The 72,089-nt window shown below is 42.5% G+C and overlaps 1 protein-coding gene across 3 annotated transcripts; it reads right to left on the bottom strand.

Moving 5' to 3' along the window:
- Positions 1 to 24,030: 24,030 nt before the first annotated feature.
- FAM84B (family with sequence similarity 84 member B) lies at positions 24,031 to 31,062 on the bottom strand. Of its 3 annotated transcripts, none has more exons than XM_027900080.1 (2): positions 30,966 to 31,062; positions 24,031 to 30,170 (listed from the first exon to the last, which is right to left on the bottom strand). In XM_027900080.1, the coding sequence occupies exon 2, from the start codon at positions 30,163 to 30,165 to the stop codon at positions 29,266 to 29,268; it is 900 nt and encodes a 299-aa protein (XP_027755881.1). In that variant the 5' UTR covers positions 30,166 to 30,170; positions 30,966 to 31,062; the 3' UTR covers positions 24,031 to 29,265. The 3 variants fall into 3 exon arrangements, with proteins under 3 accessions (XP_027755881.1, XP_027755882.1, XP_027755880.1); XM_027900081.1 differs by lacking the exon at positions 30,966 to 31,062 and adding an exon at positions 30,624 to 30,660; XM_027900079.1 differs by lacking the exon at positions 30,966 to 31,062 and adding an exon at positions 30,376 to 30,531.
- Positions 31,063 to 72,089: the final 41,027 nt, after the last annotated feature.

Here is a 72,089-nt window from a genome sequence, read left to right as displayed (position 1 = left end):
CAGCCCAGGGAGGACCCTGTGCCACAGCAAGGGGGTATTTCCTTCAGGAACTGTGGCTTTGGAGGACTCCAGTGGGAGCAGCTGTCCCTGAAGGGATGCAGCCCGGGGAAGGGCCCAGGATGGAGCTTTCTTCCCTGCTGCATGCCACAGACTAATTTTGTGTATTCAGTGTCTTGATAGTAATTAGTAGTGACAAGTTACTGTAAAGACCATGATGTCTCCAGTGGGCGCCCCAGTGGCATTTGGGAAGAGTCTAAGGGATGTCTTGAACTTTCCATTTGGGGCATTTTCATTCTACTTAATATTACTTAATTACCTAATAACAATTTTTCCATCACAGACACCAGCTGAGCCAGGGCAATAGGAGAAAACACAGAAATGTCTCAAAATGAGGTCAGGAGTTTGGGCCATTATACATTGAGAGCAGTAAGTGCATTTGGGAGTATTTGGACTGGCTTGTTTACACAGTTTTGACTCCCTGAATGAGATTTACAGTGAAGACAAGGTGAGATGTTCCCACTTGACCCTGCACACTGGACCTGACAGGAGGCTATTTCCTTTTTGATTCTATTCTATTCTACAGTTCCATGATTCTATGACATTGTGCCAGGACGTTGCTATTGAGAGCTGGCTCAGTGCTGGAAAGTTAAATCTCAAACTCCAATACTCTAACTTGAAATAAATGAAAAATGCATGTGCTAATACAATGTATTTTGTAGCAGTTCTTGGAATATAAGAGCTTGGCAGCATGGTATCTGCCTGGAGGTCAATATCCCTTCTAGTTCATATCATATAATTATTCCTGTGCATTTTGCTTAGTCTCCAGGCATTACTCCAGCTGTTTGTCATGAGGAGAGTGACACTATCCCTTCTAATCAAGCCCAAATCATCCAAGATTTCATAGACTAAGACAACCACCTTGGTTTCTAACTGGAAAGTAAATGGCAAGCAGTGATGATTGTGGATTTCTAACCTTACCGTGTTCCCCAGTGAACCACTGCATTTAATAAGCAAGCTGCATCCTGCCTTTGCTCCAGTGCCCAAGCAGTCCCAGAGCAGTGTCCCATGTGGGGCAGATTTCAGCAGCCTCACTAATTTAGTTAAACTGGAGGAGGAGCTGGTCACTTAAAATAAGAAAAAAAACCAACACCCACAACGTACTACTGTGTATGACTTGGATGTTAAGGATGGGATTAGAATTTGCAAGAGCTAAGGCTCTTCAATACATTTGCATATATTATGTAAATGTCCTTGAAAATATATTGACATATATTAAACACGTGAACTCTGTAATTTGTGGTACAGTCTCCTACACTGAGGGAGTTTCTGTATTGAAGCCAGTTCAGTTTAGCTTGAAAGTATGCATGTAAATGTTTATGTAATTAGCCAGACACACAAACTGTAAGGCTAATTATTTTAATTGATTAATTTCAGTTGTGTAGACCAATTCTTAGGCTAATTACTTGACAATTCTTAATTGATTAGTTTACTTTTTTGGAATGGATTATTAAAGCTACCATTCCCTGGGGGGATATTCTTTTCCAAGGGAAGTATATATCACATATATCTAATGTCCCAGGCACTGGCACAGCTCATGCTGCTCAGGGACAAAGCTCTGCCAGCCCAGGGAGCCTTTCTCACCAGCCAGTGTTAAAGGTGTTCAGATGAACTGTGTGGAAAACGCCTGCTCCTGCAGAGAGTAACTCTCAAATATCCAAGTGCTTGTCTGAGCCTGGAAATGGCTGAGGAAAGAGCAGGAGCTGCTGCTGCACTGGTATGTGTGCAGGGGATGTGGTAGCATGGAAAGCAAAAGCTGTGTTTTCTGCGTAGGAGCAGTCTGAGCTGCATAATTTTACTTAAAATGTAAGGTTTCGGGGAGCTTCACCAAGGAAACAACACTTTTCCCAGCAAAGTCAACAGGAAAATATTCCAACTATTTTGGTGGTAGTAGCATTGTGCCTGAAATCTTTGGATCATGGTTGTGTATCTTTACAAAATAAGGTTGTGATTTGCTCCATAAGTATTTGTCTATGTGTGTGTGCCTATACACTATATCCTGAAAAGGCAGGATATTAACATTTCTGGTTTGCATTTGCTGTGGTTGTATTAGTTCCAAGTTATTTTATGTCTTTAGGCAAATTGTTCTAAAAACACAGAGCTAAAAAGCCAGTTCTACACAGGAAGGTTCAGGCTTTGTTCACAGTGGTTTTATTGTTCGTGAGATTAGCTTGTGGATTAGAAGTTGTGAACCTGCTCATTTAATTCACTCCACCACAGCCTTCCTACCAAAATGCAACACTTTTGTGACAAATGCAAAGGCTTTACAAAAAGGAAATTAACATCAGGAAATATATTTTTTCTGGTTTTATTATTATTACTGTTTTGCTTTATTCTCAGAAGTAACAGAATACTTATTGAAAATCAGGGAGAAAAAATCAGTCTGAGGCAAGAAGCGAGCATGAAATTCTTTAGCCCAAGTGGATAAAATGAGATATAAGCAACTGAAAACAGAGACTTAGCATAGGAAATGTTCAGCAACCTTATCTCTCTGTGTTGCTAGCAGCTCCATCTGTTATACAGTAAAAATACTGAAACCAGAAAAGCAAACACAGCAACAATCAACTTTATTTATTGAAATAAAGATGCATAAAACAACACTCCTATATCAAAATGTCCTAGAGGAAGAAAACCAATCTCACCAGGCAAGGTTTCCCAGCACTGAAAGCACTATGCAGGGAGTTCCTGGAGGCAAAGAGCTGCTTTTTTTGTAGAGAGTGATAGACCCTGAGATACAGAGGACAGAAGGATTTCTATAAAGTATTCCAGTTTGCATTTTCTATAGCAGTATTAGACACAGTGTCTATTCTGTTCTCTTTTCTTGAAATACATTGTTCTGAAAGTATACTGGTCAAAGAGATTTGCCCTTTCCCTAGGAGATTATAAAGAGAGAATCTATTTTGATGGTTAATCATTAAATTGAGTCCTTTCTGTTTTCAGGAACAGAATGTTTCCTAAAAGAAACAGTGACTGAAATGAAATACTCTGAATTAATGCAACCCTGGTTTGCAAATAAGATGAAAGTTATGCAAGCAATGGCACATGTGAGTCAGGTACTGTCTGAACAAGCAACTGGAACCATTTTGTTTGCAAATAGTGAACTGACCCCAATGGCACCTTAGAAAACAGGATGTTATCATCTGAGATATCTAAAATATGTTTTCTGCTGTGGTTGCTGCAGATGATAACATTTTTTTGTTCCACGCATTCCTAGACAACTTGGAAATCCACTTATGATATCAATAATCATACAAAAGTATAATTTTTTTTCTGTAAAGAAGGTGTAGACACTGTGGCTAAGTAGACTGATTCAGCTCCCTTCCCCAACAGTGCTGAAATGAGGCTGCAGAAACTGTAATAAGCATTGATACTTCCATTTGCAGGATCTAGTGCAGATTCCCTCAGTCAAGGATTTAAATCAAATAAAAATTTTGCCCAAAGCAAAAATCAGACCTACAGAGACAAATACATCATTGTGTTTGATTGAGGTGACTGCCCATCTTCTGATCAAACACAAAAAACATCTTCTTCCTGTTAACCAGTTCCTTTCTCACCCAGATGTTATCAGTGATTTTATAATATACTGTATGTAGTTATGCTAAATTTTATAGCTGTCTGCGTAGCTGAAGCAAATTTTGTAAGTTTTTGTAGAAATACACACTCAAAGAAATGTATTTGACTTAAATGTTAGGAGGACTAGTGCTCAGGTGTTGGTATTTGTATCTTTGCCCAGAAAGTTTTTTAAAAGAGCCCCTGAAAAGGTCTGAGTTCTGGTATAACACACCAGAATATGATGAATTACCTAGCTGCATCAGCAAGTGTGGCTGCTGTGTGTGGATATGTATGTGTTTGTGTGCAGAGATGTGAGGGAGAGCAATTTCTATTAAATTAAAAACAGGAAATAAAAGGGGCGAGGCTCTGCTCCACCAAACAGCTGCTTTACTTTGATAACCCTGATGACAACTCCACCGAAGTTTCAATGTAGAACCCAGGTGCAGTCTTTGCCATTGACTACCAGCTCTTAACACCCGTGGAATGTTACTCTGAAGACACTCTGCGCTTCCTTAGTCTTCTGGCACTGGCCTGTGGTCATCACACAGAAGACTCAGATACCATGCTGTGGATTAACCCCAACCTGATTTTCTTGTGCATTTTGAAGAGGCTCTAAAGCTGCCTTAATGCTCAGAAACAAAGCAGAGCCGTGGCAAGGGCCGTGGTTTGTCCTGCAGATGATGCTTGCCCTGTTCAATGATCAGCACAATCCTCAGTATTCGCCTGGCCCACACCAGTTCGTGGTCACCCACAGATGGCTCTGGAATTGTTCAGGGCCAGCACAGGGCAACTGTTGAGCATTTTTTGCGGAGGCCAGGGGCTTGGAGAGGGGGAATCAGCTGTATGGATGTCAAGTCTATAATACCGCTTACCCTGCGTACTAGGACCTGGAAGAATGGTCTCTAGCAGGTTTTATCTAGAGACATGATCTGAAAGATACAAATGCAGCTTTTTTTCACATGCAGCTTCAGCATCACTAAACTACAAAACCGACCTTAAACAAGAAAGCTGAAGTTTTGCTTCCATAATTTTTCGCTTCCTCATCGGTATGAATAAGTCCAAATTAACTTTCACTTTCCATCATATCATCAACACTTGGGCTGCACTTGCTTCTGTCAGAATTCCTGTTCTGTATTTTGGAATGAACACAGCTAATGAACGAGCTTTGTTGCCAGGGTTTCACTAATCATTTTCAGCTCTAGGAAGCTGCTGGGAAATGTGAATGTGCCATATTGCTCATAAAGTCTTTATTCTCATTGACTGCTTGTGTCAAGTACTGTGGTTGGTCTCCAGCAGCAAAGATCTGTCTGAGCTTGCATGGATTGTGGAGGTTGCTGAAACTATCACCTTTTCTCCCCCTTTCAAATGTGAAAGCATATTTTTCTCATGTCTGCCTGTTACGCCTGATCTCTACAGACAATCTTGTTGCTTTGACTTTAGGAGTTATGGTTATTTGTTTGATGTTGTTTTTTTTTTTTCCAGCTGCCATTGATGCTTAGTCACCATAAAAGAGTGAACCAATTTTTTCTGAGATTGACATTCCTATAAACCTACCAGGAGTTCATTTGGTAGAATGATTTACATAATTTCCTGCACTCACTTATGTATAGCCTGCTCCAGTTTTGTAGGATTTGGTTTAAATTCACTTCATGCATCCATATCATAGGAAGTTATTCCTCCAGATTTTGATGAAACTGTGGTGATAATTTTACATAAGTAGCTGTGCTATGCTAGGAGTGAGGCAGGCAGAGAAGTGCTGCTTGTGACTTTGCCCCCTTGTTGAACCTGTAGTGAGGTGCCTGAGGGGAAACATCTCCAGTGCTGAGAAGTCATGGAACACTGTCTGTGATGAGGATAATCTCAACTCAAATCAAATTTTTTTTAATCTTCACTATGTCACTGCAAAATTTTATGATACCCCATTGCTATGAATCCTAATTAGCATTTGCACAGGCAGGCTCCCTCTCCCTAGTGATCACATCCACCACACTACATTTTCAGAACTTTTGGCATTTACCTTCTATTTCCAGGAAACCTTCAATCTGGATCAGGTTATGAACTTGTACCTTTGTAATTTTCACAGAGGTGGAGAGTCTTGAGTTTCTCCGCTCATGAACTTTCCAGGCTTAGTGAGTGGAAAAGGCCTGTAAATTGGTTTCTTTTTTTTCCATTGGGTTTAATTTTGTTTTCCTGAGGGCATCATTAGCATATACAGTATGATTTTGGCTCTCCTACTGTGATGGGATGAACACCAATACATTCACACAGACAGCATCCACTTGGGCAGGAACAAGCCCTTCTCTATAGACACCTGGTTCAGCTTGGTGCTCTTGATACAAATGGTTACTGGTGAGAGAAATCATCTCCTTTAGAGTCTTCATTAGAACTAATTAGTTCCACCACTGCTTTGTTGTTTGCGGTTGCTTTTATTTACAATATAGGGTACATTGACCCCTCTGCCTTTCCTCCTCAAAACAAAAAAATTAATTTTTCGGTTTCCTTTGTTATCTGAAAGTAGAGATCACCCTCAAGGCAGATGCTAGTTATTGTCTACCACTTATGGTTCTGCTCTTGACCTCGATGTGATACCTGCAGATAATTCACACCTACAAGTTCTCATAAAATGAACTCTAGCACTAGAGACAGAAAAACCCAGGGCATGACTCATGATCTTCAGAGCTGGTTTTGTGTTTTGCTTTGTTTATTGAGTCACTTTGTTTGTCCTTGCATTCTGACTGCTGCTTCTACCATTACTGATCCAACATCTTTTGGTCAAGTTCTGTTTCCCTTTGTCACATAAGACCTTTGAAGTCTTTCATCACTAATATTGTACAGCTGCACTGAAGCGTGGTCTCCATGACATTTCTAAGTACTTGTTCATTTTGTTTTTAGCTGTGGTATTAATCTCCTTCCTTGTTCTATTATGACATTTGAAGATGTCCACAATGCTGCCTAGCTTTGGGCATACAGTGCTCTGCTGAGAACTTTTACAGGTTTTGTAGACATATGGTTCCTGGTTTCTAAGATTGCAACAAGGCACTTCATAGGGCGTTAACATTTACTGCCATAGATAGAGAGAAAATTGCTTTCTGTTTATCTTTATCTATAATCTTATTTGCGAGAAAATAGTGGCTCAACCTTTTTAACCTTCTGAACTTCCGTGCTTTCAGACAGCTGCTATGTTTCACTGTCTTTCTTTTTTATAATCAACCTGTTCATGAAGTGTTATCTTCTGTTCCCAAAAAGAATTTTATTCCTCAAATTACTGTGACTGAATGCAAAATAGATAATATTTAACCTCTGCCTGTATGAGAAACAGAGTATTCGTCTATCATTGGTCACAGTGAGTGCTGGATATGCTACATGAGGGTTTCTTTTACATAATGGATCCAGTCTGAGGAATGCGAAGGATTTTCTTTTCACTATGAACTTCTGCTTTGGCTCATGGTAAGTGGGTAAGTAATTCATCTTCATAGACTGAATGATGGAAATACCAGTAAAAGGAAAGACATTGCTGTTCATATATAGAATTAAAAGTAGGCTAGTCTTAGACTAGATGTTTTTAGTGTCCAGCACTTTTTACCCTGTTTTTGCCACTCTGCTTATTTAGTTATACCTAAAAGGTTAACTAATTCTGCACCATACTATTGTGGCTTGTGTACATCATAGTATACCACAGACCAGATGCTCTACAGATGTAAATCTATGGAGCAGTACTGGTTTATTAATCAACATATCAACTGGAGATCTGTCACACATCTTTTATGTATGTAGGAGTACACTCATGCATAAAAGAACCATAGAAAACCCTACATATCCTATATATCATTGAGTTGTCAAGTTCATGACACTTGAAAAGGAAAGTTGATAGATGAGGTATGAGCGTCCTGATGATTTTGTGGAACAGCATTTTTATTTTACAATTGACAGCACAGAGCAACAAATTCAGCAAAGACTCTGCTCCAAAGTTCAATCCTGACAAGGAATATGTGAATGTATCGTATTATGTGTGTGTGTGTCTTTAGAGTGATGATGTGCATAGGCATACATGTGTGCTATGTAATATATACATAATATAAATTAGAGTATCAGCTTCCCCTACAGCAAAACTGGAAACATGAACAGAAGCAGAAAAACGTGTGAAAACAGCTGTCTCCAAAGAATTCCTTGCCTCTCCTGACTGTAGGTTGCCAGTGTTTCCTAGAGACGGTGCAAGCTACAAGGTTGTGCATTATTAAAGAGGAAGGCACATAAATCCCTTATGAGGATTCAACACAAATGTGCTCTTTAAAGAGAGAGGCTGATGATGTTTATGCTTGAACGTGTTATAAAACTGCACATGTGTTGGAATTTTCCATGCCAGCAGAGTACATGCACTGAACAGTCATGTGATGCCTCAAAAACATCTGTGGGAAGATACCTCATTCAATGTAATCCTTTACCTTGCCAGGATTTTTCAAGGTATTTCATGTTGAATACAATGTGTTCCTCAGCTTCCTTCCTGAAACCTTTGGCAGCTCTACCAGATACTGCACTGCCCATATTTACTGGAGGGTACCAGCTAATGTAGAATTCATGACAAAATGTACTACAATATTCCTAATTATCCACACAAAGGAAATAGAGACTTCATCCACTAGGAGTCTTTAGCATTTTCCATATGCAAGGACATTCATGGTACCTCCCAGGTGGCATATGGAGGTGGAGGAGGTGACATTGGGGCACCAAATTTACAGATGCCCAGCACAGCACATTCACCACAGCCTGTTACAGATGCAGCTCTATCTTAGCATCCCTCTTTTACGGGGCTTTTTGATGGGCTGCTGAGAAAATTGCACAGCCATTTTGAGGCGGACAGAACCCAAACTTTACCTTCAGGGCTGAGAAGTCTCTTGGCTTCCAGGATCTGTTTGTGGCTCCTGTCATTGCTTGTCATGTGTGGGTGCAGTTACAAAGGTGTTTTCTCCCTGGCAGTTACCAAGACAGTGGTTCCGCTGACTAATCAGTGAGTTTCTGACATTGTTTTTTTTGTACATTTTCTGCTTAGAGATCAAGCCGAGCAGAATGACAGCCCTTGATCTGCTCTCTGTTCAACATGAGGGAGGCAAATTAACACAGATGTGGGTGGAAGAATCAAGAACTGAAGTCTAAATCAAGAGGAAAGGCAGGTTTTGAGATGGGCTGCTAAGTGATCCAGCAGGTTGTGAGCAGCCAGGGAAGGAGGATGAAGCAGCACAAGAAGCACCATCTCAGATCAGTTGGTGAGTGCTCACTTTTTGGTGTTTTTTTTTTTTTTTTGGCTTGTTATGACCTTCTCTTTCTGCTGCCTTGGTAGGACATCTCAGGACAGACATCCAGTTCACTATCATCTCCACTACTAGATTTGATGTAACAAAGCCACTGAGCACCTCTGCATGCCATATCCTGTTTATGTGCTGGACTAAATATCTCCATGCTTCCCAGAAACTGATTTGTCCTCAAGGGGAGAAGAAAAAAAGTTCATCAACACTGCAAAGCTATTAATGGGCTACAGAAATAAATATCAACAGAGTAAAAGTGGATAAAGTTTGGACAAACTGAAATGCTACAGCAATGAGTTTGAAACATTAATAAAGACAGAGGGAAACACATGAAACCAGCTTTATGGAGTGAGGGAGTTAACAGAAGTAACTCACTAGAGGCACAGAGATAAGCCACTTAGACTGTCAGCACATGATGTATTCACCAAGCCATCTTACCTTAGATATGCTCTGTAAACCTTTACCATCATAGAGTTTTACCATCTCTTCAGTTTGTTTTGTCTGTTTTTTCAGCACCTCCTGATTTCAGAGGAGTTACAGAGAAGAATATACTCCAGTCTGTGACCCGGTTGTTTATACTATGGCTGGGGGTTACCTTTTTGCCTGAACAGAATCCTCATCAAGCTAAATGCTTTTTTTTGCTTTTTTTTTTTTTTTTTTTTCCCCTCAGGCATCAAAGCTTTGGCATGATAAGACAGCCTGAGGTGAAAGTTCATATTGAGGACAATGACATAATGAGCAACATACAGGCATGAAAAATAAGTTATACCTATTGTTTTCCCAAGACTAAATCCCCGTTTTTTTATGGACACTGGAAGTAACAAGCCCCACTCAGTAGTAATAGTGATGGCTCTTCAAACATTCAACCATAGCTACTAGAGTGTAAATCTAAATGTACATACCAGGGTGAGATTTGTTGTGATGTCTGTGGATTTCCACAGCAGATGTAGGCTTACCCTGCAGTAAGGGTAAGCAACTAATTAATAACCTACAGCTATCTCCTTCTGGTAGACTATTAAAAGAATGAGGAGAACTGCAACTACAATTAGTGGAAGTAGTATCTACCCATGCTCCAATATTTATTCCTTGCTCTTTATTGGACTCTTCAAATGGAGGATTGGACATAATCTCTGAGGCCCAGCAGTCTTATTCATATGGAAAGATGAGGGAGTTAATTTTGACCAGTGCTGCTGGGGCTTTGTTGTATTCTGGCTCTCCATTACAGTCACCCAGTGACGGCAATGCACGCAGAGCTGCTTAAAAATCACTGGCTGCCACATGGAAATTAGGGACTATGGTCAGGATGTGGAGCTGCCACTTCAGGGCACGTATGTGTCACCTAAAATTCTGTGCTCTTCTATAGCCAATCTGCTTTGGATTTTTAACTAGAAGATGAGGAAAGACAGCAATCGCTCTAATGTACTACTAACCACTCCTATTGGGATTACATGTTGTGCAGCTACAGAGCTTTTTACTCAAGACCCCCAGTCATCACAATTTAAGGAATTCCCTTAAATCCTACGAGCTGCATTAGGTAATTGGAGAAATATTTGAGTAAGATAAGGCTGGCAGTCTTGAGGTTCATGGTATTTCTTATGCAGACAAGGACTGCAGAGGCAAGGATTACCTATTTATCTCTGGTTATATTTATTAACCTTAAAAGATGGTGAAACTCGTTGATAACAGTCACACTATCACAACAATACTGTTACTAAGAAGTAAAATGTTTTATATTTATCTGATTGAGATGGAGTAGCTCCAGCACAGGCTTTTCTGTAACTGGAGCAGGATATATATTTACTTTATACGATGTCTTGCAGTGACCTCCAAATGAGAGTCACAATATTGTTCTCCAGTATGTGGGAAGCCAAGACTTCTTCCCTGAGCACTGCACAGGGTGCATGTGGCTCAATAATGCTCATGCATTTTGCATTGGTATCACCAGAGTTTTGTTTCCCAACTGCGCTAAAAAGAAAGCTGAAATGCAGCCACCTCTGTGTCAGAAGGAACTGATGTGCCAGGGCACAGTCCAGGATGGAAGGAAGGGGTTTGTCAGGTCTAAGACCACTGCAGCAGAAAACCCCACGCAAAACAGTCCCACAGGCACGTGCAAGAAGACCCAAAAGCTGATCAGGGGAGGCTCTGACTAGTCCCTCAGCTGGTCTGTGGAGAGCCAGGTCTGGGGTACTCTGCTACTTTACATGAGCTGAAGATGAGACTACATATCTCCTAGGTAGGCTATTTAGTTTGCTGAACCATGTATTAACTCTTTAACTACCAGCTTCTATTTAAAGCCCTATAAATATTATTCTGGATTAATCCAATATAAATGGGGGTGAGAGTCCTGGGTTCGGAGTGCCTCTTGCAGAGGACTGTTAGCACATGCACACAAAAATGTTTGTGTAACCTATATGCTCCCACAAACAAATGTGTGTATACACATATAATTCTTTCCTTGTGTGTGTGTTTCTGTGTGTCTGTGTATACATGTATATTTACTGAGAGGAAAAGAAAGAGATTGAGTACATATGAGAAAATAATTCAGTTCTCCTAAGATCTGAAATGCCCTCTGGATGCATTTGCCTCTCTTTGCTATGTACAGAGGAAACCTAGGGAGACTGAAAAAAGGTTATTTTTAGTAGTAAATTTCCTAGCTTGTGCTACTAATACTGAGGTAATTTATTACACTGAAAGGTGTTTGGAATTTAATTAACTTGGCTTTTAATTCTGATTGTTTGCTTTGTTCTTTCTTCCACTTCGGACAACAAAAATGAACTGTGGACTTTCACCTTTATTACCAATCAGTACCCAATCACTTTCATGTTTGCGTTCTCAGACATGTACACAGTGCTCTGTGCAAGAATACAGACATTTCTCCCGAACTCAACAACTCTTTTTGTTAGCAGAAAGAACTGAATAAATAAAAATCCAGGGAACCTTTCTGCTTTGTAAATCAATATATTTTATACTATCTCTGTTGCTCGTAATTCAAAGTACTCCAATTCAATTCTGCCTTTAAAACTTGTTGTTTAACACACTGCTGGTCTTAGTCTGGGGGGGAGATGATAGTCTCAGGTCCATGCAGAACACTTCATACTTCCTGCAATGAAATATTTCTTAGGACTGGGACTCAGAGTTGCAAGGCTGAGTTAAACAAGTGAATTCACACCACCCAAACCTCCTTTTAGCTCCAGCCAGTCCAGACTTATTTTCGTACACTTTGACAATCCCCAAATGCAGAAGCTGTCACAGTGATGCTGAGTACTCAACAGAGCACCTTCTAAATTTCCTTTCTACTTCACTAATTGTTAACATTTTAACCTCTTAATTTTAAGCCTGCATCTGAGATGACTGCTTCTTCAAGAAGGAGGAATGTTTCCCCAGTTCCGCCATCAGGTGTTGTTATTGAATACAGGAAAATTGTGTTGATAAACCGTAATTGCATTTAGTGACTATTTGACACATGAAAATAAGGGGGGTTTGTTGCCCCTTTTTCGTGGTCTTAGGACAGAATCTCTTAGGGGTACCAACAGCCATAGGCATTCAGTGCAAGAGGCTGAGGAAAGAACTGAACTCTCTGCTCCTTGTTCACAGCACTCAGCTTGTTATTCAGAACCTGGTTTGTTTTTGAAAATACCTATTGATGAGTGTTTCAATTCTGTGAAGTTTTAGCCAAGAAAATTGTGTTAAATTCTATAACTGTTAATGTTTAACTGAGAAAGCACAGTTTCTCCTGAATCTGAGTGTTGAAATTGCCTCTTGGTCTCACATCAAATTTCTGTGTATGAATGGCACAATCCTGCTGACATGATCCACAGTGACACTTCCATGCAGCCACTGGCCTGCTGTGGAGGACAGGCCTGACACTTCCTCAAACCAAATTTTTTTCTTTCTGTGCACAGATGTGCACCTTATTTGCTCCCTGGTCCACTTTCCAATTCACAAATAAGCATTCTGACAGAAACTGGAAAGAAGAAAATCCTAATTTCAAGATTGCACTGGATTTAGTTCACATCACTGTGGGATCTTTATTCAAAGTGATGAAATAATGGATATTGCTATCAATAAATATTCATATCTTCCAAATGCCCTTTCCTTGTAGTAGCAGCTCCATTTGGCCTCTATTTGAAGACACCGCCTGTCTTCAGCTATGCTGTATTGCTGTTCCTCCATCAGAGATACTGACTCAAGTGTATGTTAGTGCCTGAATGGAAATCCATCTAAGCATTGTTTGAAAAATGCTCTGTTTGCTAACTAAACAGGTTGTACTAGTTATTACAGAATCTAAAATGATAACAGACGTTTGAAAATTTATCTAAAGCAAAAATGGCTGCTTGAGATCAAAGTCCAAAGTGCAAACTTCATTCATTTTGCTTTTATATACCAGGAATAATGACTCATATTCTCTATCTCTTTTCATGTACCACAGTAGCATGCCTCATTTGCAGCCAAAAGAGAATAAAGACTAATGAATGACAAATTAAATTCTTGAAATTCAGCTTCATAATCCTTTCCTCAAATTTGCAAAACATTTTTGATAACATAACACCTTAAAATCTACAATATATATTTTGGCTCATTTGTAGGTGGGCTTCTTTATTAAATCACAAAACCCTAACTGCCGTATCGTATAATAATAGTCCTAAGAGTGGCAGTAAATTGGCAGGAAATTACTGTAATTTCCCTTTTTGAGGAAAAAAAAAACCAAAAAACAAAAACCAAAAAAAACACCAAACCAGGAAAACCATCCACAAATTCAAAATAGGTTTGTGTGAAAATACCGAAACTCTTTTTTTTTGTTCCATTCAAGATCTCTATTTCCCATGCTAACATTACACACCACTTATTTGCATTACACTTTTTGTTTTTCAGAAGCTACGCAACATTATATCTTAAAAATATGAACGAAATGTTTTGTATAAATTTTTGAAATTCTCTCTAGAATTACATTCCATAATGCAATGTAATCAATCACCCTATTTTCATCTTTCAAAACAACATTCCAACTTGCCACAACATTAGTCTGCAGGAAATATATAGGGCATAAGCAGAGCTGTCAGGCTGTTGTGATGATGTTTCCTCAGCCTGCTTCCTTATACTTTAAATGTTCACATTGCTTTAACCCTCATTCTCCAAAAGTACAAAGGGGATTTGAAACCTCTCACACCCTCCACAACCACATATTGTCAACATAGCAAAGTCTTTGCCTTTCTGGTTACCAAGCTACTGGAAGAGGAAAAAGGAATGAGGAATGGGTGAGTGAACCTTCCGCTCAGATTTGAACAACAGGGAAGAGGAAAATGCCTTGCCTTGGGAAGAGTTAATCCTGCCTAGCCTAGTTTAGAATGACTAGCTGCGTCATGGTAACTTCCCTTGCCGTACTGAAAAGTTTGACACCACTGTTTGTTTAGGGCTGTGTCCAAAAACACAGTCGTGCCCTGTCAGGAGCTGCAAGCATGGACAGTTTTCCCTCGGTGCCAGCTCTTTGTGCACTCCCAGGTGACCAACAGGGAGCACAATCCCCTAGTAAGGCAGAGCTGGAGCAACAGCAAACACTGAGATGAGGTTTTATCACTTAATTGCTCATTTTCAGACTCTTGACTCAGATTCTTCTAGGTGTAGGCTTACAAAGAAGCAGTAATTTCCGCAGAGCGTCCGAGTGTTCTTTCAAGTGCACTTCCCTCTCTAACAGCCTTACGAATTTCCCGTCAGCTTGGTGCTTACTTAGCTCTGAAATGTGTTTTCCTGTAGCAAAGTGGAAAAATAAATTCGTCAAAAATTAAGACCTTTCAGGCCTATCCACATTTTTAAGTAAGATCTCTGTACTACAAAGCCATGGCTCTGCTGTTGCAATTTATCTTTATGTGCATGTTTCAGTGTTTGCAGAGCTGAATTCTGTGTCTACAAGTGGTCTGTTTTTCAAAGGCATGCTGTGAAGACAAAGGTTGAAACTCAAATCACTTCACAGCGGTCTGCAAGTCTGCCTCTCTCTTCAGAAGCTGTAAATGTGTCTAAGCAAAAAGCAACAGTTCTCCCATCTGTAAATAATGGGCTTGGGTGAAATAGCTTGAATACCTGAAAAAACTCTTGTTTAAAACAGAGAAGGAAATTCTGGTTCTGGGCACTAGCCTGGAATACTTTGGGGTTGGATTAGTATGCAGGAAGTAAAGAAATGAAAAGGCAAAGGGTGGCTTAAAAATGTCATTTCACAAACATGCATGCATATTCGCTCAGGCCCTGCCTGGTGGTTTAGTAATGCAGTAGGCAATGATAATGATACAATTTCATAGCTCCTCTAATCCCAGAGGATGCACAAAATGCTTGACAAACTGATATTCTGTATGAGCAATAGGCTGGGCCTTTCCTTCTCATCTGTAGAGGAATAGAAAAGATTACAGTACAAATATAGCAAAATCTGGTAAGCTCAGAAGCAAGGGGAAGCAATATATGTTCCATTCAATGAGCATATTAAAATTTTTAAATTTAAAAAAAAAATTAATAAAGGAATTGAGATGACTTTATCCTTAATTAGCAGACAAGCTAGAATCGCTGCATTTTGGTTTTCGGGAAGCAGAGTGATAATAGGAAACAGAAATCACCTAGAAGACATATTGGCCATTTGTGCACATAAATCTCTGATTCAGAAGAGAATATGGAGGTCTCTGATCTCATTACACCTCAGAGAGAGAAAGATCCAGCCCTGGCAAACTTCATTTATGAACCTTGTTGTCAAGCTCTAATTTCCCCTACTGTTGTCTTTGCTTGTTGCAGTTTGCTTATGATTTTATGTTATTAAATGACACCATGTAAGAATCACATAAAAATCTTCCTGAGTATTGAGTCACCATGTGTGACTGGTAGGGTTTTTTTGTGTGGGAAGTTCAGGTCTAGCAAACTAGGCGTTGTTTCTGGTTGAAACCTCTAAAGACAGGCTGCCTTTGAGGGTTTCTTGTTTGGGCAGTTGGATTAATTCTAAGAGAAGTCTGTCCTTTTTCATAAATAAGGAACCCTGTGAGCCCAGATATATAATTTGCCTGCCTAGCATCAGGCTCACAAAGTACTCTATTGCAACAAAAATTACTAAATTCAGTGAGCTTCTTGATTTGTATTAGAAAAATCTTAATTCTTAATGTAATGTAAAGTTACATGCTACCAGGCCAAAAGTAGTGTCTGTAAGCTTAAAACAGTGAGATACATCAGCTACTTAATAAAATATTATTTAATAGGAGATCAAAAGCTTGCAGAGAACTTCTTTCAACACCTCACCATCACCTCACCATCTCTGGAACAAAGCAGTCCAAAAGGCTAAGAAAGAACATCTTGTGCTTTGAAGATCTTGACACAGACGACACAGCCACTTTGCAACATGTTGTTTTCCTGTGGCATATTTATGCAAGCATCTTCAAGAAGTGTTTATAATCTCAATGACAATTTCTTGTGAGAAAAAAAAACCCTCTGAAATTGTTTTTTGTGGTTACTTTAACCACAGTCCATTGAAGAAATATGAAGCAGCAGCTAATGAGCATCAATATTTTTCACAGGAAGGGTGCAGGGGTGGGATACTGGCACAGATTCCCCATGCCCAAGGAATGGTATCTGTGCTGAGGAAACCACAAGACTGTGAGGCTGAGAGTGCCCAGCTGAGCAGTGAGCAACGTTGGTGCCGGTGCTGAGTAGTGATTCCTCATCTAGCCCTCTCCCAAACAGAGAGCTGAAATCCTCATACAACAGCACAGCTCATCAGCCACTTAGTCTCCTATCTCGAAGAAATCAGGCTAAAAATATTCATCATGGGACCACCTGTGGCAGCTGCAATGTCATTGACTATTCAAGGTCTATCAGATGGCAAAGGGACAGATGCTGTGGGCATCTGCAGCATTCACAGACTGTTCATCAACGTTATGAATTTATATATCTCCAACAGGTTCTGCTGCCACTTATATTCCCTGTTAAATGGCTCAGACAAGGAAGTGTATTCACTAAAGAAATTGCAGTCTCCTATACCTCAGAAAGTTCGGTCCCAGAGGAAATAGCCTATTTTTATGTGGTTCAAGAAGGTGGCAGGCAAGAGTAGAAGCTTTATAGCAAGACCAGCTTGACTCAGAAGAGGGGCTGTGTGCTGTGAATTCAAGACTCTTTTGGGTGAAAAAGCCCTAGAGAACAGCAAGGAAACTTTCTTAATCTACAGGTAGAAGTTGTTAAAGGTGCATAGAGTGAGACATTCTAATAATCTCTGTATTCTTGAAGAAAGATTCTTTTTATAATGCTTTTATTCCCACAACAATGCTACTGTTCTAATAGCTCTGTCAGAGCTACTGAGTGGTGAGTTAACCCTGCTGTTGCCCTGAGAGAAGAAGTGGAAGCTGCTGAGCTAAAGTAAAGACAGTGGATAGACCTTTTCAAGCTGCAGAAACCATCAGCTCAGGAGAGAGGAAGTGACTGAAAAAGGAGGCTGAGGGAGACCTAATAATGATTCCCTAAGGAAAATTGCTGGTCAGAGAAATTAGACATGAATCTAGGAAAAGCCTTAATTGAACAGAGAACAGAGGCTTTATTTTAATTCAGTAGCTGGGAGCACTTTGCATATTAACTAAAGGCATACTTTCCCTATCTAAGCAGTTCTCTAAAAAGAGGTGACCAGGGCAATCTTAGAGCCCAAGCTCTTCATTCTTCATTATGGCACATTATGGAACAACTGGAACATTAAGTATGTTACAGTCATTGTGCTACTCACAGCTATGGTTTGCCGATGTGACTGCATGGAATATCTGGTTTCTAATGCAGGCTGTGAAGAGGTTTTCCCTTTTTACTATGGTCAGGAAGGAGCTGATGGGCTCATAGAGACTTCAGAAAACCTTAGCCTTTCACTTAGCAAGAAGCCCAGTGCTCTTATACGCTCAGTTTCTTACAAGGGGAATGCCATGAAATATTGCACGGAGCAATAATAAGGCATTAGCTGCTGTTTGATTTTCTTTTTTTTAAATCACTCTTTTCTCTGCTGCAATTCCCCAGTGATCAGCTACACACAATACATCCCTGATCAACTCTCAATTAAATTTTTTTGTTTGTTTCTTTGTTTTTTTCCATTGGGCTTTAGATTTAGCTTGTGGGAGGCCAGTTAATAGAGTAAAGTACTTTAAAATGAAACTCGATTATTAGCAACTATTTTTCTCCATTGAAATTAGCAGCTAAGTTTATTTAATTCTTTGTCCTTTAATCAAAGCAGCAAAGCATTTCAGCAATCTGTAAATCTGGCCGTATAAAGTTACAAAACAGGGAAAATTCACAATAGTGCCATTTTTCTTTGAAACTCCTTTATCTCAGTGAAAGATATTTGAACAAACCTGTCACAATGCACACTGCTATACAATGTTGTATAAATTGACTGATGTTCCTGTTAAGAATTCTTGCCACAGGTTTTGCAGCAGCGGGTAAGGGCAGAGCAGAATCCTGTTGAAAACCATTGGCACTGGTTGTTAAAAAAATCATTGCTCCTTTTTAAAACCCCAACTTGAGTCTTTACTAGGCTGTACCATGAGACATATACATGCTGTGTTATATTAAAATTCTTAATTAGAAATATGAGTTATGCTTTGCATAATAACAGGAAACCACCATAAAATAATGTATACTCTGATGGTCTCAGACTATCACAGCAGTCATGCGTAAGTTCAAATCCTTTTCAGTGGGACACTGATTAATTCATTCTTTGATGAATCTAGGCCCAGGCATTCAGCAGCTTCTTCCCTTTCTCAGCATGGGATTAGTTATGTGAAGCCAGCAATGCTCTTTGTATGTTTAGACTCTGGGAGCACATTCAGCTGGAATCTAGCCTCGCACCTAGGGTTAGACCTCTGCAATAATGCAACTCTGCTTGTTCCAGCTCTGAACAAAGACAAGCAGGGCTATGGAGTTATGTTACTCCCTACAAGTGGAGGAATCAGCTTTCCATGTGGCATTATCCTCCCAAACCCTTTCCCACAGGAATAGCACAATGTAAGTTAAGCTTGTTGCTTTGCCATTATTTTGCTTTAGTGGCTCAGTTCCAATACACAGACATGTACCACCTCATTATTTATATCCTGCTAGCATCTTATTTTGTACCTTAGCTTCCATCACAAATGTATTGGGATAACTGGGTGAGACACTCATTATAATTACAACTCTTCTGCAGGGGTCAGCACCTCCTCCCAATGAATATGATAAGGTGCTCCAAGTGCCACCTCACCTGCAAATGGTACTTTTCCCTGCAGTCACTTCCCATGGGCTACAAGCTGCTATTGAATTTCTGAATTAATATTTTAATAACTTAATTTAAGATTTAACAGCTTTCTTTCCTGTGCTTTGTATTATAATCAATTCATGTGATGGAAACTCATTAGACTTGGGGATCTGAAATGCACCTGGACATGCAAAGGATGTAAATAGGTAAACCTGAGTTAGGGCCTACTGAAGGCGGGAAAATGCAGAGCTGTGCATGGAAAGAATAAACTATTTTATACTTTGGGATAATCAGAAACTACCTTTTTAATAGTTGGGTATGGCTTTCAATCATATCTGTAGTCTGTAGTAATAATAATGGTAAAACCACCAATAGTCTGCTCCACTGACACTTAAGGTGGGATCCTTGACCTGCTGGGCAAAGAAGATCTGGCCCAACACCTCCAAACATCACCTGTGTGCATTCACCTGAGCTGTGACCACTCCTACTTCTTGAAAGCATAGCTCAAGCAGATACTACAGAGACCCTTTGAGTCTGACATTGAACAGTCCACTCACTCAGAGATATGCTGCTGTGTGTATTTCACGGAAGAGTTAAGGACTGTCACTGCCACTGAAAATCCTAAACTGCTGGAAGAACCAAAATCTTGGTGTCCTTCTTCTCCAGAGAACACTGTAACTGCAAGATTTCCACCTTCTTGAGGGTGGAGGTTTCTTGTTCCCTTTTGGTAGGGCCCTTCTGCTTTGACACAATCCAGAGAATACAAATGGGTCTGGCCTTAAGCACTGATTAGAGCATTTGCTCAAGTTTAATGTTCAAGACCATGCTCTGGATTAGGCAGAGCAGAGGTTTGAAACCACCTTCCAGGCAAACAGTGCTGACTGAGTGCCCATTATCTGCAAGTATGGGTGTGGGTATCTCATTTTTCCAGTCTGCAGTGAGAGCTGCAGAGCCCAGCTCCAGGAGACTGATTGTAGCACAGAACACCATGGCTAGGTGTGCACACAAGTCTGCCCCACCACTGAACATTTCCCTCTTCTGCACATCCCTTTCAAAGGTGCACTGCTTTCTTGAGGAACAAAAGCACAGAAAACACAAAGAAGACAACACCTTTGCCACAGTAACACACTTGGGTGTAAAGGACATACTCTTCACTGTGTATGCAGGGCTGAGATTCCCAGCAAAGCACCTTTTCCCCATTGGACACGACCAACAGCTCTAATGAAAGCTTTGTAAAAAAAGATTGCTGCTGCCAGCTGCCTTCTATGGGGACTGGACAAGCTGTGCATGAAGACTTGTTCTCCACAGAGACAATTTACATAAGCACTGCACACATTTCTCTGTGCACTGTCAGGGCACCTCAATCCGTTCCTCTCTGGAGGTTCATCTTTCTCTGTACAGTTTCTGTGGTGAGCCAGGTACACTTATGTACCTGTTTTGCTCAATTAAACCTTTTCCACGGATATGAGTCATCTATTTCATGGTCCAGAACATCCTCATTTCATTTCCTCTGCCCTCTGGTGATTGAGTTAATTAATACCTTGTAAACACCTTGAGACCTCATCACACTAACTACTGTACACAGAGCAGGCCTTGTCCCAGAATGATTCTTCTGAATAGGACAGGATGGAAGAAGCTCAGGAGCAAGGAAAAAGCAGAGAGCATAGACTTTTATATTATCCTCAATTCTTAACAGTTCCAGTCAATTTCTGCTGACTAACTTGGTGTGAGCAACAAACTCTGGTTGACTGACCAGTTCTCAGTGACCCAGAATAGACAAATAAGCCTCATACACCATGACATGAGTTTCTAGCAAGCTCCAGACACTTCCAACAAACCCTGCCAGATCTTCTTGACCAAAGGGTGCTTTGGATCCTTAATTTCCATTGGACTCTGGATCAGCTGTTAGGGAGAGACCTACATGGTGGCCAGCCCTGTGTGTGTGGCTGTGGCTGACAGGTGCAGTAATTTGCCCAGAAGGGGCCAGAAACTCCACTGCGAGCTACAGAGATGCTCAGCAATGGTGGTGATGGTATCCAAGGAGGGAGTAGCAGCAGAGGGACTAAAAGGCGCTGGAGAAGAAGAAGGGCAGGAGGGGCTGCAGACTCAAAGAAGGGATTGCCCCCAAAGGTCCTGGAAAGACACTGTTAGAACAGGGGCACCCCTGGAGCCCAGGGAAGGGCCTGTACTGAGGCAGGGAGATGGGGAAGGAGGGAGGAGTGTCCTGGAGGGGCTCGGAGGGTCCCACTGCAGTGCCATCCTCACCCCTGTACCCCTCAGTGTTGGGGCAGGGGGGAGAGAGGGGAAAATCTCCTCAAAATTCAAATCTATTTTAACTGACAATAGATGTAATTTTCCCCAATATGTGTCTCTTTTGCCTGTGACAGTCGTGGGTCACTGATCTCCCCATCTTTACCTTGACCCATGAGTTATTTCATATTCTTCTCTTGCTCAGTAGGAGTGAGAGATCGACTGGTGGGGTTGAGCCCTCAGCTGAGGTTGACTCACCACCAAGGACTCAGCTCTGCAATCTCGGGCTGCAGTGGGTTCCTGGGGCTCCTTTTCTGCAGGTCAGCACTGGTGAAGCATCCATTGGATCAGGACAAGGAGCTGCAGCAGGAAGTCAGCTGACTGTGGAGTATCACAGATGATGACAAGAAGGTTGACTGAATGCTCTCTTGGATACAATGGGAGCCTGCCCCTCCAGCTGTACTGAAGGAAGGACTCTGCTTATTGGATTGGAAAATAATGGTCCATTCCTACGCACAAGAAGTCAAGCAGAGGTGCTAGGGATGATGAAAGAGTCCTTGACAAAACTCAAAAAAAAAAAAAAAATCCTGGTAAATAAGTGGTGGAAGGTTGCTTGGAGAAGTCCTCTGTCTCCATTATTGGAGTTATGAAAAATCTGACTGGATATAGTTCTTAGTAACCTTCTTTAGTTGCATGTGCCTTGAGCAAGGGAGGGGGGATAGATTAGATTCTCTCCAGAGATCCCTCCTACCCATATGGATTTTCCACGGTTCACAGGTTTGCTGTGCCCTGTCCCCTTCCTCTGCACTCTAGTCCTTGGTCACCTTACTCTTGGCTACAAGAGCACTCTTAATGCCTCCTGCCACAGTGCAGAGCTCTTAGGACGAGTACAAAGCAACCACTCTTTCAAACTGAAACTTAGGCCATCTTTCTTTGCAAGGATAAGAGGTGTCAGTGGTGGGCAGTAGGCCTTTATACAATGTCCTAGAGATCTGGGCATGGTTTCAGGATGGAGGAAGACTGAAAACTGATTTTCACTTCTACCTGGGGATAATGGGGATTCAAACTTCCTATCACTTCCAGATTTTTGTGGGGTGAGGACTTTCATGAATGCTGTATTGGAAGTGATCTGCACTGCATTAAACTGAAGAGAAAAACCTCTCTGCAGAAGTCCAGTAGCTCAGAGCAGCCAGGCAGGAGTTTCAAAGAGCTCATCACAGTCCACTTCCCTATACACGCATTTTACACTATCCTATTTCTAGCTCAGGTGTCCTGAAATAAAAGGGCAGTGAAAATGTTCTTTTCAGGATGCTCCTCTTTGGTATCTAATGTCACATACATTCTGGAAGCAGCCACTGAGATGTAAGCCAGGATCCTACTTGCTGGATCTCCCTCCCTATGGGCACAGGCTGTGAAAAAAATCATGGGCTGCTTTACTTTATGTACTTGGAGAAACTTCAGAGTGAGAAAAAGGCCCAGAACCTTAAGATTATGAAAACATTATGCTAAATAAATAAACACACACACACAAGATCAAGCTTCAGTTTTGTGGCCTCCAGTGCCAGGTGACAGCTGAGCAGGGATTTTCAAGTTATGATTCAGTCACCCAACTCACATTTTTGGTTCTTCCTGTTTTCAAATCTAACATCACACACCTAAAAATTCAGGTGCTCTCACAGTCACATTGAGCACAGCTGGGTGCCTCATACATCTTTTTCAAAGTCACCTAAGTCCATGCCAGAGCTACAAATCTGATGTTACACCTGCAGCCCTGAGCCTTAAAAGCTGCTGTCTCTGGTATAAAAATTTGTCTCACATTGTCACACCTGAGAGACAGCTGACAAGGACAGCTGCAAAACACAGAAATCTCCACCCATACTTTCAGAAGAAGTCTCATCTTGTTACAACTTTCCTCAGGATGGTTTCTGTCAAAGAATTCTTACTTGAGCTGACTCAGTGCTTTTGTGTGAGATTCAAATAGCCCTTTCTGGTCAGGATCTCAGGGAGAAGTACAGTTTGTTGGTTCCGTCAGTGTTTTTGCCATTGTGAATATGCACACAGTGGAAGGCTTTGATGAATTAATAATGGTTACACTATGGATATAACATATGCCCTCGTCACCTTGAGTAAGAAACCTCCCTGCATCTGGTGTGAGTAGAACACAGATCCCACACCATCCACGAATGTGCCACGAGACAAAACATCACACAAACTGAACAGTTTTACAGATTTTCCCAAAAACTCCCTATGAGTTCTGATGTTCTCTTGTTTCTCCCTCCAGCAGACACTACATCTGTTCCTTTAGCAGTTGCTGGCAGACAAGACAAGCCTGGGTGCCAGCTAATACTATAGGATCTGCTGCTGAATTCATTTTCCACTTAAAAATTTAATTATGGGCCAGATCCTCATTGGATTTAATACAGCCATCCCCTATTAAGCATCTCATGGTCTGGCCTTGTATAGAGATTATTATTCCTCTCTCTTTGCAGCAAGAAACACAACCAAAGAGTTAGATTTTCATCTAACAAGTGAAGGCAGTGAAAATATTGATTGTTCTGTGTTTGATGTATCCATCATGAGAAATTATGAGTTTTCCAAAAAGCTGGAGAAAAACATGCCATTCAAAAAAACAAAGGAAAGAAAGAAAGGTTGTAAAAGATACTATAAACCTTTTATTTCTTTTGAGTTACTATGCAATGCCCTTCATTTTGAAGGAAATGGTACAATCAATGATGTATACTTCTTTCTCAGGAAAAGAAGATATTTGCACTAACAATTCAACATTTACTGACAGAAGACAGCTTACAGAAAAGGCTCATGGTGGAAAAAATCATATTTGTGATTACACTTGTTATTGTGGATGATTTCATGAAATGTTACAATATCAGGAATTCCAAGTGTGCATTTAAAGAAAACTTCTAATTCAATATTAATGCAAAGGAACCATCTAAACCACCGGTGTTTGAAATCACCCTGATTTCTTCCCATTCACAGTTTAAAAAAGGTCTAAACTGAAAGTCTAAGCCCATGATAAAATTCTCCTGGCCTTATCACTGCACACTGATTTATAAGAGTAGTCAACACATATTCAATTAACAGTAGATTTCTTAGAAACAGAAACTGCTGTTGGAAACAATGTATTTTCTATCTCTACTTAGTTACTAGTCTCTGATCTGTTATACAAAATTAAAATTTTGCTTTAAAAATATTTGTTACTACATGGCTGTTAGCTTTATGGTTGGTTTTGTTAATTGCCAGAAAAGCACAGGTGGGAAACCACTCAACAACACACTTCACATACCCAAGGACAGACCTTTGGTAAAACTTAGCCAAAGGAGAAGAGAAACAGAAAACCACCGTTACATTCAAAATCCGAAACAGATTCATCACATAATATTACCTACTTTAGTACTGAGTGGAATAATGAATTCAAATGAACAAAACTTAAGGAGTTTGCCTAAGGTTTCATTTATACAAAGCAATTTAAAGTTTGCTTCCGTAGTCTAGGGTCCTTCAGTCTGAAGAAAGTATCTTTCCAAGTAAGAAAATACAGTTTTTTAATTAGCTTTTGGGAATTTTCCCTGCCTACCTTACAACTGCCTACTATGCTGGCCAGATGAGATCTAGAGAGTTGCTGTAATCAATACTTTGCATTCACATAGAATCAGGGATAACAAAATAGTCTTCCGTTTATGTCCTTGTTCACTGCCACAGAAGGTGAATGTCTAAATTGTGTTTTAAAAATTACTCGATCAAAGGATAATTGTAGGTTTTACTACAAAGGCTTTTCCAAGACATTATTTGCATCAAACACACCAATACTCCAGGGAAATAAGACTGCTCATCTACATTTCCTAGCCGGAGCTACATTTACACATCTGGGGCTCAGCCTTGCCAGCCTTCACATGTGCATATTGATATTCACAGCAGTAGGTATGCCCAAATGAGTAAATTCATATAGATGATTAAGTGTTTGCACAATCAAAGGGCTCTTAAAACAAATTATATTAACTTTAAATGTTAAAAACGCAAGGGAAAGTTCAAGCATGACAAGATAAAGATACCAGAGAGCAGTCTGCAGCAGATCATCAGTTTAGCTTACAACTGCTGTATAACACACGCCTCACCAAATCAGTGCAGCCCCTGGAATTCCAGGGGAAACTGAGGCCACAGCTTGGGCTGGATTCCATGACCTCTGTTTGGACAAGAGGCCCTCTGAGGAACAGCTTTCACTGCACTACTTGTTCTCCCCTGTTGATTATGCAACCTCAGATCCTCCACACTCCCACCAGAGACCTCAGGTTGAAATTCCAGACCCTCATTCACAAAGAAATGTAAATATACACTTAGAGCATGTGAATAGTCTTACTGATTCTCAAGTGGCCAAAAGTAGGCTCTAGTCAAAACTTTAAACTTCAGTAAAGGCTTAGGACCTTTGCTGAACCACAAGTTCTGCAGAAGGATCATACCTGCACTTCTTTATGTTAAAGCAGTAGCTGCAGTGAACAGTATTTTTATCTATTCTTTCCCCTCTTTTGTGATCTATACAAGAGTCCTGAAGTGGACACATACACAAAGGAGTCAGTTTTCCTGGGATGTCTTTTCCTTTAAAGCTCCAGAAATCCCAGCCCAATCTGCAGACAGTAACTGAGCAAAGTACAGCAAAGACAAGAAACCAAGCAGTTGTGATGTGCTACTACAACAGTTCCTGTGCTCACATCCAGCTCATTAGAGGTCCATGGATTTAAAACCAGACTGCTTAGGAATGTGTGCAGTGGTGTTTAGTAGCACCTATTGAATAACACTGCCTAATCAACAGGTAGGGAAAAAGGAACTGCCTGTTAAAGATTCAACAGCTGCACCTTTATCTGCTGGAATAAGAAATCCCTATATGGAGGTAGCACTCTTCAAGACAAAAATTCAAAAAATGCCAAGCTTCCCTCCCTCTTCTAATTTTACACATAATGGAATGCCAGGAGACAGTAAGTCCCCAAACATAGTTTGCAGAGAAATTTAAAAATTCCAGACATCTATGTTTTAAATATCAAACACCTGTATCCTAGGTGTCAGAGGAGCATATGGCATTTATAACATAGCAGAATTCATGCCAGACTCTGCTTTGCTGTGAGGCAAGCTCTCCCTTCACTCTCTGTCCTAACAAAGCAGTGCAAGCTCTGGAATTCTTTGCTAAGGCCCTCTGCCTGTGAGGGAATTTATCCCTAAAGGCATGACCAGTACAGAGAAGCACAAGACAAGATTTCAGTTGGTCAAAGAAGCTTTGCTCTCCATTCCCAAGCAGATTTGGTCCTGTTCTTATTTAAACAAAAAAGTGGAAATAAAGAATTGAAAACATAACCAGATTACACAGGATATCTCAGAAGGAGAGAAATGGCTAAGTGTCATAGTTCTGATGTTTCAGACACAAGGGAAAAATATTTTCACAACTAGTTTACTGTTTAGTACCCTGTAGATACATAATATTTGACATTTATAGCAGTTTCTATACTTTATGACCTAGAATATATTTTAGATCATGAATGAAAAATAAACCCATTCAGAGGACTGGAAAATAACGTGCATAACAACTTACTTTCAAATGCAAGGTTATGAAGGGCTTTTTTAAACTTTCAAAAATATCTGTAAGAAAATATTATTTTACATAGCTATATTACACAGTGAAATAAACTTTGTTATGTACAAGGTTTCAGTACGAAAGAAATCACAGCCAGACATTTGTTCATGGTCTAGATAATCTGTTGTCTCATAGCAGTCAGTAGTACAACAGAGAGACTCTCCTTCACTCTTTCCAGCCTATTTCAGTGATCATTTCAGCTTTCAGTAGTTACTAGTAGTTGTATAAAACCTGTGTGCAGATATCCACATATTAACCCTATCACAGTTAGATAGGGGTAGTTATTATGCTATCAAAGCAAGGTTGCACATCTGCTTGACAACCACAGTAACCTGAGTATAACTCAATTGCATATTGGTTAAAAAAACCAACACAGTGCAGGCACCTGAGCTATAGCATTTTAAGGAAGCTTGGTGTTTAACTACCCTTTGGATTTGGGTGTTTCACAGGCCAAAGTGAGAGCATGCAAGTCATTAATGAAACAGTATATGATGTATTTGCATAACTCTGAAAACTATTTTCCCTCTGAAGTGAGGATGAAGTAGTCTTTCACAGCTTTTTTTCTAGTTTGTGTATTTTAGGCAGAAAACATGACACCACAGTCTATTTGGCTCACATTGGCAAAGTTGTTTTGTATAGACTTAAATAATCAAAAGTTGGTATCTACCTATTCTTAAACGACAAACTTTGCTCCCGTCTCAGGGGTGGAAAGGACACAGAGTACTTTGCTATTTGTGGTATAACTGTAAACAACTGCGAGGAAGACCGCATTAACTATGCTTCAAGTTTACATCACACTGATAGCTTCCATTATTTAAATGAACTCAAGCTTATCTTCAAGTTCACACCATCATATTGTGCTTTAAGGGGAAGGAATTTTGCTTTAGAAACTACCTCCAAATCAGTGCATGCTCACACAATCCAGATCCCAGGACAAAGATCTGACAGTGTTGCTTGTCAGACAGACAATGTGGGAGAGCAGTTCAACAGTTGAAAACAAGTTAAGGGAGCATTCAGGGCAAATGGCACTGCACTCCCCCTCCCAAGGGACTTGCACAACTTTGGAGGAATGTCCTTTCTTTTTCTCTAATGCTATAGCTCAGCTGCATACCATAAAAATTAGGAAAAAAAGGAAACGAAATCCTTAATGAAGAGGAAACTTCTTTTCAGTAAGGAAAGAATAAAGGAACACCCAAAATCCCCTGCCTGTTATATCTTCCAGCATATGCTCCCTCCCATTACTTTCCATCACAGCTGTGTTTACTGTGGTGCATAACCTGCGACATCCTCACAGCCAGGAGCACCCAGCCAAGAGGTCACCAAGAGGGAGAGCTTACTCAAGACACTCTTAGACACAAGCAACCTGATTCTACTGCCTCTATGCGTACCACAGGCATAATCAGGAGCTCTGCCATTTGCTCTAGCAGAAGCCAGGCAGCCTGTAATGAGCACTGGCACAGTTCAGTATTTGCCTGTAGGAGTCGCAGTACACACTACTGTGCAGACTCCGTAACTGGGGTGGCAAAGTTTCTCAGCCCCTGGGATCCATCAGCAGTAAATATAACTTTCTGTCCCCAAAGCCACATGCTGATAGCAAAGGAGAAGGTCCACCTGCCCACTTGCAAGTTCCTATAACTTGGCACCAGGCACATCAAACCCACTTCTTTAAAATTAGTGGAGCTTTCTGCCTTACACCTTTTGGGGGACTGGCTACTAATCTGCAAAATCTTGCTCCAGGCAAGCAGGCAAGCTTGTTGCAATACTAACAGAAGCCACAGCTGAAAAGAAACAGTAGCAGGGAAGGGAAAACAATATCCTCATGCTTAGAGCTACACGGTCATGTCCTGAAAGTTGTTGGCTCCTTCTTAATAGTATTAAATACTATTAACTTCTGCTGATAAGTAGATGTCAAAGGCATTTAGCATCTTGTAGGGTAAAGCCTACTAGCAGATGGTTGAGGAAAAGGCTGTGTGAGAACACAGCAATAGAGGAAGGGAAAGAAATGGGAGAGGAGAGGGGTAGAATTGCCCTGAGTTTTATCCTCTACAAATAAGTCAGGGGTTTTATCATCAAGCACTGAAGGAGTTAAGCACTAAAGCACAGACACTTAATCAGCTTTCCCCCTTCCTTTCACATGTGATTGGAATGAAGCTGCACCGAAGCAGCCCAAAGGGCTTATAACAGCTCAATTTCGAAGCCTTCAGTTTTAATCCCCATCACCCAGGCTAAGCAGTATGGTGGTGCTGAGGCTGCTATTCCACAGCAGTCGGAGCACCTGGATGATGATGACGGTCTTCCTCCTCCTCTTCCTCCTCCTCTGCAGCCTGCAGGTGGCTGGAGAGCTCCTGAATCACAGCAGCCCTACCAATTTGGTCATTTCTCCTCTTCTCCATAATCAGATCCTCCAGGCTCTGAAATTCCAGCGTGTGGCTGCGCTTGTCACCCAGCCGGATCTGCAATCGGTAGGGCTGCTTGCCTATGCGCAGCTCCCCGCCGATTTTAAACTCTCGCTTGCCGTACCGGCACCAGGCAGCAAAACACTCAGAGTTTCTCCAGCTCAGGTCCCGATCCTTGCAACCCACCTGCTCCAGGGCATTGCGCACCACCACGGCCGGGCTGAGGGGTTTGTAGCGGTACAGCTGGTTGGCAATGCGGCCCCGTCTGCCCTGGCTGGCGTCGGTGAGGAAGCTGTTCACCACCTCCAGCCGATGTAGGTGCACAACTTGAAAATCTCCGACATAGACCACCCAGTGTGGATACTGGGCTTGGCACACAAACTCCACCAGGTCACCTGGCTTGCACCTATTCAGCAGGTTCTCCGGGGTGTAGGTGCTCAGATGGCCCCCACCTCCTTCATCACCCTCCTCTGGCTGCGCGTCCTCCTCTGAAAAGCTCTTCTGGTAAATACACTCATCCCGGTAATACACTGAGCACTCCACCTCGTGCAGCTGGGGATCGTAGGGCTGCAGGGCAGGGTGCTCACCCCCCAGGTCATGCACTGAATCCTGCTGCTGCTCCAGCTCATCATCGTCGTTCGAAAAAATGTAGGAGACCCCGATCCTGGGCCCCTCATCTCTGTCCATACCTGTCGGGTCGGCCGTGGGAACTTCCTTGTAGTTGAGATGGGTCAGCTTCTCCACCTGGTTCCCCATGCCCGCTGCAAAGAGAGACACACACGGTGGGGCCATGAAGGCAGCGCGGGCTGAGCGGCTCCCAGAGGAGCAGCTGGGGCATAAGCGCGGCTCCCCCCTACACAGGCACTCCGGCTCTCCCCGCTCAACGCAGTCTCTGCCAGCGCCGCCGGGGCTACGAGAGCCCCTCGGGGCCGGGGGGAGGGGGAACGGGACACGGCACTTCCCTACCTGCAAGGAGGAAGGCGCGGCGGCACCGCCACCTGTTAGGCGGCAGCGAGGAGGAGAGGGGCGCAGGAGCCGCGGTGGAGCGGGGCAGGCACCGAGCCACCTGTTAGAGGGGGGGCTGCGAGCGCCGGGGAGGCCGGGAGGTCCTCCGAGGTGCGCACCTGCCCCGCCGCCCAGGTGAGCCGGGCCGGGCCGCCGGCCAGGGGCGCCTCCCCCCGCCCTCTCCCGGCTCCGGGCGGCCGCGAACTTACCCGGCGGGCCCGGCTGCGCGGCGCCGGGAGCGGCTCTAGGGCGAGCGGGCGGCGGGGCGGCGGCGCGGCGGGATCGCGATCATGGCCCTGGCCCGGCGCGGTCCGCGCTCCCCGCGCAGCGGCAGCGCCCGAGCGCCGCCGGCTCCGCGGCTGGGCATGAGCTCCGGAGAGGCACGGGCGAGGGGAGGGAGAGAGGCTAGATCCGCTGCGGACGCCCCGGCAAGCGCTCAGCCCCCAGCATTTAAAGAGGCAGCTCTTTTTTTTTTTTTTTTTTTCCCTCCTGTGTGTTTTTTTTTTTCCCTCCCCCCTCCTTCTCCTCCCTCTATTCCCTCCGCCCCGCACCTTTTCTCTCTCTTCGCTCCTACATGCCAAGCGCCTTGCTCCTCGCCGAGGCTGCTGGCGTGCGGGTGGCGGGCGCGGGGCTCCGGGCAGCGGCAGGGGGTGTGCAAGGCGCTCACACCAAACTCGCACACGCGCGGCCCCTTTAAGGGACCGGTGCCATGAGCAGCCCAGCCCGCCAGTGTGTTCGGTGGGGAGTCACCGGGAGCCGGAGTTTGCCCGGGACGGCACCGGGAGGCGATGCGGAGCCTCGGTGGGAACCACCGCGCTGCCCTGCGGGGGAAGCGCCCGCCCAGCTCCCGCTTCCCGGAGCCCCCGCGGGAGCGCCGGGAGGTGCCTCCCTGGGGCCGCGCACAGCGACAGAGAAGTTGTGAAGCGAACAGAATCAAAGCGCCCGGCTCTCCTGGGCTGACTTAGCGCCTTCGATTCCTCCGCGCGCGGAGGGCGTAATTAGTTTTATTAATTTATTTCCTTTCCGACTCAGAGAGATCGCTCTCTTTTTCAATATAGAAGAATATGATTTCTTCTCCCCTGGAAAGGCATTATCAGGACTGGTGGGAATATTTTTCTTTCTTTATGATTTGGAGAACACAAACCAATATTCTGCTTTTTCATTAATGCCTAGTTAGTTTACGAAGTGGGTTTGTTTTTCCTACTATTTTCAACATACACTTAAATTCTTGCGGTTACAATGCTACAGAGATAATGCTACAGAGATAATTTATGGGAGATAGGAGTAAGGTCTTAAATTTTGTCTCATGTATACACTTCGTCTGTTATCTCATAATTTATAAATTAAACTGCAACGCTGCTGTTTTGAGCATCCACTAAACAGTGGTGAATGAAGGAACAACTGTAGTGTACCTGCGGCCCTGGGCACTGCCCTAGAATTCCAAAGACTCAAAGAATTCCATTTTCATCAGATTCTACATCTCTGCCATTTCAAATATACACCTGCCCTTTGGGGTGGGGAGAATTGCTGCCTCTGGGGCTGAGGAGATGAGCTGTGTGTTCTGCTTGGGATGGTGGGGCATTGCAAGCCATTGCAGCAGAGAAGACAGCCAGATCAAGACTTTTGTTTTGGATTCTCCTGGTGACTATGTCCATGGCAGCATTTTTGAAATGAATCTCCCAAACACCCACGCCCAATACACATGCACTTCGTTTTGCATCCTGGTGGGGCTTCAAACAGCACACACGTGTTTCTCTTGCATCCACCCAAACCAGATGCGCTCCAGCTGCAAGGCTGGACCGAGGCTAGCTAAGCAAATGTCCAAAATGTGTTGAATGTAGATGTGATTTTTAGGCACTACCTGTTTCACCCTTCAGTTCTTCTCTTCTAGAACTGCTGTTGGACAAAAGAGGGCCCTGCTTCATAGTCAGAGCATTGTGAAACTGCCTCAGTAGTTAAGGATGTGCATGTGTGAAGGTGAGGATATCCTAAAAGGACTGAATATAGAAGTGTATTTTTTATGTTCTCACGTTTGTACTGGAATTTGGTTTCAGCACCACACCTTACTGTCTTTGGAGTAGTTACATTTCTTGACTAAAATGGTTTGGCAACCCTATGTTCAAGGCCAACTTTCCTTTTAAATCTTCTGCAATGTATGGAAAGTTGTGTCTCTGCGTGAGTAGAAACTCAGGATGGCCCAGGCAGTCACTCCTGTGCATACACAACCACACAGATTTGCAGCTATTGTGTTTGTTTTTTTTTTTTTCTTTCTCTGCTTTAACTCACCCCAGTGCTTAATTTTCTGCACCTTGTCAGCTGCTTTAATCTCTTTGATCTCCTTGAGTTTCCTTTCCATGACTACTCCTTGGAATCCACATTCTCTGTTCAATCTCTGCTTTCTAGGACCAGAAACCATTGGCGAGTATTTTTATGTCATAAACCACATCCATAATGGCTTACTGCACCTGCAGGGTAGAAAATCCATGAAGAATTTACAGTGCCTATATATCACCTGGATTAGTGCCTAAAATTATGGTGCTTGAAACTTCTGCATGCTTAGCCTCTAAGTATCAAAGCAGCTAAATTCTGCAGGTGGGGGCTGTGACAGTGGCATGCTGTCTCAGTGACTGTGCTTTTAGAGAGGGCATTGACCTCTTGTATAGCTTTTAGGGGAGAAAAAAAAAGAAAGACGTGGTGCTTATCTGCTACAGATAAGGCAGCGTTTGGATATGGAGTGGGGGCAGTAACAGTTCCTGAGCTGGGAGCCCAAACTGCAGCATGGCAGAGTTGAAGGCACACCTCTGACCTTGCAAAGAGACTTCTGGGTTAGGTGACTCCTTGCTCAGCTGCTGCCATTTGTTGCCCAATTTTATTACATTTACCTTTGTGTACATATCACAGAGGCAACACCGTAGATACCACACTTACAGCTGTGCTTGAGCACTTTACTAAAGTCAGTAGGGATGCTCAACTTTTAAATACGATACCTCCCTATGGTCAATTCTAGGTTCCAGTCACTTCCTCATCCAGATTGCCCAAGTATTTGTTCTTTGTAAATTCTCTTTTGGAGAGAAAAACACCCCAGAAAAAATACAGTTCTCGTTGTGGGGCACATTCACTTCAGGCAACTTCCCCATCTGAGTCCCACAAAGACTGCAAGAAGCAGGGCTGAATCTACACGAGAACTGTCTCTCTCAGCTCCACACAGCTTTCCAATGCTTCCAAAGGTGAGTTTCACATGCACGTACTCTCAAGTCTAGTGTTGAGTGTAGCAACACATATCTACAGGTTCACAACATAAAATACCATCCTAGTTGTGGCTCATATGATATTTGATATGCCTGAAACTTTGATAGCCCCTTTTAAGGAAAGAATCCACCGTCCTGCAGGGCTCTCTGGGAACCCAAACCTGCTTGGCTATATAGTCCATTGATGTATACAGAGGGGACTTCACCTCTTGGCTTAGAAATTGCGGAACATCTATGCAGCAAGTGACTTTTGTTAGTTTATGTAGCTGATATGATCCAGGAACCTTTGTAGTGCTAGCTATGGTTGCTTTAAACTTAAAGGTCTCTAATTTTGAGAATTAGATGTTACAGTTATTTTGTTGCCCCAGTGCTATATCACCTTGTTGCTCCAATCGTATCTCATCTTTAACCTTACACGTATCTTACATCCAGAAATTAAAAAGATGATGTTGATTTGAAACCACAATTCATCCTTACTTGGGTGTGAAATACTGTGTTCCCATTGTTATTGTTAATAAAAGACGTCCAATATGAGAAGAAAAAAGTCTTCCTGTTGTATGTCTATATTTTTTCCTAGCAACACTTCTGAGTAAGACAGGATTTAGTGTCATGTTCTGTAAGCACATTGTGTTTCACAGGTGCTCAGCCAGCTGATGGCTATGACACCCTTGAATTATTTAATAGCTTCAATTTCTTTTTTTCAGCAGAGTTTTATGAGAACTGAGATAAACTACGCTCCATTTGGCATGTAAGCATTCCACATTGTAGAGCTAGTGAACAAGAGTGCTTAAACATCATGGTGGAATTAGGGACACTGAAGAAATAGACCACTTCCTAGTGAAGTCCATGGAAGTTCTTCCATGAAGTTCTTTAGAAATCTATCATACTCTTAGCTGGGGGAGGTGTGTGACCTGAGATTCCCTTGATGGGTGTTGTCCTTCCATGACAGCCAAACGAAGTCCACCAAGGATATTTTGATTCAGAATTGTAACATTTCTTCTGTTGCCTCTTTGTTCTCCAGTGGAAGCTGCATTCCACAGTTGGGCACCAAATTCTCATAAAACCAGGGATGCCACCTAAAATGAGATTCATCAAAGCTGGTGTGCTTGAGATAGTTGATGGGGAGTAGCATAGAGAGTCTTGACAGCTGTTGGAATACGGTTCTTCCTTTCAGTCACATTACACAGCCTAATACTTTCCCAAGGTTAAGTGCTTTAATGAGGTTGGGTTTTCTCACACAAGAGGAAATGGTGCCATGTCACTTGATAAAAAGCATTAATATTTCAGATTGCTTCCTTTAGGTATGAAAGACCAAGGTTGAAGTCTCTCATCTCACCAAAGGAACTTGAACCGATATCTCCCAGGAGAGTACTGAAAGCCACCAGACTGTAGGCTCTTTTTCAGCAAGACTCTGCTCTCTGTCCCACTGAAGCTGTTCAGCTTTGTAGAGGCTCATTACATACCCATTCAATCAGTCTGGAAAAAAAGAAAAGAATGACAATGGCTCTTAGATTCAGATGCAGGAAAGGGATGAGGGTGCTCTGAGGACCTCTCTAATGAATATTCAGATGTCTCATGGTCATGCAGTATCTTCATCACGAGTCACTCAGACAGACTCACCAGTACAATCTGAAATTTTTGCTTTCAAGACGTGCTCATGACAGGTTTTTTTATGTCTGCCCAGGAAACGACTGGACCTCTGGGTCTCACATATCCTGCGTGACTGGTATAACCCAGATGCCATTAGGTATCAGCTCCTCTTGGTTTCTGTTGTGTTTGAGTCTTGCCATGCTGATACCTCTGTTGGACCACACCTTCTGAAAGCAGAAGCACAAGTTTGTGACCTGTTTGGGCTTATGTGGGAAATAATCTGGCACTGTGTGTCCAGGAGGAATATCAGGAATTCGAGAACCAGAAAACTGATGCAACTCAAAATGTTGACAAATATCATGAGAATGTTGGTATTTCTGAAACCTGAGATTCATATTTGATGAAATATAAGCGGTAGAATGAGCCTCTGTTGTCAGGAAGGTTTTATCTGCATTTAACCTATAAATCTTTGATGATATCATCAAGAGATTGACATCTGTGTGCTTCTAAACATATGATCTTTGGTATTCCATATAGTGTGGCATGGCTCACCATATATTCGAGAAGTGAAACTGAGACAAACTGCAGGTCAGAGAGAAACCTACAGCAGAAAGCAAATTCTGTTTTTTCTATAACTCTTACTGAAAGCTTATGGCTCTGTTATCTACTTTCAACACTGTAATTTGTGACTAAATGTGAGCTGTGGCAAAATAAATTGCTGAGATTTCCAAAGCCACAGAGTTTTTGACTGAGACATCCAAGCTGTATCTCGGAAGCTCTTCCACTGTGAGTTTTTAATTTGTACATTTCGGCAAATGAAAACGAAGTAATTCACATGTCAGTAGGGGCCTGGATTCTTAGGAATGACTATCAAAATGACTTGAGCAGCAGGATAAGCTAATTAAAATGCAGTTCTTTTTTTTTAACCAGAAAATAGCAACTGTATTTCAAATGTAACTTAACAAGGAAGGAGATAGCACATGCATCTTTCCAGCATGAGGACTACTAGTCCCTTGCATCTCTCATCTCTCTCATGCTGAGCTTTTTCCCTAGAAGCTCCTTCTGTGATGTGTCTTTTAGCACGTCACTGGACTGCTGGCTGCCTTGGTAGCACAGCATGTCTTTTCTTATGCAGCCAGGAAAGGGTGAAACTGCTGCGTTCAGTGGAGAAACCTCTGATGATTGCTCCTGGAGTGCAGTACCGAAGCAGAAGCCATTATTAAAGGGAAGGACTCTTTTCTTTGGTGGTTGCTATCCTGCTAATAAAACATTAAAATATTAATGTGAGGTAAATGCATCACTCTTTCCAGCAAATCTGTGTTGTGACTGCAGATTACTCAGAGAAGCTGGGGTTGCCCCATTCCTGGAAGTGTTCAAGGCCGGGCTAGTCTTTGAGCAGCCTGATCTATTGGAAGGTGTTCCTGCCCATAGCAGCAGGGTTGGAACTAGAAGATCTTTAAGGTCCCTTCCAACACAGACCACTATGTGATTTTGTGACTATGTGCTAATGCTTCCTGTTTATATAGGGAGGAAGAGAGGAACTACTAAGAAAAGTGTCTTGCTGTGGTCTGGTACGATCAGGCTGATAAGATCAGACCACATGGCCATACACAAAGTGGTAACACAGTTGGGAATGTGTGGGGTCTTCTGTCTTCACTATGTTTTTTGTTACTCGCTAATTTGACTAGAAGAGCTGGCTGTGGCTGCTCCCTACAACCATCTCTGCAGATCAGTGGCAAAGCAGAGGAGCAGTAGTCAGATTGATAATCTACCTTGTCATTCACTCATTAGACTGGGAAACAGGTTAATATTTTTCTTCCCCAGCCAATGCAACAGAGATACAAAGCCTCAAACCATCTGTGAAGGTGATGTTTAGGGCTTTCTGCTGGACCTGTTCCAAATCCAGTAGAGCGGAACTCAGCCCGATGCTGGTCTCAGTTGCTGAGGCTGCAGTGCTGCAGGCGGAGCATCTGTGTGGTTTGTACACAGCCACCTCCACTGGGGAAGGCCTTGGGCTAACCTGGCTCACAGTGTGTGGTTGGAGAGTGGAAAGGTTCTTCCAAGCTTTGTGTCACATTGCTGATCTCCCACAGCCCTCACCGCAGATGGATGCACAGAGTGAACCTGCATCTACCTCAGGTGTATTACGAGTATTCCTGTGTGAGGGGGATTTGCTGATCAAGACAAGGAGGGAATAAGCAGCTGAAGGATCTGCCCTGGGACATTAGTGTTGAGGCAGGGCTGGGGGAAGCTCGTGGGCTGCAGTTTAGATCAGTCTGAGGCAGCTTTGCACACCCCCAGCAGACTGAGTCACCAGTGAATTTGGGTGTGAGCAGTAAGACACTCTTCAGAACACCAAGTGTACTTTAGCAAAGAATTTGGACATCTAATGAAATTAAATGGTAGGATCAATGCTTTCAGGCTTCTGGTCTCCATTTTTGAATAGGAGCTACTCCTACCTGTGGTACTGAAGTGCTGCAATGTAAAGTAAAACCATTAAGGTCCTGAGGTGCTCAGAGTACCTGCTAACGCTACCCATGGAGACAGAGAGGAAAATTACAACGTAAGTGATGTGTTTTTCCAGGGAGTACGAGTGTGCAAATTCAAATCAGCCTGCTGATATCCACCATGCTCAGGGAGGTCCCTGACTCCTTACCCAGGCCTGCCTGTGGAAACGACATGCAGCAAACTACCTGCATCATGCACATCAAATGCGTTCCAGGGAGGTGGTTCTCACTCAGCTGCAAGCAGCCCTCTCTCATAGCTCACTAACAATGCTGCTGAGTTCTTGTGGCTGCAGGGGACCAGCCAAGCCTAGGCAGGCTGAAGTCACTCCTATGGATTCATTCATTACTACCTGCTACCAAGAGCAATTTTCTACCTTAAATGCACACCTTGAGACAACCTCCTCAGCTTGTAGACAAATAACAGGTACGGTGGCTGCTGTGTTAAACAATTGCTGCCCCTTTGTGGAAGGTACGTAAGCATGAGGAAATGCCAATGTACTTCTTGTTTAAGAAAGCATCAATAGCATTCTTGCCTTCCACAAAACCCTTTCTGATAGTGCCTGTGGGAGGAGAGCAAGGAGCAGATGGTTATTCCTTCAATCTTGTGAACTAGTTAGATGAAAACCATATTCCTAGTAGAATCTACTGTCAAGGAAGCTTCTGGCCTGCTGGATGGCAGTGCTGGGTTGGATTTATAAAGTGGTCTCTGGATAATGATGTGTGTGCTCGTAATAATGACTTTTATACCTGCTAGAACTGACAACCGTATGCATTTGCCTTTCTGGAGACAGATGTTCTCCCTCCTGGTTATGTGGGTTGATTCCAACCGGGGAGAGAGTACAGCATGAGCAATGTGCTCTTCATTGCTGTTTCATTCCTTTTTTTTATTCCTTTCCCTCCCTCCCTCCTCTCTTTCCTTCCCTGGGCTGTCTTTTAGGCAGGAACCTGACCGATCACATCAGCTGCTGCAGGGAAGCCCCGTGGCCATCCCAGTTCATCCTCCTCTGCCGTCTGTCAGAGCATAGGAGGAGGCTCAGGGCAGGGCTCTGAAGTCCTCTCAGCTCAGCATCACTCAAAGCAGTCTGATAATGCCTTCCATCCTCACATGTGATACCAGCTGCAGGCTGGGCTTGATGCTCATGCTTACAGGCAGTGCTTCATTTCAGACAGCCGCTGTACATGTTAAAGTTGTTGGCTCCACACTAAATCCCTTTTCTTGGCTCTTTCTGTGTGACATGGTGTTCTCTTGCTCTGATTCAAGTGTTTTATGGTTTCACATGAAGGAGATAACAGCATGAGCAAAGCTGAGGGTAAAGACAAATCATCTGTAAGGGAAAATAGGAACACTATTTTCTGGAAGGCAGCAAGGCCACCATGCCAAAGGACCAAAACACTTACTGTAGCAACTGTCTGCAACAATCAGCTTAGATCTATACTGCCTTAAATTCAAAGTTATTTCTATGCAAAGCCATTTTGCAGTGCACTTTTTTATTAGAATGAGCAGTATAAAAACACTCCTCTGAAAGATTCAGATTCCCATTTTTCACCTGACCTGTCCTTCATTTGTTACTATAAACTAAATCCAGTTCATAGCTAACTTGAAGGAAAGACCCCAAATGACTCTAAGGGGAGAAGAATGAGTTGTGTGCATTATGTTCTTCCAAGGATGCACTGATTCAATGGTCTTTTGAATTCTACTGGGTGTCCTCTTTTAACATCTACAGACTACTGATCCTAAGAATAACCAGAAACAGGACAGTGTTATTTTCCTTCTATGGAATAAAACAGGCAAAACAATTCCTACAGACTATGACTCTTCTTTGTTCAAAGATCTAATAATAAAATCCATGTGAAGGTGATGTCTTCGGGATAGATTAATGAACTGTACTTCTGTTACAACAGGAAAAATGATAAATTAGTCTGATTTTACATCCTCTAAAGATGACTCTGCAACACAGAACAATTTTGTGTATTGATGAAATTCAACAAGATTTACCAAGTCTTGTGAAATGTCTTGCCTTTTATGTCTCTGTTTTTTTGTTTGTTTATTTCACTCTTCACCTATAAGGAACTCCGAACAATTCTTGGCCTTTTAGAATCTCTGCTGCACCTTCTTTTATAAGTGCAGAAGGGAAACATTGCCACTTCTAGGTTTCCAGAACAGACTAATTAAAGCCATATAATAGCCAGATTTCAAGCATGTCCTTCTGAAGCAAACTCTGTCCTGGGCTGTATTTGTAAGAGTGTAGCCAGCAGACCCAGTGAACTGACCTTTCCCCTTTGTTCAACACTTATGAGATTCCATCTGGAGTGCTGCTTCAGCTTTGGCCTCCCCAGCGTGAGAAGGACAGTGACAGAGCCAACAGACACACAAGTGGAAATATGGAAAATTCCACTTTAAATTTGAAATGGTTTATTTGTTTGTTTGTTTTACCAAGAGGGTGGTCTAATATTGAAACAAGTTGCCTAGAGGTGCTGTGTAATCTCCACTTTTGGAAGCATTAAAGACTGGTCTAGATCTATTCCAGAAAAACCTGATTTAAGTAGACCTTCTTTGCCCAGGGTTGATTAAGATGACCTCCACAGGTCTCTCTCAACCCAAATTATGGTTCTATGGTTCCCACAGGACACAATAGATCTGCTTATTAATAATGCCTACTGATGCAGTGGATATCATTTACAGCTTCTTTCAATTCCATATTGGAATCTGATTCAGTAAGAACTAGATAAAATCTTCTGCTCGATCTAAAACTCTGTGAAGAGAAAAAAACCCTCAAGGCTTTCCTTCTCTAAATACTTAAATTCTGATTTGCCTGGACTTCAAAGGCAGAAACACTTTTCTGCCTGGAAATGTCTCCGTCCATGGATGCCTGAGAATATAACTTTCCTCATCCTTCCAAATATACTGGGTCATCGGAACAGATGAAAAATCCCCAAACTGCTTCCCTGAGTCTCCCCCAGCTGTTTGTACTTTGTAGGGCTGTGTGTGCACTCCACCCATGGTGAGCAGCACTCTCTTAGTTACCTTGTGGTTGTACCTGGTGGACCTTGTCACTGCCCCATAATGGGGCTGAAGGGCTTGAGCAGTGATGCTCTTCTGGTCAAGGGTTTCACGAATTCCCTTCCACATTAGAAATTCTGGCATATTAGTACTGATGGGCTTAAGTCCAAAATCCAAGCTCAACACAGTACTAAAATGACTGTAGTGTCAGGTCTTGTGGAAGACTGGCACTACAAATCCCAAATAAATTCCTACCTTAAGGCAGGGAGTTGCTGCCATTTTTTATCAGTCTAAACAGGCTTGTGAGAAGGTGCTACCCGTGCAAGCAAGGCCGTGAGAGCTTGGCTCTCAAAGATTATGGACTCTTTGGTACTGCTGTATTCAGTGCTTGGGATGAAGGACAGCTGGGTGGCTTCTTGTGTGCTGGAATGAAGTCACTGAGAGCTGTGCATATCTGGGCTCCTCTAGCTTGGAGCTAGCCTTATTCATTCCACAAGAGAGGTTTTGAAAAGTTGATTGCTTAGGTTTTAACTTTTCCAAAAAGGTTTCTCTGTTAAGAGCTTCTGGTTGGAAATATCAAACCCTGTTGTTGCTAAGATTAAGGTATTTGTTTCTTAGAAATGGCTTATAAGCAGAGACCAGCACATGGATTATTTCTCCTTCTTTAGCCAAGTGGAGCGAAGGTGCTTCAAGTAAATTGTGCTTCCAGGAGGATCAGTTTTGCATGTGATTTTGGTAATGGCCTTGGGAAGGAAGGGTCAGATCTAATTCTTTATATTTGTAACTCATATGGGAGAAAAAAAAAGAAAAGTAAAGCAGTACTTGCCACTAACATACTGGGCATTTAGACTGCTTTAAATGCAAATAGCAAAACCAGCTATTGTGTGTCAGTAAAATTTAGGATGTGTTTTATTTTTGCATATTAATGAAAAAATGCAACATAATCACATTTATGGGTTTTGCTTTTCTGGAGCAGGATTTTTTTTCCCCACTTTATTTCTCCGTTGTTTTTCCCCCCCAAGGCTAATGTCATGAGCAAAATAAAATCTGACTAATTAACTTAGCCTCGGGAAAGTTGCAAATACCTGTCAGGAAACAGAAGATTTTTTGCTGTTGCTAAAAATGACCGTAACTGTGACCTGGAAAGACTGTGCTTGTAGTTTGTGAATGAAGTCAGTAACTGTGCTGTGGTGCTTCTGACCTTATTATGAAATGCACATCACAGATTGTGTCTAATTGCACATGGTGATTTTATGGTATCTGTAGTTACTGAGCCAAGACTCAGATGTCAGATATCAGCATTCTTGCTGTAGTTAAATGCTGCTGCCATGTAATAGGTTCTGTTTATCTCTCTTACAGCTTCCAAATTGCCGTGTCTTGGGTCAGTGGCTTAAGTTCAATTTTTGTAAATTCCTGACCAAAGTTGTTAGCTCTTCCCTTTAAAAACCAGGATAATTAATGGTGCATTATGCCTCATTCTGGGAAGCATGGCCCCAGCTTTTACCGCTGTCACTGCGCTGACTTCTGCTAGTTTTCAGCAGAAGGAGATTGGTGGAATTCCTTCAGGATGGTGTATCCATCCCTTTGCTTAAATGAAGAGAGAAGTCTGCTGATGTTCACAGAGATTGCAGGATTGCTTCATCCCTTTGGAAGCCTGGAAGGAGGTAGAACTGTGTGGTGGAGAACAAACACCTCCTCACTTCCCCCAGCCTTAAATGCGCATTCCTGGCTTGAGCTTCAGGTGTGCTCACAAACAAAATGTACAATAAAAAACCAGATATTCATGTTCCTAAAGTTCGAGGGTGCAGTGTTCAGTCAGCATCACCATTAGCATACCATCCTGACTCATCCTGGCCAGTCCTCCCTGTGCCTAACAGATTCCAGACACCACAGTCTGCTTCTGTATGGCAAAAGGGCCCTCATGGTGCCTGCGCCTGGTGGGAGCCTATTTAATGTCCTCTTTCCCTCTCCCCTTCAGCTTTATCAGGTCACTCATGATGCTGACAAAAAGCAACATTTTTCTAAGCTCTTTCCACCAGTGACACTGGGATAAGATACTGCTGAGATAAATTGTGTGGCTCTCTGTCCCATATCTGTTTTTCAGACAGTCACTGCTGTGTACAGACACCTTCAGTCTTTGTCATATATGGTGTCAGCTGCCAGAAAAAGAACTAAAATGCTGATCTCCTTGCTGTATTTTGCTTTCATGCAGCCTTGTACTGCTCCCACTTTCCGGTTTCATAACACTTTTTGCAGCGTGCTTTGTTTCTCTCTTATGCACTTGGTACTGGCAGTAAAATGTGGATTGTTCTCAATGTTTACCATCAAGTCTTACATATGGAAGTGATTTATCAACAAGATTACAGGCTGGAGTCCTGTGGAAATTGGACTCCAAGGTGCCATAATTCTTTGGAAAATGCCAGCCACGGTAGGTTTTGCCTCCCAGCAGCGGTCCATTATTGATAGCCTTATTCTAATATTATCTTCAGAGTGTAAACAATGACCAGCTTCTCAACTTTATACTTATACAGGTGCAGCTAACACAAGTCTTGCTCATCACACTCTTCCTTTGCTCTCAGTCTTTGTTTCTTTTATTTTGTGCAAAAAAGATGATATATCTTCCAAAAAAACTTTTCCATGCAAAGTAGTGCCATAAGAAATCATAATCACTAAGAAATTCTCCTGGAAACATGAAAATGTCAATTCCTAAAACGTTCTGATGTGACAGATGAGATAGACAGGCACTTTGGCCAGTTACACGGTACTATTGAAGCTCCACATCATTTACAGCTGATCCTGCTGCTGAGTGGCAGAGAGAAAATAATGCTGTTGTTCTCCTGGGACACTTTTTAATTACTGGACCTATGGCAAGGGAAAGGAATAATTAGCACAAATGCCCACTGTAAGATACCAGCCATTGCATGTTTCTTTTAAGGGAGGGCTGTGGGCTACATTACAAAATGTGCTCAGTGGGATGATGTGGTTGTTTCTGAGCAAGGAATGAAGTGGTATTTTGATCTGTCTAACTGCCAGTGTTGCCTTCTCTTATCCTCTTACCTCCACACCGGAGCATGCTGTCCCATTAACACTGGTGATGCTCTCAGTTGCTACACAGCCAGCCCACTGCACCAAGGGACCCTAAACTCCCCTGGGTGACAGCAAAGGCCTCAGACACAAAGTCAGCTGGAAGAACAAAAAAACTGAGAAACCTGAGATGCCTCTACCATGACCCCATGAAGCTTAGAGAACTGCCAGACTAAAGTGCTCTTTACAATTATTGTTTTATATCCCGTTTTATCTGCCTCTCAAGGTATTGTCTCTTTCCCTGAGAAAGCAAAGAACAGCAGACACTGAAAAAAATCAAAGTGGCTGAACTGTTTGAGGCTGCAGTCAGTGGTCCCAGTAAAGCTGGCTTGTGGGGAGGGAGGTATGGACACTTTGACTAAGGCAGGCAGTTATCTAGAAGCTGTAATAAAATACCTGAGAAGCAATCAAGTATGAAGTTTAACCCTAACTGTACCAGCCTGTTTTATACTGGAATTCTTTGATATTAAGATAGACACCACAAAGTATTCAGAAATATTTTAGAATCAGCAAAATTAGGAGGCAACTGTGATATAAATAAAAGAAATTTTGAGGGTTATGAAGCAAATGAAATTAGCAGAACTCCTACTGACTTCAGTAAAAACAACTTTGGGTCTTGAATTATTTGGCTCATAACTCTTTGGGAAGATTGAAAGAGGAATGATCTAGGATTTTATTAATATCCAAGCAGGATGTTATTTAATCTTTGAAACAAATGCCAGCACTCACAACACATCAACTGTTTTGATTCTGAGCTCTGTGTTACACTTATTCATGGGCAGGCAAATTACAACGAGAATAATCATTGTCAGAATACTAATGTGATGTAAACTAGTACAGATATTTACTCAATGGAATGCAATTACCAGCAATACTCTATTTTCTGAACAGTGTGACTGTAATCCAATTTAGGCTGTTTAACCCCTGGTGATTTGTTTCTGTTTGTATTGTGATAGGTTGAAAACAGGCAGGATTGCTGGGGGCAGCAAAAGGGAGAGCGAGGGGAAATAGCACCCCATGTAATCTGAGATCTTAATGACTTTACTAAATCTGCATCACCACAGGGCTGTTCTTCATGGTTGTGTTGCTAATTGAATTTTAAAATAAGGGTAGATCCCACATTCACTTTCTCCCAACATCATTTCATTTTCTGACCAATGCTTAGTCACCAGTTTAAAAAATCCTTTATGGCTTTAACCTGAAGTTATCTCAGGACCTTGGATTCCACGCAAGACAGGATTCTCAGTTACATGGTGGCAAGTGATTATGAGGATGTACAAGGTGACTTTCACAACCAACTTCTCCTGCAGAAGTGTTTTGCAAGTGTGCTGGAGTTGCGGCAGGATCCCATGGGTAGAGGGCAGCTTCTCTCCTTTGGAGAGAGGGGCATCACGGGAAGGACAGTGTGGAGACCTTGCTGCAGGCAATTTCTGTAGACTGAAAATCTTCAGATTGATACTGGTACACTCATTAGCACAGAGGAGTCCCCCTGAAACTAGCACAGTTTCTGTGCTTCTGAAACTAGCACAGGATATGTTATCAGCACAGATAGAAGTCTTGGGATCTGGTCTTTAAATAAAAGAATTGCCCAGGTAATCTTGTTTTAGGTGCAGGGGAATATTTTTTAAGCACACAGAAATAGGTGGGGAAGACCTCAGTGTCCATCTGGTAAGACTTTACTAATAGTGATGGCAATTCTGACACTGAGATGAGTGCAAACACACAGATCATGAAGGGTGGAGCTGGATCCAGTAAGGGGAACTGTGGGTCTGAAATATTCTACCTCTCTCCAAACAACCAGAAAAAAAATATTGAGGAATGAGGATAATCATCACCAGCAGGAGGATGGGCCTATTCTCCAGAAAGCTACACAGAGCTCTGATGGCTGTTGAGGTTGGAAAAGCTTTTTCATAGTAACACATCTTTCCCCTCACCCCTCACCTACAGTGAAATTAGTCCCTTTAGTTACAAAATCCAAACCAGCCAGAGATACAAGGTTTCATCGCAGAGGCAGGTCAGTATGGAATGGACTAGGACATGAACACTGCCAGCTTTGCCTACCTGCACAGGACAGGGCTCTGTGTGGGTGTTCAGCTCTGTCTCCCTACCCACCATAGCAGAATATCTCAGTGGAGGACTGCAAATAAAGTGGGAGGAATGAGATAGGATGGAGACTTTGCTAATGGTATGGAATATGCATTTCTTGAAGACCTGGTGATAAGATAGATCAACATTTCATTGCCTGTTTGTTCTATACAGAAGGCTGTTTCATCCCGTAGCAGGCTTAGGAAGGCTGGGATTCAGTATATCCCCTGGGATGACGTTAGCAAAGGAGTTATGCTTTACGTCCCCTGTGCCTGGCCCCTGCCAGTGAGATGATGCCAGTTCTTGAAGGCTGAGAACCCATAGCTGTGGAAGTCTTAGCTTCCTAGCAACTGATCTGAAAGTTCAGTATTATTAATGATGTGTGTTGCTGCAGAGGCCTGGATTTACTGTGCTTAGCACAGCGTAAATACAGCTTAAGAAAGCTATTCATGGCCAAAGGAATGCATGACTAAGGCCAAAGGTTATTTCCCCAGGACAGGAAACCTTCAAGCAGAAACCACTGCGTAACTGCTTCCAGACTAGAAAGCACAGAAAACCAATTCTCTGCAGAGAAATGGTACCTGGACAGGAACCTGAGTAAGATTTCCAGCTTTAGGGCATTTGCACTTTCTTTCAGGTTTTTGTGTCACATAAGCACCTGTCTTGGGAAAAGGTGCCACCTGCAGCTTGCCCACTTATGCTGTTGGTATATCTTGCAATGGTAAGAGGAAAGCAGAAACGAGCAGGTAAGAATAGCACACTTAGGACAGAGTGGTCCTATCTCCCAGGGATTCCACATGTGAGACATTTGCCAAATCAAACCCTTACTATTTCCAACAGCCATTCAGCTGTAAGAACTTAAGCTGTGAGTGAAAAGCACACAGTGCAACTATTATTCTTTCAAGTCCCAGTCGAGCTGTTTGCTTTTCCACTTTTAATTTTTAATATCATTTATCTTGTGAGTTTGCATGAGACGTCCCTCCCCTGTCATTTACCAGGAGTGCTGCAGGGACTCCTGACAATGCAACCAGGGTGCACCACATCAGTGAGCTAAGGAAGAAGGCAGTTGTGTTTCTTACAAGAGTCCTTACCTGGGCCCGACTGGATTCAAACTATATGCCACTGGGGGCTTTGTACATCTGTAACAGCAGAAACACCTGCAGAGCAGACTTTCAGGATGACAAATTTTCTCTCTCTCTGGACTAGCTCTCATCTAAGTTGGATTCTCTTTGCCAGTGTGCACAGTTCATGTTATTTATGTGGTGTACATGAGAATCAGAGCCTTTCTTTTCTTTACTAAGAAGCTAAACTTGCTGTGCACTGCCCAGCCACCTCCTCTTCAAAATACCATTCCACCTAAGCAGTCTACTCATTTTAATGAATTGCAGCATATAGCCTCTGTGAAAAGCCAGAGCCCCTTGGCCACTTCTCATACCACCATGCTTTGAAAGGCTGATGTTTTACAGTGAAGCTTTGTGTTCATTTCTATTCAATACCTATGAACTTTGAAATGAATCATGGTTCCATCTAAGCCACTTTCCGCTGATGTTAGACCTTCATAACTCCTACAGATTGATGGTATGGATTTTGCTAGATGAAGACTCTATGCACAGATTTTGAGGTAATGTTTTTGGCTATGAAGAGAAAAGCCAGGCTAAAGACTGTGGGAAGAGTCAGCTCCCCAGTTGCAGACTGATCCTCAATGGGCTCAGCTTTCTTCTTCCTTGATGTGCTTTTATCCTACTCCAGCTAAGAAAGTGTTGTTCTTGACTCACTGCTTAATGCACAAGAAGGCTGACTTTATTTGATTTCTATGTCCTGTTCCACTCATTCCAATGTGAAGTTTGGTCCTGACTTTTGGCTGTAAGACAGAACTAGGCAGAACCTATGACAGCGTTTTTCTTGTGTTTATGTGTCAGTTACTTGGCTACAAGGGCTTGTTCCTTGTGTAGCAACCATAGCATCTACAACCTCAGATTGTGTCCTGCATTGTTGCAGCTGTGTAACTTTTTGTCAGCTGGAGCCCTGGACCATGATTGCCATGAAATGAACAGGAACAGATTACTGTATGCAAGGGAAGAGGGACTTCAGGCTCATGTTCTGCTGGTCAACCAATACCCCCAGTTCCTTTTCTGTTGTGGCAGCTTTCCAGACACTTCTTCCCCAACCCGCAGTGCTGCCTGGGGTTGTTGTGACCCAGGTGCAGGACCTGGCACTTTGCTTTGTTAAACCTTATACAACTTGCCTTGGATCGTTGATCTAGCCTGTCCAACCTGTCCAGATCCCTCTGCAGATCCTTCCTCCCCTCCAGCAGATCAACACTCCCTCCCAGCTTGGTGTCATCTGTGAACTTGCTGAGAATGCCTTGATACCCTTGTGATCACTGTTAAATGTATTAAACAGGACTGACCCCAAAACTGAGCCCTGGGGAAGACCATTAGTGACAGACCACTAGCTGGATGTAGCACCATTCACCCTCCCTCTCTGGGCCTGACCATCCAGTCAGTTTTTTACCCATTTAACAGTGCCCCCATCTGAGCCATGAGCAGCCAGTTTCTCCAGGAGAATGCTCTGGGAGACAATGCCACAGGCTTCACTAGAGTCCAGGTAGACAATATCCACATTCTTTCCCTCATCCACTAAGTGGGTCACCTTGCTGTAGAAGGAGATGAGATTAGTCAAACAGTCTGCTGTTCTTAAACCCATGCTGTCTGGGCACAACTTGTCTTACTATTAAGGACTAAGATAAAGAAGGCATTAAGTGCCTCTGCTTCTTCCTCATCCTTTGTCATGATGCTTCCTCCCATATCCAGTAATGGTGGAGATATTCCTTAGCCCTGATTTTGTTGCTAATGTACTTTCAGGAATATATTTATTGTCTTATTTTGACAGTAGCCAAATGGAGTTCTAGTTTAGCTTTGGCTCTTCTAATTTTCTCCCTGTAACCTCACAATATCCTTGTAGTCCTTCTAAGTTCCCTTCTTCCAAAGGTCACATACTCTCTTTTCCTTCCTGAGCTCCAGCCAAAGCTCACTGTTTAGCCAGGCTGATCATCTTCCCTGCCAGCTTGTGTTTTAGCACACAGGGATGGCCTGTTCTGTGCCTTTAAGCTTTCCTTCTTAAAGAAAACCCAGCCTTCGTGGACTGCTTTTACCTTCAGGACTGCCTCTCAAGGGGCTTTCTCAACCACATCCCTAAACAGTCCAAAGTCTGCTGTCCCTAAGGACAAGGTAGCAATTCTGATGAACTCCCTCCTTATTTCTCTGAAAATGAAAAATTCTATTATTTCATGATCAATCTAGGAACTTTCTGGACTCTTTCCTCTCCATTGTTTTGTATTTCCAGCAGACATCTGTTAAGTCAAAGTTCCCCACAAGAACAAGGATTAGCAATCTTGAGACTTCTTCCAGATGCTTATAAATTATTTTGTCTACCTCTTAATCCCAGTTGGGATTCCCCCCATAGTATTATCTGCCTTGCTGGCCTTCCCCCTGATTCTTATCCATAAACACTCAACCCTTTTGTCACCATCTTTAAGCCCAGACAGTCAAAACACTCACCAGCATACAGGGCTACCCCACTGCCTCTCCTTCCTTACCTCTCCCTTCTGAAAAATTTATAGTCACCCAATGCAGCACTCCTGTTGTGTGAGTCTTCCAAACATGTTTCTGTATCATAGAAACTATATCATGGTTTTCCAGCTGCACAATGATGTCGATTCCTCCTATTGCCCATGCTGCAGGCATTGTTGTGGATGCTTCTTAGTTGGGCAACGGATCCCCCCAACTTTTTGGATGGGAAGCCATAATTCCTATATGACCATTCTCAGACACTCTGTAGTTTCTAAAACATCAGTAACTCTTGTGTCTTTGCTGACACATGGATCTCCCTCTCTACCTCCACTGAGACAGCAGACTGAAGAACCTTGCTAGCACACTGTTCCTCCAACACTGGTGCGTACCCCTGGGCTTATCTCTAGCAAGCCTGGTTTTATCCATTTTCCCCTTCAAATGTAGCTTAAAGTTCTTTCAGTGACCTCTGCTATCTCCTGTGCAAAGTTCCTTTTCCCTCTTTGAGTCAGGCATACCCAATCTGTCATCAGCAAGCCTGGAGTCGTGTAGATCAACTCATGATCAGAAAATCCAAAATTCTGCTGATGACACCAGGTTCAGAGTCAAATATTGGTCAGCTGTTCTTCCTGTTTCTTTCCCCATCATTCCCTGCAACTGGAAGGATAGAAGAGAACACTACTTGTGCTTTAAATGTTCAGCTTCAACCTTATTGTAATTTGCAGTGATGAATTCCTATTTTTAGAAGTAAATATGGAGGCTAAAGTCCTCATTTGAGGAGACGGTAGGAGCCAAAGAGCCACATTTTTCACCCAGTCAGATCTCAGTCCAAACAAATTTTACATCTGGGAAAGCCAGGTGCTCTGTAGATGCTCTACTGGGAATGTGTGACAAAGAGTTTATAGAGAAAAAGGTTACTAGGTAGAAGGGAAAAGAAAAAGAAATACATTATTAACATTTCAGATTGTCCATACAGAAGCAAAATAAGGTGGGAGATGGAGTTTTTGTATACTGTTCACCACTGGCATGATCTGAAAGGTCCCAGTGAGCGCTCCAGGCCATATGAGGGAGCTCTCTTCAGCGGCACACAATATACCTATTCTGAGAACAGTTCCTCCTCATCCTTTCCCTTGTTGCTGATGGGTGTAATGCTGCAGAAATAGCTTCAGGGAAAGTGTTTGTCACTCCTTTGGTGACTTGGTTGAACATAGAAGGATCCCATACTTTTGCACCAAAAAGAATAAAGAAATACCCCCCAACTCCTCCTCCTTCAGCAAAAGCAGCTGAGGAAGGTTGAGGAGGGACATAAAGATGAGGGTCAACTGAGAAGTTGTGCATATCTATGCCTTAACGCACACCTATTTGTGAGAGATGTGGCCATGAGCTTTGGATCTTTGCTGCTTTAGCACTGGTGCACTTTTCATCAACCTTCCCTCTAAGGCTCCATTCAGAAATCACTTTTAGAGTGTGAATAAGCCATGGGGATGCTTTAATAAATGGTTCCTCACATAAAGTTTTATTCCCCAATAATGATTAGGTTATTAGTAAATCCCTAATGGCATTACTAAGGAGGTCATTATCATTATCCCTGTTTTATATCTGCAGAAACTGAACCAGAGAAAGGGAAAGTCACCCACTAAGTAACATTTGTAGATGCAAACTCCTGAGTCGAGGGAAATGCATTTTGTTAGTAGGTCACAGGACTTAAAGGTACTTGACATAAATGGTTAATCTAATTGTTAATCAAATCATTACAACAGAATGTAATAGGACAGTGATGTCTTCTTAGATGATGTTTAAAACCATAAAGAATAGTTATGTGACAACATTTCGTAGCACTAACTGTTCATAGAGGCCAACTTAAAATACACATAGCAAATTGCTGTAGAGTTCATCTTTAGGAATCTGCAGAGTCTCTTTACTGTCAGAATTTGTGCCTTCATCTCCTGACTTACTAAAAAGAAATAGGCATATAATTTATTAGGGTTTTTTGCTGAAAGATATCCTTTTTTTCAGCTTATTCCTGATAATTTTGAAAAATATTCTTGTGCACTTGATTGTTTTAACAGTCCATTACTGGCCACAGAAAAATCTTCTGCTGTATTGATATACAGGACAAGAAAATACAAAGTGGAATTAAATCAAAATAGATGTCACCAAGGCTGCTGCAATGATTGCATTGTAGAAGGCAACCTGAAAATTCAGTGCCTTTTTTCTGGCAGCAGAGAGATTTCCAGTATGTAAGGATTCTTCTAGAAATGAAAACCCACCAGGCCCAGCTATTCACAAGGGGCCTAAATACTCCTTAAGGTGGAGAGAGGAGTTTAGTCAGAGTACTTGATGTCTGCAATGTATGGAATGTAGAATTGTTAAGGTTTGAACAGATCTCTGAGATCATCAGTCCAACAGTTAGCTGAGCACCTCTGTGTCCACCACTAACCCATGTCCTCCAGTGCCACATCACGTTTTTTGAACACTACCAGGAATGGTAATTTCACCACTTCCTTAAGCAGTCTGTTTCAATGCTTGGCAACCCCTTCTATACAAAAATTTTCCTAATACCCAATCTAAACCTCTCCTGATGAAGCTTGAGGCCATTTCCTCTTTTCCTATCACTTGTTACTTGAGAGAAGAGACCAACCCCCACCTGTCTACAACCTCCTTTCAGGTTGTTATAGAGAACAACAAGGTCCCCTCTCAGCCTCCTTTTCTCCAGGCTAAACATCCCCAGCTTTCTGAGTTGATCCTCACAGGAATTGTGCTCCAGACCCTTCACCAGCTTCATTGCCCTTCTTTAGGCATGATCATACTGAAACTGCAGCTCCTCCAAGCCGGCTCCGGCTCTGGGAATTGACACTGCTTTCAATTTAGTACAGTAAAATTAGTGTAAATTTTGTGAACACTACTGAGCAACTCTCCAATTCCTTTTGTAATGAATGGTAGGGAAAATAGTTACATGTGACAGGTACTGTGTGATTTACACCATCTAACATGCTGATCAAACATCCAATCCAACCAAGTGGCAAAAAAATTAGGACATTTGCGAGACTGTCATCTGGGCTTATCTGTCCAGCAACTCAGAGTCTGAAATCTCACTTAGATCATATATTTGGAGGCTCTTAATATAATTCTGCCTCTGTTTTACCTATTGGTGTAGTGGTGAAAGCACCCACACAGGATGTGAAATTTGAAGATTTGTTCTTTTCTGCTTGAGGAGGTTTGACTCTGTGACTTCTACGCTCTATGAAAAAGCCTTGAAAATTAGCGTGTGATAGAGACTAAGAGAGCAACAGAGTAAGCAAAGGTGCACTCTCTGCATCACCAAGTCACAGGGTAACCAGGCATTTATTGCTGCAATGGAAACACAAGTGCAGGAAAGGCAACCTCCACAGCAGCCTGTGCCAAAGCTCCTGTCTGATTCGTGGAGCTCTGCTTGCTGCTCCTAGACTTTTTTCCTGGTTACTGTTTTTATTCTTTCAATCCAGACTCTCTAATGAGAAATGTGTAAAGAGTTGTGGGAGCAGTGTAGATTCCTCAGGCTGTCTCTTGCCAGCTGAATATGCAGAAAGCTCACACACCGTCCGTGTTGCTCAGGGGAGCTGGTTAAGGTAGGATTGTGTGTACGAAATGGGCATAGTTAATGCCTGTGAAGTAGTTTAAAACATCTAAGGACAGCTCAGACTCAAAGCCTCCTGCTCCAGTGTGCTGCAGAAACCTGCAAGACCCTCTGGGGGAATTGTTATCCCATTTGGTCCAAAGACTGCCTGTAAATCGGTCCCTTCAGTTAAGTTTTGCATGTGTGGGTAGCTGGCCACCCCCTGCAACACTGAACAGAGACGTGCAAGGCAAATTCCAGCACTTGGAGTGTGACATGAAGAGTTTGACATGCTGCTAAGGAAGCCACACATCCCCATAATGACTTAAAATTCCATGCCTGGCAACCAGGTGCAGGGGGTTAATTAGGCTCATAAGCTGGGAGAGCAGGGAGACCTTTGGGAGAATCTTGTAGACAAGCAGCAAAGCACATGACCTCATTTGAACTTTCCTATTAGATTTCCTGCAGAGATCTCAAAAGCATCCTCCAATCACTGCCTGAAACTTTATTTAGGTTTCATGTTTGCAAACACAAGGCATCTACATTAGATTCCAAGGCTGCTGCAGTGTTTTAGAAGATTAAACTGATGATTGTTACAAGCAAATAGATCTCCCCACTTCCTTTTGTTTGTTAGGACTAACAATTCTCTCGACTCTTGTGACAAGCAATCTGTTATTCCTTCAGAGCTCTTGTGGTTCTGCAGGTTGGAGCTGAAATGGGTGAAACTGGCACTGCTGAACATAAGGCCATTCTTATGTGAGGCTTTTTTTCTTCAAAAAGGTTGCAATAGGAGCCTGACCGGTGTCTCTGTAATCTGCAGCTCCTTTGGTTGGTTTCAGTGGGCTTTTGCGCAAGTGCTTGGTGCTTCTCTCCCATCCATAACTCAGTGTATTATTTTTCTCCTCCCCCACTAGTTTTCTTCCCAAGTCATAGCTGTGATGCCAGTACAGTACATTTCAGTCCTGAAGCCTGTTGAACAGAGTAAGGGCGATTTCCCCAGACTGCAATGAGACTAAAGGGCTGCTGTCTGTGACTATCAGCCTGTAAATGTCTTTGCTGGAGAAGGGAAGGGAAAAGATAAGAAGGGGTCATAACTTGAAAGCCAGCGCTAAGCCATCACATGACCTCCCCTCAGTCCTTTCTCCACCTAATGCAAACCCCCTAGTGCTCATGGGGGTCTTTCCACTGGCCATAGCAAACACTGGTTTCACATGAACAGCAGCTCTAGGGGAGAGGGGGGAGGGTGATTACTCATTGCTTTGCCCAGTTGCAGCACATGTCACAAAAGAAGTGTGAGGGGAGTCATCTGAGTGCCTCAACCCCTCCTTCCTCAGATGCATGTTTTTTGTAGGGCTGGGAGTTGGACTCATTGATCCTGATGGGTCCTTATCAAGTCAGCATATTCTACGATTCTACACACTAAAGAAGTCCTTGCTTTCAAAGGGAGTGGATCCCTGGTGTCAAGACAGGAGCAAATAATAACCTTTATATCCATCCAGGCAGAAATCATGCTTGGAATAACTCCCTCTGAGGGTTACAGTGAGTTTCACTATTACCACGGTACCTGTTCCTTGTGACAACGGCATTAAGAAATTCACCTTCAGCCTCTTGGGCACTGCTGTGATCCCAAGGAGCAAGCTTAACCACAGGCTGCATGCAGCCCCCATGGAGCAGAAGCCTCATGCTCACCACGCGCTGCCATTTTTCCATTATTTGTGTGTAAGAGAAATAAAACCTGGGGGATTTCTCTGCAGAACTCCAGACACGCATCCGCATCACAGAATACAAATGTGAGAGTTGGGCTGGTGCAGGCACAGGGAGTTCAGCTCTCAGCCCCAGGGACAGCAACAGGCAGGCAAACCTTGGAGGGTAGGAAAGCTTGTTAACTCAGTGCTTTAAATAATAGCAGTGTGTGGGGGGGTGCTGGTGATGTGTGTCCCTGTAGTGTGTATATGTGCCTGTGTGTGTGGTTTGATGACAGGCGGGAAGCAGCACTTGCTTCTTTGCTGCTCAGGCAGCAGCCCTGTGGAATAGCATCAAGGAGGCCGTAGGAAACAGGTTATTTATTTTTTTTCTTCTCCTTGGAGATTTTAGACTGATTAAAAAGCTATTTTTGCTAGGAAAGCAACAAGGAAAAAAAAAACCCCAGCCATACGTGGCTGGGATAAATTATGTTTGACTCTTCCGATAAGTACAATAACATTTAATATCTTTGCTGCTCAGCCCAATATTGTATCACAGGCATCACCGGTGTTGTGTTTCTCAGCATGTCCTAGTATTCCTTCAAACAAGCATTCACAGTAGCAGAAAGTCCAAGAAAAGGCTCGCTCCCTCGAGGATCAGGAAGAAAGCAACAGCAAAGAAAGGTACAGTAGCTATTAATATTAATGTTAAAAGAAGAGGGGGAGAGAGGACATAGGAGCATCGAAAAAGCTACTACTTATGGCTTTGATGTATTCATTTCCACAGGACCAATAGAAACATGGAGAATACGAAAAGCTGATAAAGAGAAAAATGAGGAGGTGGAGGTGAGCAGAAGGCAGTTCAGAAAATAACACAAGCTGTGGGGAGATTTTTTCTGTCTAGACACTCGCACACGGCAAAGGGAATGACTGCCATCTGCATCTCCTCCAGAAAAAGAAAGGGGGGAAAGGGACAGAGCTGAGACTAAAAAGGAAATCCACCTGCGTGCCTCTCATTTTGGCCATGATATGGCTCATCCACACTGAATGCCTGCTGTGGGAGGGGAGAAAAAGCTAAGGGAGGTATTGTTGTGCCTAAGGAGGTACAACATTAGAAGTGTGTGAATCCTCATGCAGGGCTCTGTCCTACTGACACAGTGGGAACAGGAAGGAGGGAACTATTTTAGTCCTGTTGAGGCTGCTGAAGAGTAAAAATGGAAGTAATTAAAGGCCTATTCTAGTCTCACTTAAATCTCTGAGTCTTTAGGCCAGAGTTATTTTCATTACATTGCTTTAATGGTGTTACACTGATGTTTAGACTGAGTTGGATTTTTTTTTCTCTACTCTGAATTTAGGCAATGAGCCAGCATTTTTCTGTGGCAGTGCACTCACTTCACTGAAATTTTGCCTATGAAGACTTGTTCAGGTCCCAGGAGGAATTTTGCTAAATTCCAAGGAGCCCCAGCACAACCAATGTTTGGACACCTGGGTTACTGCCTTACATTGTGAAAAGGGCAGGCTTGAATCCCAGCATTACCTGATCCAAAGCTAGACTGGAAATAAGAATGACTTCTTCACCTTAGGTAAGGTGCTTGATAAATAATGACCATCAAGTCTTACTGTTCCTTATCTTTTCACTGAGAAAAAACCCCAAAAATTCACTGGTTAGGAAAAAGAACAAAATTTAGAGCAAGGCCAAGACAGGTTTCTTGTAACAGCACCACTACGTGCTGCCCATCTTGTCCTGGGTGATGGCTGCAGTGGCTGTAAGAAGTGACAGGAAATTCTCTCGCTACCAAGTTCATGCCCAGTGAAACTCATCTCATCTCAGTATCACTTTTAGTCTTTCTACTCTCAGGTTTCCCTGTGCAGCCATTGTAGGCTGAGCCTGTGAATGCGTCCATGTCTCCTTGGCTGGCATCTGTCCCATGTGGGACTTAGCCCAGATTTGCATCCTTGTGTGGCCTCCTGACAGTGCAGGGTGTCATCAGGAAGAGATTGGTCTCTTCCTAAGCATAGGTATTTGTCCTGTGCAGGCTACCTGGATTTCACAGGTCCTGCAGGCGAGTCAACGTAAAGAGCAAAGAACTTGATGCTTGCTTTTCAAAAAAAACCCCATCAAAATCAATGTTGTTACCCTCTTGCATTAGACCTCACATGGCTTTTTAAGAACGACTCTATTTTCAGAGTGAAGGAGGCCTCTCAGCCCAGTGTCCATTGGCTCTGAGTGGTCACAGAAAGCTGAGCATGGCAGGAGCTCAGTACGGGAGGACTGACTGCTATGGGAAGGTCCTTTTTGCCTCCCCTGCAAGTGTGGGTGAGCATCACATCCCAGCAGAAACCGGCAGCCTGCCCAAAACCTCTCAGTCCTTTGGTCCAGAATTACCATTGAGGATCATTCCTTGCAGACCAGTTTCACCAAGGAGGGAAAGGGTGCATTTAACCAAACCCAGTGAGAGGTACTGACTCTGTTCCTGTGCTCACTGAAAATGCTTGTGGTAGATGTGCCTTGGTTAAGGTACCACATGCTCACTTAGCAATGGGGAAAAAGCCTCTCCCTGTGTTCTCAGAAACAATCAATAAATGACTGAGCCATTGGAGCACTGGCTCCAATGAAACAGGTCAACAGAAAAGAAATTTCTTGGGCACAGTGTGACATAATGAGGGGGAGGATAATTTTCTGGTGTGTAGGTGGGGAAATCAGGTCAGGCACTCTGAACCCCAGTCTGCATGTTTTCATCTGTAAGTGGTATTAACTGGCTATATTCATTTGCAGAGACTGACTGAATGTTGCAGGTGTATTTTAAAGCTTAAATCATTCTTGTTACTCCACTCTGAATTTTCTCAAATTCTTGTTTAGGATCCTGAAAGCTGTTTTTCCAACTGGACACAGGAAAGCTGCTGAACTCCCCTGGCTCTGAGCAGAGCAAGAGAATTACAGACAATGTGTCTTATGAGCAGTTCACCCCTTTATTCATCTCGGTAGGGGAGTGGATTACGTTACATCTCAACATCCCTTCTGAGCCTATTTTTTACAGTCATATAATTCCTGTAACCCCTCCAGGGATACCAGTCACTATCACGTAAGCTCATCAGACTTGATTTCTTACTGTTGCCACTCTGTGTGCCTCACGCTTCCGTAGGTGTGTTAGAAATAAACGACCTTGCTCTTTTCCCATAGCCATAGTCTACCAACCCTATTTAATTCATCTTCATAAGTACTTCCCCGGCAAACAATGCCACCAAATTCCCATGGTTGCCCATGTTCAAGTTCTCTTTTCTGGTGTGTTGTTTGAGAGCACAGAAGTGGCACAGCATGGTGAGAGTGCATCCACAGAGGTGGGAGCGTTCCTGGGCCACAGATGCCCCTCATGCCCCCAGAGTCCACAGAAGGGCAAGCAGGGCTGCTCGCTGTCTCTCAGCAGTCATTCATTCCAGCAGATTAAGGGTGATTATTCCCTGTTTTGCCTTGTGGAGTTACTTTCCTCTTCTTCCAAACATGGATATTTACATCAAGCTGAGCAGGCGTTTGAAGAAAGAGGGCAACCAGGACACTTCTCCTGGTCCAGGGAGCTGCTGGAGTCAGTTTATTACTAATGAGCAGTTCGTGTCAGTACCCAGTGACGAGGACACCTGAGGTCTCCCTTTGGGCTTGCTGCTTGCCACAGCTTGTCCTTTCTGTAGGATGAGATTCAGCAAGATATTTAACCTAAAGCAGGTGAGTAATCATGTGCATCTGTAGTCTGGGATGAATGATGAAGGCATTTCAGCACGAGAACTGAAACACTTTTCTGAATCAGAGCTATGGCTACATTTGAGACTCTCTTTAAAATTCACCTCTGGCTACGATCAGCTGCACAGCTGATACAAAGTGGTCTGTTTTTCATTACTTTGCATTAAAGTGATCCTTCTGTCCTGCCACCAGGAAAGTAAGACACAATGCACAATCATCTAATTTTTTTGGCGTAAAAAGTCATTTTAGATTGCTAACGTGCTAACGCCAGCACCTTGTTGCCATCAAAACCCAATTAACATAACTGACGAGTGACAGGAAATCAAAATACAGTCAGATTTAACAGCTCCAGAGTCAGGAATGTAAATTATACAGTTACACATTCTTCTGTAAGATGACTTGCTTTGTTTTCTTTCCATTGTAATCAAAAAGTGAATTACGATCCTGAAAGGTTCTATCTCTCCCAGATAACTGAAAACAGCTAATTAAAAACAAAAGCCACAGATGTAATCATTGTTTAATGCTGTAAGCAAAATATGACCTAATGCTATTATGAGTTCTGAACAAATTTCAATTAGGACTCCAGCTGGTAAACAGATAAACATGATAACAGTATTTTAATATTACATGATCACTTGTTGGCAAAAGTAATTTTTATTGTAGACATTCTTAAGTATATAAAATGATTGTAGATTTAGATGTGTTTTTCAGCACAGTTAGAGGAAAAAAAGCATTTAGATGAGTACCATTTGAGAAGATTCTCCTTAGGGGTGTGGGTTTTTTTTTAAGTTAAACAATTTTGGGTTTGGGTTTTTTTTTATATACAGCCATCATCACTTTGTGTCTTGCTAGTGACTTACACTATTACCAGGTCAGAAGAGTAATTCAAACTCATACTTGGTAGTCTGCACTGGGAGGAATCACTTCTTTTGTTGCTCGAAGTGCTTTGTTATTTCTGTCTCTTTGAGCCCTAGGGAATGTAGAAAGTCATAGCTGTGATGGGGCATCAATGGCATTTCAGAACATGTGGAAAAACTGAGGTGCAAACCTGTAAGCTCTTTGCAGAGAGGTGTGTATTGATGTTGCTCTAAGAACAGCCAGGAGTCTGACTGGATCCTTGTGATATGTAAGGGTGGCCCATGGCCAGTGTGGTTTTGGAGAGCCAGGGCCAGTTCCATACTCTGCCAGACTCACAGTGCAAGGTGAAAAAAACCCTCTACTTACTCGTGTCTCAGTTTCTCTAAGTAGAAAAAGTACCAGGACAGTGACTTGAACTGACACTCCTGGCAACCAGGAGTGCACAGGGAAACCACAGGAAACTGCTGCCTTTTTTTTTTTTTTTTTTGAGTGGCAAAGGTGAAGGGAAGGGGCTCTGGAAGGATTGTTTCTCCTGCCTAAAGTGGCATTCCCCATCTCTGCTGCAAACAGTGCTCAGGACCAGCGTTGAGTTTCAAGACGTGTGAAATAGCTGCCTGGTAGGTTGGTGACAACTTACACCTAATCAGCATACAATTCCTCTCTCTTGTGATTTAAAACACGGATAAAACAAATTCCATCACTGGAGGAGCATAGTGGCCTGGCAGCACCAAAGCAGGAAATCCACTTCAAAATTAAGACAGTGAAGGAAGGTGCAATGCAAGGCTCTCCCTCTTGTGCCATTAACCAGTTTTAATCTTGTTGTAATGGGACCACCCCTAATAAGGGAGCAGTCAGCATTCATTGCTTGGCCTCTGCACTGAGGGGGCACATCTGCCACTCGGATGAAGTTGATGAACGTCATGTGGACACCTATATTTCATTTGTCTTCATTTGCATGCATCTGCCTTCCCGAGTTCAGAGTTATTTGCTGGCAAAAACAAAAGAATCTGTAATTACCCAGAAATAAAACTCATACTATCCCTCCGTGACATGATTTTTTTTCTCTTCCTCCTTCTATTTATCCATTTTAAATATTTATTATATACCCTGTAGGGTTACTTTTACTCTTGAAAGAGCAAGGGTTAAGCTTTTGTTTTTTAAACAAGAGGAAACATTGAAATAAATCAGTTTTCTGAGCAGCAATAACACACACACAAAAGAAAGAAATCCAATATGAAAACATACTATTCTTAGTTAAAAGTGCAATCACTCTTGGGGCCAAAAGCTCCCCTGACTAGCTGTCGTGACTTCTCCATTATTTACTCATATTACAGTAGCAACTAGAGGTTTGAAATAAAATACAAGATTGCAAGTGCTAAGCCATGTAACAGACAGTAGGAGCTCACTGTCTGTCTAGGCAACAGAACAGTCTGGGATGTGGAATGTCATTCCGTCCATGTGAGAGACAAAGGTGTAGAGAGATAAAGTGAGTTGGAGGAGGTGGCAGATGCAGTTTGTAGTGAGTGAGGTTAGGACTGAAATTATGCTCTTGGAGCATTTGTATAGCTGTGAGTTCCTCGTTCCTGATGGAAATTTACGTGAGCCTCCCAAGACCTGGGTTGTCACTCTGACCCCCAAGTGACACCTTACTCCCCCTTACTAGGGATATGTGGCACCGACCTGACAGTGGGATCCTGTTTTCTAACTTGACATATCTAAAATGCAAATGCTTTCCTTTGAGGCAGTTATGTGGGATTCAGCTATGTTTATGGAGGAACAGTCAATACCATCCATAATACCTAGGGCATGTTTCATCTGGCCTAAATGTGGGTATCTGCCTTAGAATAAACTGACTGATACCTTATGGCTGTATTGACCAGATCTGCAGTGACTGTAACGGGAATTCAGCCAACAGAGACAACCTAATTTAAAGAGATGAATAACACCCCATTCCAGTCTGTGCTCAGTGATGCCTCTGCAAAAGCTGTCCTTTTTTGAGAAATGCTGACCTGTATGCCTGGTATACTTCAGCAAGTTGGACAACCATGGTGCTGAGATACAAAGTGGATGTAGGATCTGAATAGACTGTAAAAAAGTTAGTTAATGGGAGATACATTTCATAGAGTCATAAAATCATAGAATTGTAGAATCAGCCACGTTGGAAAAGACCTCTGAGATCATCAAGTCCAACCCTTAATCCAACACCACCCTGTCAACTAGACCGTGGCACTAAATGACACATCCAGTCTCATCTTAAAAACCTCCAGGGGCAGTGAATCCACCAGCTCCCTGGGCAGCCCAGTCCAATGTCTGATAATTCTCTCTGTAAAAAAATACTAATATCCAACCTAAACCTCCCTGGCAGGGCTTAAATCCGTACCCTCCTGTCCTATTACTGATTGCCTGGGAGAAGAGACTGACACCCATCTGCTACAACCTCCTTTCAGGTAGTTGTAGAGAGTGATGAGGTCACCCTTGAGCCTCCTCTTCTCCAGACTAAACAACCTCAGCTCCCTCAGCCTCTCCTCACAGGACTTGTGCTCCAGTCCCTTCACCAGCCTGGTTGCTCTTCTCTGGACCTGCTCCAGCACTTCAATATCCTTCCTGAACTGAGGGGCCCAGAACTGGACACAGCACTCCAGGTGTGGCCTCACCAGCGCTGTGTACAGGGGAAGGATCACTTCCCTGCTGCTGCTGGCCACACTGTTCCTGATCCAGGCCAACACTGATGGTTCATGTTCAGCTTTCTGTCAATCCAAACCCCCAGCTCCCTTTCCACCTGGCTGCTCTCCAGCCACTCTGTGCCCAGCCTGTAGCACTGCAGGGGGTTGTTGTGGCCAAAATTTAGGACCCGGCACTTGGCCTTATTGAACCTCATCCTGGTGAAATCAGACCATCTCTCCAGCTTGTCGAGATCCCTCTGCAGAGCCCTCCTGCCTTCTAGCAGATCAGCACTCTCCCCTCAGCTTACTGTCATCTTCAAATTTTCTGATGGCCAGAGCCAACACAAAATTGGCAAAATAGCCTTTACGCTGCTGCAGTCTGCATCCAAAAATGGTCTTGACCATCATAGAGCATGCCCTAGCAAAGCAGACTGTCCAGACAACCAGAAGAAATTCAAGAGAGTTTGAGAGTCAATGGCAAGTGGAGGATATCCATAATTTTGACCATCTGGCCTGTCTATGCCGATCTTGCATGGCTTAAGGTAAAACAAGGCCCATCTCTGCTGAACGTCAGTGTGACTCAAGTGTTTTGGAAGCCTGAAGGAAACACTTGCAACAAGTCATGATGCTGCCCTCAGCTGCATAATGTCCTCTCAGATAAAGAGTTGCAGCCCAATGGCCTCAGCCATGGGAAGTGAATCTGGTCTTTGGCAGTGCCCAGAGCACAGGACAGGGAAGGTCGTTCATGGAGGTTTCAGAGAGAGGGGTAGCTCCAGCACAGCTCTCCCAGCAGCAGGTTAAACAAGGTCCCATAGTGCTTTTCTCCTTCAGCTCTGAGTTTAATTCTTCTAGTGCTTATCCTTGCCTTCCTTCTCTGCTGAAGCCTACTGAGATTCATTCCTATAAAGTATATTACACATTCCAGGAGTCAGGTCATTTCCTAAACCCTCTTCTCCAATTTTCTCTCCACACAAGATTTCACTGATTGCACTCCAGATCAGATAATGCATATCAGATAAAATGTAATGAGCAGTTCCTTTCTTCAGGAACTCTTCTTTTCTCTGACCCCTACTTCTTTATTTACTGTCACCATCCAAACCTATTGCCTGTTGTCCTTTTATCCCATTCTCATTGCCTGCTTCATGCTCATTCTCTCAGAGCACATATTTTTTTTTCTAAAATATAACCCTGCTTTGTTTTTAATTTATCAAAAAACATTGTTTCCAACCCTACACATGCTAAGTGTAGTACTTAGAGTCAGCCTTTGATGTTCCCAGACCCTTTCTAATCCCTTCCTTCAGCTTCTTAGGCAGTGCATAAATCATAATGACCTTTTCCAAACCAGCCCTCCACCCTAAGTTCTCTTTGACACCATCAGCCATATCTTCTATGACCTAATTCTCTCATCCTTTTTTCCTCATCTGTAACTCTTTCTTCTCCATATTTCTCTTCATTCCTCAAATTGGCAATTCTGTTCTAGAAATTAAATATTTGTGGCTCTCCTCCTGTCTTGTTCATTTACCATAAACTAATAGGTTCATTTATGGTAACCTATTCAACAAATCTATTTTAGTAAAATTGAAAATATAGAATATATATAAGAATATAGAGTATATTATTGTATAGAATATATAACTCAGCTGCAGTGGTTGTATTTGACCTTACAAACACTGCTGTGGCTTGAATATTCTAAAATATTTTATTTTATTTTATGGGCTTCTCCAAACATTTTTATGCCTCATAAATACCCTGAGTACCTGTGTAATCACTCAATGACCACAAATCACAGACAGGAAAATTCAGCACACTCCCTTATTCATTGAAGCCATCCTACTACAGATTAGCTTTCTTAGTTCAATATTTATTAAGGGGTTTTTTTTGCCTATCTTCAGATTGGTTTCTGCAAACCCTAATTAACTGGATCTCCTTTAAACATTGTTTTATTGCCAGGGTATTCAGACAGCCCTGAAAACACCACATTAATTGATATTGTTGAAAAGCTGGGTTTTAATGGTCAGCAATCCTTCCTCCAATTCGTCCTTCCAATCTTTCAGCAAGGCCGTTTTTATACTCTGGCAAGCAGAATTGATTTATCAGTACTCCTGTTGTTAAATTGCTCTGACATCAACTGGTCCCTACATTAAATGGGGAGGTATGCAATTATTACCGTCCCTCCTTTATCAAGGAGTAAAGAAAGGGTAGTATTCACAGAGCACTGAGCATCTCCCTTAGGTTAGGCTCCCCAGGCTCTCCGTACAGAGACAAGTTCCTCCAAAGGGCAACATTAGAAGAGCCTGTGGAGATGAGCCTACTAGGATGAGTCAGATAATTCAGCTGGTTAAATTAGACTCTTCAAATGAGTCAGTGGTAGCACCCCTAATGGTTTCAGAGGATGAATATTCCAGCAGTTAGACACAATGTGTAACAGGAGTTCTATATAATTAGCTATACAAATTGCAGCAATATACAATAGGCTGCTCTGTCTTAAATAAGCAGTGAATAAGTACAATGTGACTGGAGCTCAAGGTTATTCTTGTCTTCATTTACCTCCTACAAGAAGCCTGCAGGGCTTTGATTTCCAAAGGGAGATGAAGCTTGTCTTTGTTAAGCCTATTATAACCAGATGACAATTCTTTAGGCCTGACTTAGTATTCAACTTATGCAGTTCTTTTCTGTCTACCTTATATATTCCTTGATCCTTGACTGTCATTTTGTGCCATGACATTTCTGTTTTCCTCCCTACACCTCATGTCTATATTTTTCTAAAATCTTACAAAGGGTCTTCCAGAGGTGAAAACAGGGTGGCATCAATGTTGGATCAGGTCCCTCACAGCCTTTGTGCTGCCCTGCTTTGAATATCAAGGATGGAGGCTGCACAGTCTCTCTGGCTCTCTGTTGTAATGTTTGCCCACCCTCCCTGTGAAGAATTTTTCCCTTATAGCTAATTGATATTTCTAGTTTCCATTTGCTGTTCCCTGTGTCTGTCAGCTCTTAAATTGTTTTCATCTCTTTTCTAAACTCTCTTTAGGTAGTTGAAAATATTAACATGATTCCCCTTAGCCTTCTTTTTTTACAGCTGAACATGCTCAGCTTCTGAAGCCTCATCTTGTCCATCACATGCCCTGGTCCCTAACCATCCAAGCGAAGAGCTTGCTTTAGCTTGTTGATAACTTTGTTATCTTGTGCAGCCCAAAACTGAACACAATAGTCTGGTCATGTTCTCCTTGCAAGTGCAAAATAGAGCGCTCAGATTCTGAGCCCTTTGTGCAGTTGGCATTTGTCACTATAAGGCTGGTTGGCAGACTACTGTTCAACTCCCTGTCCTTCAGCACCTCAGGTCTTTTCTGCAGGGATGATTCCTAGTCAGCCAGACCTCAGCCTGAACTGTTGCCTTATGTTATTTCAACCCACATATAGGTCTTTGTTTCCAGGAACAATTTCCAAACTTTGAACTCAAGGTATATGTGAAATGCACAGGTTCTGAGGCTGCAGGTCAGATCCATCACTGATAGCTGTTGGCAGAGTTCTGCTAAAGCAAATGGAACAGACATTTATATAACAGAAGATCTTGATCTTGCTTTCTTTTTAATCCTGATATTTTTTCTCTGAATACCCTCCTTAATGGTATAAACATCCAATCATCATTTCTATTCTTACTGTGCTTTTAGCTTCAGTATTAACTTGTGGTAATGATTTAGATTTGCCTGGTTTTTAATCTGAGAGCCTTGATTCATCTTGCTTCTTTCTTTAACAGGATCTTTATTTCCCACTGCATGTTGTAAATATGCTGATAAATGTGTTAATTGAAATGACTGTCAGATGTACTGAAAATGAGTCCTTGCAGGAGTCCTACCCTGAGAGTGTATTCATAGCTAACTCTAAAGCATGAAGCTGTGCAAGTTAGACTGTTTTTTGCACTATAAAGAAACAGCAATGAATAATTTGCTGTGAAGCACAAAGATAGGAGTGCATACGGGTGCACACATCAGCGCACACTCTCAAGGAAATAGTTCTAGGTAGATTCATTATAATGGTGGGCAGTGTGGGCAGTTTTGTCAGTCAGCAGAGCTCTAATCAATCTGTCTAATGCCTTTCACAATATCATTTCATTAGAGGTGCAAAATAATCATTCAGTCATCTGCTCTTCATCTGCTGCATTTGATTTGTGTTCTTTTATTGTGGGAACTAATGTGCATCCCATAAGAGCATTTCCTATTTATTGCTTATGTGCTAAGAATATGTATTGCCTTTATTTTATAGACATTAGAGGGTGAAATCCAGTGGGGGATTTCTGCAAAGTACGGTATGTAAAATAGTTAATTTCTGGTAGAGATGAAATGGTTCGAATATTCACTGAGCTACCAACTATCCTCCCCTCATGAACCAGGTTAATTGACATCCTGCAGAAGCCATTAGGCATTTTTTATTACAGTTCTTCAGGCTGTATTCTACCTTTATTTAGACCTCAGTTTTCCATGAGCTTACAGATAATTTGAATGAAGAAGTGGCTAGCACAAAAATCTGTCTCTCACTTTCAACAGTCTGTGTCCATCTAGAGAGAAGGGGAGGGAAGATGTAATCAGAGGGGGTGAAAATTCCCACTGATACAGAGGAGAGCATAAAAAGAGTAGAACCACAGAAAAAACAGCCTCTAGTAAGGAACAGTGAAACCCTCTGGCCGGGGTGACCAATATTCCTGTTTCCATGTGCCTTTAATCAATTACCTTTTTCTTCCCCTAATACTTCTGAGATGACATTCTAGAATCTTATCCACCTTGATAATGGCATTTCCATTTCCCTCTATTTACATGCTGCATTTATTCACATTCAATTTGTATTTATTTGTTTTCATGTTAATAGATGTCATTGTTCAGACAATACACTCAAGCTGCCTTGCTGAGACACCACAGTACCTCCATAAGTGATGTGGGTGTTTTGCTTGACAGAGTGACTGAAGCTCCCTATAAAATATGGGCCTATTCAGGATCCTCCACATGCTGGCTCACTGAGTCTCAGGTCAGGGCAGCTGTCCAAAAGGATGCAATTTTGGCTTTTCATGTATCATTGAAACAAAAAAAACCTTTCTCCATTTACATCAGGTCAAATACTGGGCCACAAATCCCATGTTGTCTGAGAGAAGATGCCTGATGGAGAAGGAAGAGGAAGAAGCATCTGCAGCTGAATTTTGCCTCTTGCCTTCTGTCTATAACTCATGGGAGAAGGAAGCAAGTCTGGGACTAAGACTTTCATCTGCCTGAGAGAGGTGCTGCAGCTCTTATTTTCTAGACATGGTTTTCCACCAACGTGATCTATAATCTTCAGGGAAATAAACTCTCTACTGAAGATGGGTCACTGTGTAAAAAAAAAAATGTATGATATCTGAATCCAGGAGGATTCTGGTTCTTTAGTCCATTTGATGGGTCTGTGGCAGAACAGTGTTGGGTTCTTGGATCCATTTCCACTGCTTGCAGGTGTATTTCATGTAATGACTTTTCTGGGTGAAAAATACAGCATGTTCATGAAACAGGCAGTATTGCTGACTGCAAGGTGGTTACTCATCAGCTAAAACAAGGCATTCTTCCCACCAGTTGAATGGTGATTTCATCACTCCCAGAAGACATAAGAGCATCATTTTTACCATCTTTGGTGAAAAAATGCCTGGGATTTTTGTTTCCACCTGAGTTGTGTGATCCTGGCCTCCACTTCAGGAGGTGCTTTCCTCCTGCTCTCAGCTCTCAGCTTTTCTCAGTGCAGTTTGAGTTCTCTAAGTGGATTAGTCTCAGAGGCTTTTGGTGTCTCTCTGTCCATCTCTGGATTGCACCTGAGCAACTTAGCTCTCCACAATGAAATGGCAATGGAACGTAGCTACCGACAAGGACAGGTAGCAGTCCCAGTGCTCAGCCCTAATATGGACCTCATACGGCCTCTTAGGTACTTTTTATTCCTATGTGTTTTTTACTGTCTGGCAGACTTAGTAGGGACAGCAGTACTTTCTCCAGTATATTTTTCTCCTCTAGTAAATTAGGTTCCCTTGGTAACATTAAGAATTCTTCTCTGTGTCCATCCCAGCTTGACTTTAGCATTCCTGAATATGGTTATCTAGGCTTACAAACACTGCACCCCACATAAATTTCAGCAGATCCCCATATTAATACTTCACTATCTCTCCTAATATAACCAGTCATCTACTACTGTCTCTCCTGCCACTTAAATGTCAGGAGAAAAATGCGTTTGCATGAGCAGGTCGCCGAAGTAATTTTAGATTACACAATTAGATGGTAGCCAGCAGAACATAAAGGGTTTCACTAACCTTGGCAACACTGAACACATCTTGAGTTATTTGTCTGATATGTTGCTCACCAAATCCCCTTAAAACCGATTTTCAGTCTTTTGCTGTTTACCTCACCTCGTCCAAAAAAATACTCGAGTTTTGCCTAAGAGGAAATTTTGAAGTCCATGAAACAACCTTCACATCAAGCTGGAAAGTATAAGTTATTTTTGCACTTAATCAAATGTTGATATAAAATGTCCAGTCAATGATTTTCCTGAGTAGTGCCATTTTTGTGCAGCTTGCACCAAATTGAAACGGAAAAAAGGTAAAAGGGGAAGTTACCATATTAAGTCTTTTTCTTTCTTTTTTAGTTTCAGACTGTAATGTTTAATCTTAATTAGTCATGGTTGGTGAAAAGAAGCTGAATTTTTCAGAATGTTCAGCTCTCATTGTTGAGTCAAGAGGCTCCAAATAAATCAAAACATGGGCTTTTAGATTCTACCTAAAAGGATTATAGTGGGAGCTATTAAGGCATTGGGCACTTTTGAACATCTGACCCCCGCATAGGGGATTACAGATAGTTGACCTCTTCTGAAAACTTTGCTCATATGTGCAGATTATTGCTAGTCTGGTTTCTGCACTTTTTAGTGGTTTCTTGTTCTTTATCCAGAGACAGGATCCTGTTCCTGAGGCTGAGAGCTGCAAACTCCTGAGAATCGATCTGAGAGTCTAATACATGTTAAATGATTGCATGCCAGAAGGCTAACTGCAAGAATGACTTATAAAATGCGATTCTTGTACAAAATCTATGATGCTGTTGAAATCCCTTGTTGGAGGAATAGCAAGGGTTATGTGGAACAGATTGAAATCTGGCAGGAAAGGAAGGGATTATGGCATGCAGTGAATGACAGCAGGGAGATGGCCATGTCAAAAGTTCACGTGCAATATGTGATACCAATAATTTACAAGGCATTTCCATTCTTTTGTCTTCATCAACAAAGCTGTCTACAAGCTGTTTGGAGGGTCTGCCTATTTCACTGTTTTTGCTACATGGTAAATTGATGAAATATTCTTACAAATAAAACGATGTTATGTCGTGTACGTGTATCTTTACCATGTCTCCAGCGCAATGCAGCAGGACGAGCTGGCTGTATTGAGCAGAGCCGGGTATCATCCCCTGACCTCAGCATGCCCATGACTCTTTCTTTGTCACTGTGATCTGAACACTTCAACTTTTTTCAGCTGCACATCCTTATACATCAAGTGATAGGAGAGTAAACCCCTTTGAATATGTGTGTTTGTGTGTATCTGTGTCAAAGATTGCTAGGGAGGGATCCTTTGGAATGTAAGGAGGTTTTGTTAATTGCCTAAACCACTGGAGAAGAATCCCAGTTTGATAAGACTCCTAGAGACAGTTTTTAGTGAAAGGGCCTGGAATACAGGTTTCCACTGCTTGATTCCCCATGGTACAGAGGTATGAGGAAGAATAGATTATATTTCCTATCTTTACTTCTGAGTACAGTACTTGTATGGCACACAAGATGAGATATTGTTGGTCTAAGAGCAAGGCTCTCCCAAGACAGTGTTTTTTAAAATCTTATCAGTGCTCTTTCTGGGTTGAATAACTGAAGAACAGAAATTATCATCTAGATAAGGACTGGGAGGATAAAATGGTAAATCATCAACTTGACCAATTATGACATCTTGAGATACACTCATTTGGAACTAGAAACATCAAGGAAAGTCTAATCTGTGTTGTCTGCCAGATTCTCAGCTATTACAGGAAATTTTAATTAGGAGGACAAACTAGGGGCCAGGGATCTTGTACACAGTCCTTCCTTCCTTCCTTCCTTCCTTCCTTCCACTACCTCACAAATGCGACAGTAATCCTTTCTTTAATGAATTATTTTCCCACTGCAATTACAACCCAAGGGCCTGACCCTTTGGTAGTCCTGGGGAAGGGACCACCTCTATGAGAAGCCAAGCAGGATGAATTGTGCACTTGTTCAGCTATTAGAAGGTTTGGGATTAGTCCCCAGAACTGTCCCAAACTCTGCTTGTTATCACTGTAGATATGTTTGGTGTGGGTATTCTAGGGCTCTTCAAGAGTAGTTACCTACGTACTTCTTAGGCTTGAAACCTTTTTCCACCTCCCAGGGAAGTAAAAAGCTGTGACTGTTTTTCCCAGAGACATTGTAGGATGGCAGGAAGTGAAAACAGACAGACATGAAAAGACTGTGAGAAGGCCTCAGTGTTTGGTGGGAGCGCGCAGAGTAGATGAATAAAAGGATGAGGGTTAAATAGCAAACACCAATTTCCCTGGAAAAGAATATTCTGACTGTGTGTGCAGCCATATTATGGCATCTCTGATCCTGCCCTCCTCTGCCACACATACTGTGCTGATATCTGAGCACTTGTTTCCTATGAAAAGCTGACCTTGGAAGAGTAAAAAGAATGAGGAAACTAACACAGAGAAATAATCAGGGGGGTTTTCTGGCCAGCAGGATAAAAATTACACATATTATAATCCTCTCTAGTCCTGATGATACAATCTGTGAAGTGATTTAGCCTGGCACTGCTCTGCTTGCTGCCATGGAGCTACTGTTGCTGAGACCACATGAGGCCTGGCCTTTTGCTCCCAGCATCTGCTGGTGTGACACAGACTGACAGCGAGGACAAAAAGAGCATTCAGGCAAACGTTCAACACCTTGCTTGGTTCCCACTTGCGCAGAGGTCCTAGTAAATTCATGAGGAGTTTTAAGAAAGTCCTGAGAAGTGTCACCAGTGTCCACAGAACTGTTTAAGACACTGAACCTTGATTGCTAATTGATTTAATAGTAAGTCCAGCTTAATTGGGTGTAATTGAGACCTGGGTGTAATTGAGACCATTTTTACAGCAGTTTGCTCTTTGTCAGGAGTCACAGGAATATGAGGACAAGCAGAGCATGTCAGCCCCGGCTACACACAGCCCATGTGTCTGCTGCCAGTGGTGACCCAGGGCAGATGCACAGGGAGGAGAAATGTAAAACAAAGCAAACAAGGGGGTTTTTCTTCACTAGGACACTCTTGTAGCTTCCATCTGACTTAAAGTATAAATACAGATTTGGTTTTCATTATTCCAACTGCATACCTTCACAGGAAATTTCCAATTGAAGAACATCTTTTCTGTCAGTCAAGAGGTTAGGCTTACAAATGAGGCAGATCTGGCAGTCTTGTCCTCCCTGTTTACTGACCCAAAACTCTCTGTGGCATTTGCCATCTGCCATCAGCACTTTTTCAGCTTTTTTGTTTTATGCAGAATTAATTACGGTTTCACCAAACTAAAATGAGTCTCAGGGATCTTGATCTGGGTGGCTGCATTTCACACTGAGAGAACTGACCCACATGGAGCTGGAGTAAAGATGAATTCTTCTGCTAGTGACAAATTATATTTCCTAGTTTATATTACAAGCCAACCTTCTTAAACCAAACCTTAAACTTTTCCTAGTTATGCCCTCCAATGGGATCGTCGGCTCCTGACCTAATGAGGTCATTAATTAATGTCTACACTTCTGCATGTGTATAAATATGCATAAAATCTATCCATTCTGAAATAAAAATCCAGTGGTTTTCACCAGCATATATTTGCACTTAATAATAAATAAAAAGATATATAGTTCAGAGACCTTCTAAATATACCATAGATTAGTTTTAATCCTTTAGAGTTTGCCCAGGATTTAATTTTTCCCCCCATATACTGTATTCATTAATAGTTTTGCTATATAAGATTGTAGGCATTGCTAATGTCAG

This window comes from Empidonax traillii, unplaced genomic scaffold, assembly GCF_003031625.1.
Source record: "Empidonax traillii isolate 1590-97213 ecotype Southwest subspecies unplaced genomic scaffold, ASM303162v1 scaffold705:size332303, whole genome shotgun sequence".
Taxonomy (NCBI): domain Eukaryota; kingdom Metazoa; phylum Chordata; class Aves; order Passeriformes; family Tyrannidae; genus Empidonax; species Empidonax traillii.
This window is presented reverse-complemented; position numbering and strand designations above follow the sequence as displayed.

What these genes read in the sequence shown, in the direction of transcription:
- FAM84B (XM_027900080.1), bottom strand. Translation starts at nt 30,165, where the DNA reads ATGGGGAACCAGGTGGAGAAGCTGACCCATCTCAACTACAAGGAAGTT.